The 61,383-nt window shown below is 40.9% G+C and overlaps 3 protein-coding genes across 5 annotated transcripts; 2 read left to right on the top strand and 1 right to left on the bottom strand.

The window, feature by feature from the left end:
• Positions 1 to 1,247: 1,247 nt before the first annotated feature.
• si:ch211-102c2.4 (uncharacterized protein LOC568178 homolog) lies at positions 1,248 to 7,143 on the top strand. Of its 2 annotated transcripts, none has more exons than XM_061037372.1 (5): positions 1,248 to 1,573; positions 3,159 to 3,446; positions 4,871 to 4,972; positions 5,975 to 5,997; positions 6,645 to 7,143. In XM_061037372.1, exons 1-5 carry the CDS (start codon positions 1,537 to 1,539, stop codon positions 6,711 to 6,713), a joined length of 519 nt encoding a protein of 172 aa, XP_060893355.1. In that variant the 5' UTR covers positions 1,248 to 1,536; the 3' UTR covers positions 6,714 to 7,143. The 2 variants fall into 2 exon arrangements, with proteins under 2 accessions (XP_060893355.1, XP_060893356.1); XM_061037373.1 differs by having other exon boundaries at positions 1,250 to 1,573; positions 4,877 to 4,972.
• A 143-nt stretch (positions 7,144 to 7,286) lies between these two features.
• Positions 7,287 to 27,447, bottom strand: rabl6b (RAB, member RAS oncogene family-like 6b). 2 transcript variants are annotated; one of them, XM_061037370.1, is made up of 17 exons: positions 27,315 to 27,447; positions 23,604 to 23,967; positions 23,334 to 23,468; positions 21,417 to 21,464; positions 21,179 to 21,208; positions 20,726 to 20,778; positions 20,463 to 20,551; positions 18,866 to 19,006; positions 18,296 to 18,401; positions 17,944 to 18,047; positions 17,156 to 17,538; positions 16,108 to 16,261; positions 14,707 to 14,910; positions 13,665 to 13,926; positions 12,680 to 12,866; positions 11,282 to 11,340; positions 7,287 to 11,194 (listed from the first exon to the last, which is right to left on the bottom strand). In XM_061037370.1, the coding sequence occupies exons 2-17, from the start codon at positions 23,731 to 23,733 to the stop codon at positions 11,009 to 11,011; spliced, it is 2,271 nt and encodes a 756-aa protein (XP_060893353.1). In that variant the 5' UTR covers positions 23,734 to 23,967; positions 27,315 to 27,447; the 3' UTR covers positions 7,287 to 11,008. The 2 variants fall into 2 exon arrangements, with proteins under 2 accessions (XP_060893353.1, XP_060893354.1); XM_061037371.1 differs by lacking the exon at positions 21,179 to 21,208.
• A 2,997-nt stretch (positions 27,448 to 30,444) lies between these two features.
• Positions 30,445 to 42,419, top strand: LOC132973776 (TNF receptor-associated factor 2-like). Its single transcript, XM_061037369.1, has 10 exons — positions 30,445 to 30,842; positions 33,416 to 33,494; positions 33,984 to 34,082; positions 34,678 to 34,839; positions 35,915 to 35,989; positions 36,118 to 36,192; positions 37,603 to 38,085; positions 39,148 to 39,325; positions 39,430 to 39,578; positions 40,861 to 42,419. Exons 1-10 carry the CDS (start codon positions 30,655 to 30,657, stop codon positions 41,077 to 41,079), a joined length of 1,707 nt encoding a protein of 568 aa, XP_060893352.1. The 5' UTR covers positions 30,445 to 30,654; the 3' UTR covers positions 41,080 to 42,419.
• The last annotated feature ends 18,964 nt before the right edge of the window (positions 42,420 to 61,383 follow it).

The raw sequence follows: 61,383 nt of genomic DNA, 5'->3' as shown, positions 1-61,383 counted from the left end.
GTTTAAAAAAAAAATTAAAGCTATTTTTGCCTTTACTGGACAGGACAGCTGAAGACAGACATGAACTGTCTGGAGGAGAGAGTGGAGGATTTTAATTTTATTTTTTAATACATTCAGCAAAGGGCAGAGGTCGGAGTCGAACTCACGGCTGCTGCGCTGAGGACCATTGCCTCCTTACAGGGGTCGTGTCATAACCACCAGGCCATCAGCGCCCAAAATGTTTTCATTTTTGTTAAAGCTTTTCTCGTAAATCTCAAAATCGATTTACATTTCAGCGAGTTATGAATCCTTTCATTGTGGACAGACATACACTCATTAAGTTTTCCTCATAGCAATCTTGAAGATCACAAAGTGAACCAAACAGACAATAAAATCACAACTTTTCAAGTAATATGAAGCAGAAAGACTTGGCTACCAAAGATAAGCAAGGCAAGTTTATTTATATAGCACATTTCAACAACAAGGCAATTCAAAGTGCTTCACACAAGACATTAAAAACATCATGACAGAGGGAAAAAAAAAAAGAAATATTAAAATAGAAAATTTAAAAATCACTAAAACAAACAACTCATCATCATTCGGCATTCCTTGGCATTTTTATTACCTCCTGATATTCCAGATTTTATTAAGGGAGTCGGTTTGGTTTACTGTAACCAGGACACACTTTTATTAATCTCAAATATTCAGTTAATTGCCTCTTTCCTAACAATCTTCAAATAACCAGTAATTGGTATCTCTCTTTTTTTTCTTAACCCGGGAGATATGTTTAGAGTCCTTCCAAGGACTTTTAGTTCTTCAATCTGTAATTGGTATCACAGTAAATGCAGTAATTGTATTTTTAGATACACTTATTTATTTACTATATGCATTAAAAAAAACACAATGTTTTGATGCCATGTTGTTAATTGCATTTAACAAATAAAGAGCTGCAGTAGCTCAGTCTGTAGGGACTCTGGTTGGGAACTGGAGGTTTGCCAGCTCAAGCTCTGGTGCGGACCAAAAAATGAAAGTGGGTCTGGTCACTTCCTGAGCAAGGTGCTGAACCCCCAACAGCTCTGGTGTACTCCTTGTGTAGCAGCCTCACTCTGACATCTCTCCACTAATGCATGTCCACAGGTCCTGTTTGTACATGTGTGTATTTCAGGACTGTGTGTGTGAGAAGCATGTCTCTCAATAACAGAGTGTTAAACCAGAATCTCCATCAGGGGTTAATACAGTGTGTAAAATAAAAATAAAAAAGGCAGCCATAGTGTTGCAAGTCTTTGTGCATCACATCTTTCTTTTTGTACTTCTCGTGACCTGAATAAGTTTGTAGACTTTTTTTCTGACAAAATAATGATGACTACATATAACACAACATGTGAGTCAAACAGGTACTTGCTTATGTAAAACTGATCGTATAGCCCTCTGAGTATGAAGATTAACCACAGACTTATCTGTGTAAACATTTCCTGAAGCTCTACCACCTAGAAATAGCAGCCTTTCTTCCTCTTTTACATCTCTGACTTGAAGCTTACCACTTACAAGGCTTGGATTATGCATGTGCTCATATTGATTCTCCTTTTTGCTGTAGGTAAGATAAAAAAAATCATGTTTTTTAAATAATAATACATAATTACAATTTTAAAAACAATGATTTTAAAGGGTTAACAGTTGCCTGTTCTGATTTTGAAACAAAGCATTTTGGTGAATTATGAGAGATAAACATGTACTCTGATCAACCAAATATCTACTTGAGAGTAATAGTTTCCTCTTAAATCATTTTTTATTAAAATCACAATCTGTTACGGCCATGAGAATCTGACACACATGGGTTAGCCTCGATGAGGTTTCTCTGTGTTGTGAGCCTGAGTAGGCTATACACACTAATATTTATATCAGTGAAAAAGGGATTAAATCCTGAACATTGGGAAATGATACACCTTTGTTAAAGTGGAAGTGACAGGGGCGGCTGTGACTCAGTTGGTAGAGTCGGTACAGCTACATATCCAATGTGTCTTTGATAGAGACGGCGCCAGGATTTGGGGTGCTATGAATAGTGGATTTTCATGAAATCTTAGTTACTTTTTAAGTTCTCTCCTTTTTTTCCTTCAATTATAAACAGACATACATGAGGGGGTTGAACTGGGTGCTAGCCAGATTTGTGACCGAGCTATAGTGTGTACTCCGGTGTACTGCCCTACAAAGGCAAAAGGCAGGAACTTCAATGTTTTCGAAAATGAGTTTTTGTCATTTTTGGAACATTACAGATGTGCTTTATCATGTGTACAGATAATTTGAGTCAATTGTGTAGTTTTTTTGAGAAAATAGTAGGTTGTATTTGCCTTAACTTCCAAAAGCCCTGGAGAAACCAAGGCAGAGTCCAGTAACTTCACTCATCAGGGTCTTTGCCTTTGAACTGCAGCATTCAGGAATACTCAAACTGAGTTAAGGTCTTCTGCCTTTGTTTTACTGTGGATCAAAGTGAAGTTACTGTTTTACTGCAGTGGAGTTAAGGTGTTATGCTTTTGTTTTAATATCTGTCATCAAGCACTTAATTGTGCCATGATCGCTAGATTTCATGTATATGTTATCATTATTATCATATACTGATTTAATATAGTGATCAGCAACCAAGGGAGCTAACAAATGGAAGTTAATGCCTTTTGCCTTGGCATGACCTCTTATTATTGTACAGGCAATGCAACGGCAGAGTACCTTAACTTCCAAATAAGGGTCAAAGGTCTCAAGATTTTTATGAACATTAATAACCTGATTAAAAAGACAAAGAATTGCCACATTTCCAATATTCTGCCTGCAACTCATTTGGCTGGACAACAAAAAGACTTTAAAGTCATTTTTCTCAGTTCTACACTCTGACGACTTAAGGTCTTTTGCCTTTGTAGGGCAGTGTAGCGCCCTGCTTGGTCCTTGGGCAAGACATTTAACCTCGAATTGCTCCCGCTGCTTCATGGGCAGCATACGAGTGATGTAAGAATGGGATTAGTTACTTATGATAATCACTTTTCATAGCAGCCTCTGCCATCAGTGTGTGAATGTGCAGGTGTGTAAAAGTGCTTTGAGTAGCCAGAAGACTAGAAAATAAATATACAAGCTCAAGTTCATTTACAGCTGTGTGTTTTTTGTTTTTTTAACTCACTCTACATGACTTTGTGCAGGTGCCTGTGAAGAAGTGTATAGGCAGAAGCTGACATGTCCCTATGAGTTAAAGAACGAGAGCCTGCAGAGGGTTTGGTGCAGGCAGAGCTCGGCTGACTGTTGCACCGGCTTCACCTTCGGCGAGAGCGCCCACGTCTTGGATGGAGGCAAACTGGAGGTTACTCAAGGCTTGGGCTCTTTCATTGTGTCAGTGCTGGTGCCCAGCCATGGAGAGGGAGTGTACTGGTGTGGTTTGCTGGGTAAAAATAACACCATCATCAAGGTGGCTGAGGGCTATCTTCACCTCTGTAAGTACAAAAGAAGACTCAAATGTTATCATTGTGAGATGGATTATTGTTTTGACATTTAAAGACACATCAACCTCATTACCAGCCACCGATTCTCTGACACAGTCGTCTCTCAACCTAAAGGTCAGGGGTTCAATCCCCAGCTCCTGCAGCCACACATGTCCGAGGAATCCTTGGGCAAGACACTCAAGTTGCTCCTGCTGTTCGGCTGGATTAGTTCATACTGATGGTTAGGGCTGGGCGATATGACCTCAAATAAATATCACGAGTAATTTAACATTTGACCTCCATTAATATTAATGAACGCTTATTTAGTTTTTTGTTTTTTGTCCTCATAGTTCACTGACATGGTCTCTACTGTAAATATGTTCAACTATTAAAGATGGGATATTTTTTCGAATGAAAGAGTGCAGATCTGATGAACTATTTTGTGGTTATTTATTGAATATTTCAAACTAAAATCAAATCTTGAATTGAAAACGACACATTTTAGTTTTTTAACCTCTTAAATAAATAACTTGCATTTCTTCCAAAAAGTTTTTCTGCAGTGTTCACATTTTACTTCTTTATGTTCGGTGTCTTCTTCCCTAAAGACAAAATGTGTCCAAACGACGGACATTGCTTCCATGTCGTGGATTGGACGTGTCGTCATGTGACTCTGCCCTGAAAATAATTGAAATAATCAACATGGGCAAGATTACGACGGTTAGAGGTTCTGAATGTCTGTTCAAATTAATTTTCGATTGATTGCCCAGCCCGACTGCTGGTCACTTTTCACAGCAGCCTCTACCATCAGGGTCTGAATGTGTAGGTGTGACATGCGGTGTGAAAGTGCTCTGAGTAGTCAGAAGACTAGAAAAGTGTTATACAAGCTCAACAGAGGGGCCAAACAGAGAGGGCAAAAATAATATAAATGCAACAGGAATAATATCCAACAGGCAGGTAAGAACAGGCAGTTCAATACAATGAAGGAAAACCATTGACTGTACGCACTGCTTCGATCTCTTGTTTGCCGCTTTTTTGTTGGTATTGTGAATTTGTCACTCTACACGTATTAATGTATATACATATATGGATCAGACTGTTTATTTTGGTGTTACTATAAATACTACTGAACATTTAAGTAAAATGGATTGTATCCTCTTAAAAAGATGTAGAGTAACTTTTGTCAGCCTTATTTAAAAGCTCTTAATGGGTTTAATTTGTATAAGGGAGGTGTGGTTATTGCAATAATGCAGGATGGGGCTGAGGCTGTTGAGGAGGGGCCAAATGTCACATCTTTATATTTGGCCCAGAAATCCTGCCAACGCCTCTGATTCTGTTTTTTTTTATTTCGTCATAGCCACAAGTCAGATGTTTAAATAACAGTCATTTTTCATCTGAACAATCAGTAGCCAAAGCTGATTGACATTTCTTTCATCCAGCTGCAGCCTCCGGTCATCACATCAGCATCTGGAGCATCATTCGCTGGATTTCGTTGCTTTTGTTGCTCATGGTGACCACATTCGCCAACCTTTACTCCAGAGGTGAGTGATACTGTGGCTCCACTGACCAAGAAAGGCAATTTACACTTAATTTAAGCCAGCAGCCTGCAAGGAGAACAAGGATCCAACATACTGAACAATGTTTGGTCCTATGAGCTAAAATGAGCTTATAACAGACACATCAGTATCAGCACATGCGTTTTGCACATTTGAACAGTTTGCTGCTAGAATCCTTGGATGACTTGAAAATAGGGTCGTCGGAGCGCTAGTGTTGCGTTTTTTTTATTTTTTTTAAGACCAACATTTTTATTGTTTTCAAATGTTTAACACTGTAACAGTACAATACCAGACAATAAATGATATAAAACAATACCCAACAAGGGAAACACTATCAATGCAAGACAAAAAAAACAAACAGAAAAAAACAAAAACAGACCTGGCAAATAAAAATAAAAATTAAGTTAAATGAAATACAGGAATAAAGCAGGATGATTAAAATATATATAAATAAATAAAAATGTAAAACAGAAAAACAACAAAATTCCACAACCACGATTATTTCAGATTAGACTGCACGGAAGTGTTAAGTTGTCCACCTTTTACAGAAAATTGTTTTTTTGATTTTGATTGATTTACAGGGGGCTGTGCGTTGGTGGTACATTTGATTATGCATAGCTATGCTAATAGACCTGTACTGTTATATATTCAAATTTGTTAGCTTGTTAATTATACTTCCGATGCTTGCCTGTTTTGTCATGTTTGGCCTTAAATTTCCTTTTAAGTGGTCTTAAAAGGTCTTAAAAAGTCTTAAATGTAACTTGAGAATCTAAGAAATATCCTGATAATAATGTTAAATATTATTTATCCCAATCTATTTTCTTTCCTGCTCAAACATTCACTGTATTGCTCACCATATTTCTAACTATAACCACATATATAACTATTTATTTTCCTCTTTTTAAAGATATCAGTCTAAAGAATCCTGTGACATGATTTATCTTAACATAATACACTAACCAAACACTCTTTTTTTTTTTTTTACAGCAACATCCAGACACATGTTCAAGGTAAGGTAACACCAATCTTCCCCCACAAAGAAGTACTTTTAAAGGTCACATATTCTCCTCCTTTTCATCAAGTTTGAATAAGTCTCAGAGCTCCCATAAACATGTGTGTGAAGTTTCTTGTTATAAATCCTCTCTGATCCTGTATTTGATCATGTCTATAAACCCCTCTATTTCAGCCCTGCTCAGAACAGGCTGTTTCTGTGTCTGTACCTTTAAATATGTAAATGAGCTGTGTCTGACCACGCCCCCTCTCTGGAAGGTCTTGGTGGCTCTGGCTTTCTGGCTCCATGTCCTCTTGTTTACGGTGAGAAGGCAGACTCAGAGGGCAGAACAAACACCTAGCTGTGGGAGTGTCATCCACCTGGGGGAGGGGCTACTGCCCTTTGTGATGTCACAGAGGGAAAATCTCTAAACGGCCTGTTTGAGCACACATTTTCTGAAAAGTGGAGCAGGAAAAAGATGGAGAGGATGGACTATGTCATCATTGGGGGTTTTGTAGACAGAATAGGGACACATAGTAGTGTTTGAACAAACATGGTGAAGTGTATTTTGCAGAATATGTGACCTTTAAATTTGGAAATATTATCACATCTTCCTGGATTGCTTGAGAGCAAACGATTAAACATTGTTTTCTTTTCTCGTTTTAGAAAGAAGAGGAGCTTTATGATGATATCGATATTCCACAGATTGAAGAAGCAATCTATGAACTGGAGTGACTCATCTGGATTTCAAAACCCTTACATTTCTTATCACCGATTAGCTCATGTTGTGACCTTCTTATCAAACCATCACACGATAATAAAATGTGCTTATGTAAACTACTCTTACTGGGCTGAACAACACTGAATAATGAAATGTAAGCTACTAGCCGTGTAAAAGGTAACAGAGTGGAAATGTTAAGAAAAGTTATTTCTGGAGCACCGGATAGCCTGGCGTTTAAGTAGTGGTTTCGAGACCAGCAGCGTCTCTTTGCTGCATGTCGTTCCCCTGTGTCTCCCCCAAACATTTCCTGTCTCTCTTCAACTGTCCTACCTAATGAAAGCAAAACATATCTTTAAAAAAAGAGGATGTTTCTGAAGCAGCCTGTGTCTGACACCTCCCCCGCTGCAGGCGTGACATGCATATAAAACAAACAAAAAATCTTCACTCTGAACGTCTGGTTTGCTTTATTTTGTCTTATATAGAGGCATCATGATTTATTAATGTGAGTCTGTTTCATAACCGTTTAAAAACTCCTCACAGGAGCTTTGAAGGTTTTATTCTGTGAAGTAAGACACGAGAAATCTTCATGAAGAAATAAGTTTGCATTTATTTGACAAACCAAACATAGGCAAACTCACACACAGTGTAAAGATGTAACATGACATGGGGTGAAAAATAAATGAAGGGTTTCATTCCAAAACATCACACACGTCCATCTGGAAAACATTGCATTCCCCCGATCCCCACGATCATACTCTACTTCTGCTCTGAGATCTAATCGGTCGACGTCATTTCAGGGGATTTCTTCACCACTGTTTCCACGTGGTGTGTGCGTCATTTTTGGAACAAAGCTCTTCAAATATATAGATTTATTTATATACTTTATACATTCTTTTCTTGCTGTACATTGAAGTCTCATGCTTCTGCTTGAAACTGCACTTGTAGCATTTATCCTTAAATCCCACGGCAGACGACAAAAAGAGCCTTCAGTATTCAGGATCAATGCTGCATAGTTTCAATATTTTTGGAATATCAAACATGATTTCTTTGTAAACCAGCAGACTGTAACCATTTGAGTGTGAGATGGAACCAGTATGAAATCCGTCAGTTGTCCAAACATATCTAAAAATACACATAATTTCTCTAAAGATGCAACAATGCTTCACTTTATTTATTTTATTGAAACATTTTGGTTATGCCATTCATGGAAGATACTGCACATCATCTCTGTCTAGCAGGCAATCTGAGGCGTCGGGACAAAAAAAAGGAAATAAAAGTCGAGCAGTTCATCACCACAAACATCCTTAAAAGCAGAGGAAGGAGACGTAAACCGTTGGGAATGTTTGACAGGAAGAATTTCGACAAACCGTTGAGTGCACCTTTTTAAGCACAATCACACAAAAATCTCAACATTATGCAACAAAAACAAAACAAAAAAAATCACAATATCACAATAAATAACACAAGGATAAAACAACGGGGAGATCTTTGAAATGTTACCCACACAGACGTATTAATCGAATTCCATGATAACTCCTGTAGAGCAGTGGTTCTCAACCTTCTAGCGTCAGAACCCACCAACGACCCAACGACCCCTTAATGCGAAGTAGAGACCCAAATTTCAAAATAACTTCCAACCAATCCGATTTATTTGATGAAAAATGGTGCCGTTTGGATCTGAGACGGTACAAATCATGTGACAGAACGAAGAGACTGAACAAAACAAACATATTAAAAACAAGGGCCCGACCGATATGGGTTTTTTGGGGCCGATATCGATATTAGGAAGAGAACCGATATATCGGCCGATATCTTTCTTGAATCTAACTTCGATCTGTAGAGATTGATATATATATAATTATTTATTGCGTTTATCCCTGAAATGCAGTTTTCAAACACTTGAAAAAGATATATTGTGAAGACAAGATGTTCACTCGTCTGGAAAGTAACTGTGCATGTACGTGCATCACCGCCTGACACTCTGGAAAGTGATAGTGCTCGTATCCATATAGCGCCCTCTGCTGGTGACAGAGAACTGCTAGTGTAATACAATGAAACGATATTTGACAGGTGAATAAATCTAGTAATATCGGCGCATTTTCGAGATAAAATTAGCTGATACCGATAGTCACTTGATATGCTAATATCAGTCAATATTATCGGCGGGCCGATTTATCGGTCGGGCTCTGATTAAAACAGCGCTTTGTAGACTTTTTGACACATTCGCGACCCACTGAAAACAGCTCTGCGACCCACTGAAAACAGCTCTGCGACCCACTATTAGGTCCTGACCCACCAGTTGAGAACCAGTGCTCTTTTGGCTGTCCAACAAGAGTAGAAGAAAAACAACAAACCATTGCACTGATTCACTGCAGTCTGAAAACAGGCTTTAAGGACCACCACTAGAAAGGCTAACGACAACCTGAAACCCGCACTGAGCTAGCTAACACTTTACAGTAAGAACACTTAAAAAATGGTTTACGAGGACAGCGGCACATCATTCCCTTGTAGTGACCTCTGTTAAGGCAATAGCAGAGAACATGAAGACAAAATGTGTGGAGCCTACAGGCAGAGAGAGGTGCTCTTAAAATGAACGCTAAGAGGGCAGGAGGGTTAGCTTTTAACCGGCTGTTTGGTTCTTTTATTTTTTTAATAAAGGAGGGGGCCAAAGCCAACACGGAGTTAATGGCTAATATCAATTTCCCACCAAGACTGTGTCCGCACTGGTTCAGCTGGTTTTTAAAATGCTTTGAAAACGATATACAAGTTTCTACATTTCAGCTGGTTTAACTTAGAATTCTCCTCGTACAGAAAAGAGTTATGGCCGACCCCTGAGAGCGGATGATTCAAATCATCTGCTTAGTAGACACAAAGTCGACGTGCATTTTATCAGTAGTATCTCTTGCGTCGTTTTGTTTCCAGGCTGTGTTTGCAAATCGTTATCTTTAGTATCACAAAATCAGTCCTTCTCTGACTCTCTTCCTCAGCGGACACATTCAGCACCGCCTGCCGCTGGTTTGTCTCTGAGTTGTCTTCTTTTTAATTAGTTTAAAATTCCTCTTTTCCTTGCTCATCAGTAAGCAGTTTTAATAGAAGCTAAGTTATCTGAAGAGGTGTCCTCTGCTTCACACAGACCTGGGATTTGAAAATGGTAAAAACATTGAATAAAGCCGTTTTACTTCTTAATTTAGTGTCACTCAGAGACGAGTTGATTAGCTGCCGCTAGTGTTGAAGTCAAGACCACAATAACCGAGACCAAGACAATTAGGGATTTAGACCAAGACCTTAAGTATCAATGAAAAATCATCATCTAGCATCATCTAGAAGGCGTGTCAGTCACTTAGACCGTAACACTGTTAAGGTTGCGGCCGTAACCGGAGGATAAAATCAAATTATGAACGATTACAAAATAATCATTCATTTAGAAGGGAGCATTTTTTTCCTTCTAATCACAGTAATGACATGGAAAAATAGTCTGTTAGTTGTGGTCTTGACCGGTCTTGATTTAAAATCCGGAGTCCACCCAGTCTGAGACCGAGACCAGACCTTCAAAAGGTGGTATTGAGACCAGGACTGATTTCTCAGACTACAACACTAGCTGTCGCTAACTTTTCCAGACAACCTTTTTTTTTACAGTTTAAACATGTGATCTGTCTCAAAGTCTGATCCATGCTGCTCAGTGTGGACACAATCTGAGGGGGGGAAAAGTTATTTCCATTTTGGTGACGGGTAAAAAAAATCTTAAATCGGTTCAGAGCGCATCATAAGAGACAAAAGACTAAGTCTGCCATTCACCGCTGGAGCCAACAAGAAAAGAGGAAAAGACAGAACACGGTGGAGTCTCTAAGAAGTCAGTCATCACTTTAAGCATGCTCTCCATCATTACACCAACCAAAGAAGATACTCAGACAAAAAGGTTAACCCTATTTACAGCAGCCGATTCGGAGTGGATCACTTACAGAGTGGATCAACATTAGAAAAAACAAGTCAGTCGTGTCAGGAGTACAAAGAGCCAATTTGTGGACGCGCCAATCACCAGGGTTTAATGTCAGGACTCACTATGGTACTCGTGAATCTCCTGCCTGTTTCTCATTGGCTGGAATGGAGTGATAGCAGTAGTGCAGATGGGAAATCACTTAGAAGAAACAAACAGGTACCAGAGTCGTTGGGTATTAGACCTCGGTGTCATCAGAAGCCGTGTGTATTGCGTATGGCTTGAAGATGCTGCTCTATGCACATACTTTTTTTTAACGACCCCGCGCCTCGCTGCTGTTCCGCGGCTCATCTGACCTCATAAAAATGGAAGCTCTTATAGTTCTTCATAGTCACCGTCATCTCTTTTGATGGAGCCCGCTCCTCCACCCAGAAAGTCCTCCAGCTCGTCCACTTCGGTTTTCTTGGGCCGGGATTTCTTCTTCTTTTTCTCCTTGTCGTCCACGGCTGCAGCTTCTTCCTTTTTCTTGTGTTTGTGTTTCTTTTTGCTCTTCTCATCCTCCTGGAGACAGAAGGACAAAAGGCATTGTAAAAACATTATTTAAGACACAGAGCTGCTGACTGTAAGGAGTGTGAACAACAACTTTACCTCTTTGCTCTTCTTCTTCTTCTTCTTCTTGTCTTTGGAGGAGTGTTTGCTTTCTTTCTCTGGAAGAGGAGCAGATACAAAGTCTTAAATTAAAGAACTTCACAGGTCTAGGAAATGGATCTTTCAAAGAGAAGAAAGGGCATCATCCTAATGTTCAAGTTCGATGACATGAATGTCGTCATTAACCAATAGGAGAGCTCTCCTCAGATAGGAAATCAGGTTTATAGTGTACATGGAGGGGACTCTGGGGAAGTCAGAGGCTAGCTTGCTGCTGACACATTGTTAGAGCAGCAGTGTTTAAATACTAAGAAAAGGTGACAGTGTTCAGTAGAGAGGACATGTCTCCCTAGCAGCTAGCGAGCTGCTAACTTGAAATGCTAAACCATAATGTGTTACCAGGACAACAAAAAACAACACTAAATCTGCTTCATGGTACTCGATATCTCTAATTGGAGCTTAAGACTTTAATCGAGCCAGCTCACTGAAAACAAGCCGCGGTTTGTTGAACTCACATTGTGGTACAGCCCTCAAGGCAGCTGTGGGTTGTTACAGATTTTTAAATAGTGACCCTTCAGGATGCACAGTCTTTCAAAGTTCTTCTAGACGTGGTAGGACAAATCTATACCTGGCCTTTTTTTTTTATTTAACCAGGAAAAGTCTCATTGAGATAAAACATTTCTTTTACAAGAGTGTCCTGACAAAGACAGGAAGAAGCACGATATACAGGTTTCAGACACAAAACATTTAACAACAACTAACATAAATAAAGGAATCACAAAATATAAGAAACACACAATGAGTCATAAATCATCAACAACAAGGGATCAAAAAGAGGCAACATGAGTCAGTTAAAACATGATATTTCTGCCTTCAGATCATTAAGAAGACTTTTAAAAATATCAAAGGAAACCAGCTCCTGCAGATTTAGAGTATCTTTAGAGTGTCTACTACGAACAAACACATACCACGAGTGTATCACATCATGCACATCATCAATTCAAAATTGATTGACGGCTCCCATAAGTACTCAGCCCAGAAGCAGAGATCAACATCTGTAAAGTGGAACATTGAACCCCTGCACACAAGTAAACAAGCTGGTAAACCACTACTTCCTGTCAGCTTATATTATGTGAAGAAATAACCTGAAAACATGCCACACTGTGCAGTAGATAAGAAGAGTTCTTCTGGTGTATGTGTTGATGCTGAGATAAAAACGTGACTACAAACTTGTGTTTCCAAAAGAGACATTCAGTCAGTAAAACAGACCCTAGAGAGTCATGCTGACTGTTTCCCATTTGTTGACTCACCAGTTCATCATCATCAACTTATTTGTGGACACTAGATATCAAAATATCAACTGAGTGTTTGAGACACACTAAAAGACATTTCATGACTTGCCTTCCTGCTCCTCGCTGCTGTCTTTGGCGACAGGAGCCTCCTCGTGGATTCCGAGGCCGAACAGGTCGGTATCATCCTTGTGTTTGAAGGAGATCATGGTGGGCTTCAGAGGTTCAGGCGCCTTGGCCAACTGCAAGTCGTCGTCAGAGAGGTCGGACAGGAGCTCATCTCTGACAGGAAATATATCCTGCAAAAAAACACGGGGTCAGAAAAAAGGTGAAATATTAGACGAGGACAAAAAAAAGAGAATCTTCTGGAGGAACCATGTAACGTTTAAATATCAGATCACGTTTGATACACAACAGTTTGAGACTTCTGCATCCTCAGTGAGACTTTATATGCAATCTGCTGTAACTCAATTATAGCTGAGTCATCGGATGTTTGAATGGGTCACTCGCCTATAACCCCTTTTTCCCCCACATTTAATTTTTTACTATAAACTGATTCAAGATTCACAATGAACTTTATTGCCTCACAGTGAGAAATGTATCTTCGGCTCTTCCCCAATGCTGCAGCCATAAAAAGACAACAATCAACATCATTCACATCAAACATAAAACAATGAACATTATTGAATAATGTCCAGAAAAAAATTACATAAATATGGACCATCAGGTTCTTAAAATACCAAGGACACATTATAGTCCAGTGCGTATCCTGGCCTATTTGAGAAACTTAATGCCTGAAGTATCAAATATGATACAAACATCTTACATAAACAACGTGTTATACAATGTCTTTATTTTCTTCTTCTAATTTTTGTTAAGAAGGTTTTATAACGACTCAAAGGACCAGACATGTCTGACTATGATTTGATGGTTTAGGCCTTACAGGGTGAAGAAGAACTACACAGAAGTCTGACTCGTTTGTAGCGTGCTTTAGATTTCTGACTCAAATAAAACGAGTCAGTCTAATGCTCAGGCCTCTGTTGTTAAAACCAGCTGTGACCCGAGTCAGCTACAGAGTTAAATCTCTTCTACCTCACCTTTACTATTTTGGGTGTATCTGATGCTTCGGACTCAAAGTCGGGGTCGTCCATGACAAATGAGAGCATCTGCTGGGCCACAGGAGCCTCGTGGTCTGTATCAGAGTCCTCGGCTTTTGGTGTGCCTCCTTTTTTCTTGCCCTGGTGTCGTGTCGGCTGCTCTGCTGCAGGAGTCAAGGTGAGGGATATGGGTGCTGCCGTCTGGCCTCGGGGCTCTGGGGGTTTGGAAGCCACCTTTGGCTTTGTGATGTGGATCACAGACCTGAAACAGAGTGAACATTAGTTTATCTGTGTTTTCATTCTCAACACTCTCCTTCTCGTATCGGTATGCTCTTTTTTTTGCTGCGGCTGTGGAAAACATTCAGAGTTCTTATCTTTAAAAACATTTTTAAAAAACGCAGGAAGTCATTGACCATCATGGCTAACCGTCTCTTACAGTGTGACTAAGTACATCATCTTGTCGTACCACAGATCTTTGTGTAGCAGTGACGCATAGCTCAGGCTGTTCATGTGCACTACAACACACACAGCCAGGTGAAGAGAGGGCTTCATGAATGTCTACTATGTAGTCATAATGGAACAAATGTCTTTATTTCCATAGAAAGGAGCTTCCTCATTCAGCTTGAGCAGTGAACAAAGAACGCTTTTCTGTCATAATTAATTTATCTAAATTAACATTCAACATGAGCAACAAATAAACGAGGTAACGAAGTGGGATATCAAATCTTCACTAGACGTTACTTTTAGTATCACTCGCTCAAAACCATTAAAGTGAATCAACTTAATAAGGGGACAATTTAGGAAAGGCCCTACTGTTCAAGTTTTATTTTTTTTAAAATTCTGTATCAAAGTAGTGGGAAGAAATTAAATATGTTGTCGGTAGAAACTGTGATTTATCTGTAATCCCCTCTATGGTTAACTTTAAAGAAGCCCCCATGGCTTCCTGAAAATCTCAGCCAGGTTCCAACAGAGACGTCGACATTAAACACTAAAAACCTACCTGAAGGTCTGAAGTCTGGGGGTTAAAAATAGAAAGACTTACGCTTTCAGATCAGGTTCACTGTCCAGGTCTTGGTCCTGTGTGATGGTCAGGGCTGCTGTTACTCCGTCCTCTTCATCACTGGTCAGAGTGATATCTTTACTGGGGGGAAGCGTCTTAGGTTGGGGAAGGCTGGGCTCAGTGTCGTCCAGATCCAGCTCATCCTGGAATCCAGACACCATGGGGTTTCCTCGGCCTTCACCATCGCTAGGAGAGAGAAAGCGCAGGAAAAATGTTTTTTTTAAACGTTTACTCAGTCGGAGAACAGGGTTACCTAAGTTGACACCCTACAGGGACTTCAGGTTTTTGGGTGTAAAAAGAGAAATCATTTAAAACTGCAGGTACTGGGGGCCGGCTGGCATGTTTGGAAACATACATGTGATGGTCTGAAAGCTTGAAAGAGATCTATTATGCTGATCCATATTTAAATACAAACATATAATGTTACGATGTTGGATGTGGTTTCCTGCTGCTCTGAACGAGACGTTACAAGAACTTTGTGGGACTTGGCCAGAACCTGACGTCAGGTGTCGCCAGGTGATGACGGAACATATCAGAGCAAAGAATGGAACAAAGCTGTAGGACACGCCCACCCTGGCATCTCTTTCCAGGACACACCCACCCGGAAGCTCACTCAGATTTCCCTGCGACTCAAAACAGAGCTGGCCAATCGGAGGAAAGCGGACCCATGGGGAGGGGGCTCTTAAAGAGACAGCAGCTGAAATTAACCGTTTCATGCAGCATGAGGGATTTTACTGACACCAGTATCAGATAAATAAGGAGATTTCTGAGCTGCACATCTCACAAAGCTACTTAATAAGGCTGACATATTTAATAGTTAAAGTGAGGATAATAGATCTCCTTTAACCTGCGAAAAAGTCAGTGACGTGGGTTAGGATGGAGCTGAAACACCTTTAAGAGCTCTTCTTTGTATGTGCATAAAAAGTGCCCTGTATTACAAAGTAGTAAGAATCATAAGTCTATCAGATAATTTCCAGTTTTTGAGATAACAAAAACATCCACATTTCCTGTTTTTCCCAGAGTAACCCTGAGTGATCACAGGCTATTAAGTCTCTGATTCTTTGTAAGATTTATAGCTTTATGTGTTCAACAAATTCAGTCATCTTTTCGTCACAAGGACAAACAACAGTCTGGGCAAGAGTCTGGCGATTAATATTAACTTCATACTGCTGTGGTTTAATCGGATCTTTGGGGTCATCCTGCGACCATACACAGATCTCTTATACATGTAACATGTGTATGACATTTTAAATCACTGCCTTTTGTTGTAAAAAGAATGCATTGAGTGTGTACACATGAAGAATATTTCAAGGTTTATGTAACAAAGATCACTTCATCTTAAAGAATAACTGAGCTTATTTCAAAGTATAGTTAAACCCTCACCTGTCGCTGTCCACAGCATGAGCCGTCGCAGGCTGAGATGCCTTGTTCCTGGAGGGCAGGCTGTCCTCCAAGAAGCTTTTATCCAGCCTCTCATCTGGCACAAAATCGTCCACACTCTGAACCTTGGAAGGACAGACCGGTGCAGACGGCTCCTCTGAGGAAAACATAAGAGTAAGACGTGTATGAGGAGCTGTTCAAATAATTATAAAAAACCTACACTGTACGTGAGGAAGCTCCCATCACAGCGCTGCCATGTGTTGCCTGTTTAATTACACAAAAGGTCCAATGAAACTGTTCAATCACATGACACCCACACAGCAGCTGGTCAGTTGATCGTTTGAAAAGCTTCGCATTACTCCACGGATAAGTCTCGAATCTTGTGACTACTTACTGCAGACAGAATTTTCTACCACTAAGTTGTTTTTGGATCCATATAAGGAACCATGAAAATTAGGACTCACCTTGAAGATATGAGCCAGAAAATCTACAAATCAAACTAGTAACCAGGGTGTCACTACGGACTTTACAATTAGATAAACCTGACTGCTGCCAGGTGTTAGTATAAAATTAGACACTTTAATTAAAGTTAAAGGCATTATTCCTCTCCTTAAGTCACTGCACTGGCTTCTTCTGAGTCAATTTTACAATATATGTTACTTAATCTACTTATTCAGGTCGCAGCGGTCACTGTGACATTTCACCCTCAATCTGAATGACGCAGAGACGTAACAGGAGCACAAAGGGATCCCCCCTCTTTAATGTCTTCGAAGGTGGTAACAGAGGCGTTACAGAGGCGAGGGGGCACAGCGCTGTGTGTGCGTGCATGTCAGATTGGGGCACAAATATCAAGCTTTCTATTAAGTCAATATTAATGTACAAAGACATGATGACGGCTCAGATCAGCTACGTCAATTTTGCGAAAAAAAGCAGTCCGACAACCTCATTTTTGAGCATCAAAACTTTTGCATTCATGCTGCACAGAGTGAGGACACAAAAGTAGAGGAGACGACATGTGGACTTTTAACCTGCCTGTGTAGAAGAGACTCACCTGGGGCAGAAGCAGAATTTTCAGCAGCCGGGGTCGGGCCAAACCAGCGGGACATGAAGCCGCGTTTCTGGGGGGCTGCGGCTCCAGCTGCAGCCGAGGACTGAAGGTGTTCGGGCGACTGGGCTGGAAGCTTTGACTCAACAACGGGTGAAGCCGCTCCACTCACTGCTGTCGAGGACGGCGGAGGGGATGAAGCGGACACGGACGGGGACTGTGGAATAACCTGGGAGAGAATCGGGGGCTGTGGGGTGCTGGGGCTGGAGCTGCCAGTGGAAGCCCCACTGGGAGGGACGATTGGGGACTGGGAGCCCGAGGAGGGGCTCTGACCGTTGGCTGGACCAGGTGAGCCGTAGCCCTTACGAGACTCCAAGTTCTCCAGGAAACTGCAGAAATCAACAAAGAGCTAATGAATAAAATGTGACTTTTTATTTGCAATAATCAATAAACAAAGACACACTTAGATTTAAATGAAGCATCATAACTTAACTCTAAGTACAAATAGTGCTCAAGTAGACTGATATAAAATATATTTTAGATGGATTGAACATTGTCCACCATGGTCTTACATCAAACTAGGATGCCCATAAATAAAAACAAACCAACACAATCTTTTAGTAAAACTAAACAAGTCTTTAAATCCTAAATCTAGTCAAACATTCACACGTGTCACAGCTTGGTTAGGTTTAGTCACACACTGTATTCTAAGATGAATCTTTAATTCATGCCCCCTTGTGGATTCGGTACAACACTACACCAACAGAGAGAGAAAAAAAAAGAGCAGACGGTACATGTCATAGTTTTGATCTTCAGTCTCCTGCTGGACACACAGCTCCTCCAGCGTTGCATCCATGTCGAGCTGGTTGGTCTCCAGCTGTCTCAGTAGCGTCTCTCTCTGCACAGACACACACAGACACACGCACACAAACAGAAACCTGACATGAATGATTCAACAAGGGCTCAGATTAAGCCTCCGCAGTCACACTGTAAGAAAGCATGATTAGAACGAGTGCTTCTGGAGCTGAACAATACAGCATGTGACCTAGAGATTAATGAAATCCTTAAACACCAGTAACGGATGAGAATAAATTAAAAAACAATAATGACATGAAAGAAGACACACATGAGGGGTAGAATAATAACCTGTAGCTGAAGGAAGGGGATGTTGAAGAACCTGTGTAGATATTTCAAGCCAAACCCGTTCTTCATTGAGGACTCAGCGTAGTGGATGTAAGACGATCCCATTGGTCTGTAAAACACAAATTTCACTGGTTATCTTTGATTGAATTTTTATTCTGGCAGTTTCTTTATTGGTGCATAAACTAACCTATTAGTGTCTTCAGTATCAGAAAGTAAAGACTCAACAAGTTACACCTGAACTATTTCTTTGGACACAAGAAGAAGAACAGGCTCAAGAAAAGCTCTGACATATTGATTTATTACTTTACTTTGATACCTTTGATGGTACACTTCATCTCAGGCTGTAATGCAATCTTGTCATTTTATTAACTACAGGGAAACAGGGAGGGTATGGAGAAGCCTCATGTATGATTGACGTCGAGGTAACTGGGGTCAATTTGAATATCTGTCCTTAAAACCAATTCCAAAGTAGATTCAGGACGGAGAAATTAATTGAAAACAAAAACAACAACTTCCACTTAAACCATCACAGTGTGAGCTTTCGTTTCATTTGACCATCGAGCTAATGTCTACCTGTTAAGTCCAGCAATCAGGTCTCTGATATCGTCAGGGAGGATGACGCGATGCTCGCCCATGTCCCTGAAGTTTCCCAACACACAAACCGGCACATGGGTCGGGACTTTGGGAAGTTCCCTCAGTATGTAGTTAAAAGTCCTGCAACCGAAAAAAAAAAAAGACAACACAAAATTAAACTGGGGGTGATGGGAGGAATGCATCAATCTCGTACTTCTATCAGTCTGATAGACACTTATATGTATAACCACGCACAGAAATACACATTTTCATTTACTGGCCAGTTTGGCTGATGTGCACTATGAAGTGTGCACTATACCTTCAGAGCCTGGATATAACACAGTGCAGTTTAAAAGTCTGTGTGGAGAAGTTCACAGACTACAGCAGGCTGTAGGATGACGTTACACTCGTTAAGTTACTGATTGTTGATGAATGCTGACACGGTGAGAGTGAGTGGAGAAAAGTTGAATGGAGCGCTTGACCCAATCACTTCAATTCCCGATCAAGACTCGGTCTGTAAGGATCACGGATCAACTGTTTACCACTGAGCTAAAAGGAAACAGCAGCTAGAGGTGGCTGGTGGTCCTGTGTGTGTGAATCAGTGTATGTAGGTGTGTGTCAGGTCAACATGGCCCTGCAGGGCTCCGACATGCAGACAGCACAGGAGCAGGAGAAGAAGCCAACGCATCGAATATCAGGGAGAGAGAGAGAGAGTGGGGAATACCATGCGTGAAAGGAGCCACAGGTCGGATTCAAACCCGGCCGCCCACTTGGAGGACTACAGCCTCTGTACATGGGGAGTGCGCACTAACCACTGCGCCACCAGCGCCATTTTGTTAGCAAATACCGGACGATAACAACACACTAAGTGATAGTTTGTGCATGAAAAAACCATGACAACATGTCTACAGATAGAGCATACGCGATACTATCGGTGTGATTGATTTAATTACCCTAAAAGAGGACTTTGTTACATATAAACACTAAATAGTTACAGCTTCAACGTTTCTGTTGATGCACGTAGCAGCCATGTTGGATTTTCACTCGGACTACTGAAGGTTCTCAAGTCAGAATTCTGACTTCAGGAGGTCGTTCCTGATGACGTATCAGACCAGCAACTCTGAATATTGAACGACTTCCGAGATCAAATTGAACGCACCATGACTCAGCACATTTGAATTATTTTGGCTCTTTGGGTATAAACATTCAACACGACTGCCTCATTTCCTAAAAGAGCACATGACTAGATGCTACTAATAACTGACAGACAGAGTGATCACAGTCCTGTTATTAAAAGGAAAGTAACAGGTTTGTACATCAGCATGGCTCAGCAGCACATACATATTTGGTGAAGTGGGTCCCTCCTTGTAAGATAAGCAGATATTTCTGAAAGAAAAACATCTATTCTCTTTAATGATGCTCAGAATAAGAACATGGAGATGCTTTTGGAGGTTTTTGACTCTGACGCTGAACATAATCCGCAGTGGAAACTTCCCATGCAGACTGACTGAAACCTTATCTGTCCATGCATATTGTAGCATTTAGAGTTCACTGATGAGACAGTGTGAGGACAACAGGCAGGACACATGACTCTTACCACTGCTTGGTTATATCAAACATCATGATGACTCCATTACAGTTCTTGTACACGTCCAGGAACTCTGCATCCAGGGCCACCTCGTCCGACTAAACGACACAAAGAGAAACTGTTGTAAAACATGAAGAAGAAAGAACATCTGAACACATATCTTTGATCGCTTGCATCCTGTAAGACCTCTTTGGCAAATTCCCTCCGTGACCCACATGCTTTATAAGTCAGCATTTTTTCTCCTGAACACATGACACTCATGTGATAATCACCTCTTGGGGCTCATTCTCCAGTTTCAAGTTGTCTCCACGCCGTTTGCCTTTGCCTGAAGGAACAGGAATAGAGAAATGTGAATGTGAGAAAAGCAGAAGTTAGAAGAGCTCATGTCTGTTTGTCTTTACATTAGTTTATGATAAGTAAAGCAGGCAAGGTAGCACAGCCGCTTTTCTTCTTGAAAAGCATGTCGCAGCATAGTTTGCTCTTTTTAATACTCTGGTTACTGGTGATTAGTTACGGCTCACATAATGCACACACTCAAGGCTCTAAGCTACAACACAGCAGAATAAAAACCTCAGCCAAACTCTGAAATGTAGCCACACAGCAAACCTGGGAACAGCCAAACCTGGACACTATTGACATTTCAGATAAAGGGAGGAGTAAAGGCGGGAGGCAAACCCACAGCACACGAGCAAGTTCAGTGTCTACACTCTATTGGTGACGCTCACCTACACCTTCAGGAAGAGGATATTTTTGGCCTGAGATGAGTGCAAGAGAGGTGCAAAAAAAAGACAACATCAACACTGAGGACAGAGAAACAAACAAGCATCCATGCTTCTGTTCGATGTCCTGACATAAAGTGGCAGGATGACTGCAGTAGAATAGACAACAGTATAACTTCTTAGAGAGAGGGTAAGCCCCAGTGGAAAGTCTGGCTCTCTGACGAGCAGGTGTGTCAACACTCACCTTTGTCTACCACGTCCCACACCTCTACTTTGACCACATCATCCGTCGCTGAGGAAACAGAAGAGCAGACTCATTATTCAAGTTCTTGAGCACCAGTGGAAAATAATGAAATGTACAATCTCTTGAAGCCGGGGTATGCAGTTTACTTTGGAAGATTTTTTAAACATTTGTGGAGTTTCTAGTTAGCCATCAATATATCTAATCCTCTGACATGAAAATGAAACCTGGTATCTGTTGCTGTCCTGTGCCTCTAACAATCCTTTCAATAGTTTTTGTCTGAACGGCTTCTCTGCCTGCTTGTGAACTTATAGCCAAGAGCAGAGTCTTCCACTAGCTAAAGCTATGTAGCAAGTCACCGAGGAATAGCATAGGTCAGCAGTAAGCGAAGATAATGATGATCTACTCTCCCTGTTCATCTCTTGTGGAATCATCCTGCACCAGTGGTCAGACGTGTGAATATCCATGTTGGGAATTACATTTTAAGTTGTTGCAATATTTAAGTTCTTGCTTTAAACTGACAGAGATCTAAAAGCACATGCACATAAAGAAATGTATTCTTCAACAATAACTATAATTTATAATAATTTTATAACATCCATACTATGCTTGCAGGCCGTTAGATTACGTGACTGAAAACACTGAACTGTATCTGTGGCTGCATGAAGGTTTGATTTTTGATGGAAGGATCTGTGCAGATATGTGCACACTGAAGTTATATCACTGCATCCAGACCAATACATTTCAACTTTCATCATAGAACATATAGATGTTTTATTAAATATGAAATGTGATTACTTTAGATGTTAAACAAACACTGATTACCTAAAGATTCGTTTTTTGGGTTGAATAGTTTAATATAGTTTTGCTGCCCCCTCTGAAGGGAACTTTCTCCAGCATGACTTGGAAACTGCACGCTCTTCTCTTTTTACTACTGCATTACTTGAATTTCCCAACAATAAAGGATAATTTCATCTCATCTATTTTGGTTCAAAGACATTTATGTTGACATAGATGTCTAAAAATCTGGTGTCAAACAGTCTGTCAAGCACTTTTTTTTTTAAACGTGTTGGTTTTGTTCAGTTTCCTGCTCTGGAAGCTGCAAACTGCACTATTTTGCATTAAATAAATCTGATTGGTTGAACAATATCAGAAATTTGGGGCGCTATTGGTTGGTCCTGAGGCCAGACGAGTTGAGAACCACTGGTCTGAAGCACTTTCTAAATAAAGAATGTCATTGTTTCTACGACGTGGAGTTCTGCATCAATGCAGTGACAGAACATAATCAATCTCTGCATACCAACAATGCTTGTAGATTTTCTGGCCGTGGCAGGACCTATGTCATCTATCTGTTTTGGTTCAAAGACATTCATGTTGACATGATGTCTAAAGCACTATTTGTATTATAAAAAAGGGAGTTCATATGTAACTGTCTTCATTGATGAAAGAGAAGCCATGTGCAGTACAATAGAAAATTGAGGATTCAACCCAATCGTGATCGAGGATAATCATAATCGAATTGTGAGACCAGTGAAGACGCACAGCCCTTCTTCATGTGCTTTATGGTTAAATACTTGTGCTCTCACTGGTTTCTCTTAGATTGCCCTACCCCAGCTTCAATAAAGTCCAGGAATACAGGAGCTAATAAAACACTAGAATAAGAAGCAGTGGGAAAACATCTGCTCCTTAAAGAAGGAACTAACACAACAACAGAACATTTGGTCTAAAATGTTTCTGCAGAAGCTAAATCTAAATGAGCAGTCTTTAGTTTTTACCTTGATATGGAGCCACTGAAACATCACAAGGCACAACATCAGATGTCAAATACTCACCAGATATAAACACACAACAGAAGCAGCAGTTATGATGAGGTGAAAGGTGCCAATATGACTCAATATGAAATGAGTGGCTCTGACTTACTCTTGTAGTTCCAATGGATACTTGTGGCTTGGATCTCCTGAGTGGGAAGGTATTCTTCCACAAACTTCTTGCCCTGCAGTCGATGCCATAAAGTACTCTTCCCGGTGTTTCTATCACCCCGGATGACTATTTTCACTGTAGCGGGAAAGAAGATTGAGCGTTTGGTTCATCAGAAAACAAACAGTCTAAGGTGCAGCATTTCATATTCATAACTGGGTCAGACATATTTGCCTGCAGAGCCCCGTCCCTCTGAGTGGCTGTGTTACTCACTGTTATACTGAACCCCTTTGGCAAAGCGTCTCTGCAGGCTTTGGTTCATGGACTGCATGCCAGCCGGGATGTTCTTGTCCCTGAGCTGGCCTGGCTCCGATCCCACCAGCTTCTTAAGCGCTGAAAACATTTTGGACTACGCTTCGGACGCTTGCACAGTGACACGGGGTAGTGGAGTAGAAATCACAACTTCAAGTAGTGTAACACCGATTTTCTAGTGGATGAGTTAAGGGTCCATGCTTTGGAGCAAATACGACGATTAACCACCGGATATTGAGCAGCGCTTCTTTTTTTTAAATCCAACTAGAGGTGCTTGCTTGCCAGTCTGAGGTGGAGGTAACTACCATGTTGTTTTGAGCATCATCTGAAAAACAACAACAACAACAGAGGAAAATTGAAGTTAGGGTTGGAAATGCACTTAAAAACAATTTCAAAGTGTAGATGTGACAGAAATGTGCAGAAACATCCAGTCACTCATTACATCTGTTCAGTCTATATTGTTGTGTTTTTTGGACATTAAATATGAAAAAAAGAAAACGGTTTCGTCTCCACTGATTCTTCGAGTGTAGGGGTGCATAAGACATGCAAGTCACAGAGCTAAGCTAACGTTTTTTAATGGAAAGTAATGACATGATAACTTCAGTTGTAGATCATTGATTAATATTGTTTAATGCTGGGGCGATGATATCCTAGCAGTTAAGACGCGCGCCCCTTGTGCAGAGGCAACGGTCCTCAGCGGAGCGGTCGAGGGTTCAAATCCGACCGTGGCTCTTTGCTGCATGTCATCCCACACTCTCTACTCCCAACATTTGCCGTCTCTCTTAAAGATTCGTCGTAAAATCGTGATAAATCGATTCGAAGGTGTCAAGATTCACATCGGTACTCTGAAAAATGAATCGCAATAATACGGTGAGCGTCAGCAGCTGCAGAGCAAGATTTAGAAATTGAGGACGCACCACCGTCTTTTAAATCGGAGGTGAGGAAGCATTTTGGATTCACCAAGACAGAAAATGAAAGAGGTGAGAAGATAACAGACAAGACAAAAACTGTGTGCAAATACTGTAAGAAGACGGGGAAGAACACAAATAACACAACCAACATGATGCAGCATTTAATCGACAGCACAACGAGAAGCTCCAAACACCGCCACTTGTTGAGAGAAAAAAATCATTAAAAGGCCAAACCACACTGACGAGTGAGTTTACAGCCCCTAAAGGAATCGTATCCGGTCATAATATGTCTACAGTCTCATTTTGTAAAATCAATCATGAGAGAATCGTATCATGAATAGTTACATCCCTAGTCTCTCATCAGCTGTCTTATCCATTATCATTAAAAATAAATTGTTTAATGCTGTATTTCCAAAAACCTCAAAGACTCTTCTACAGTCTTGAGGAAACAATAAATGTTTCTAAAACTGTTTCACACCCAAAAGTGGGTCGTGAAGCAGCTCTTGGTGGGTCGTGAATGTGTCAAGAAGTCTATGAAGCTCTTTTTGAACATGTTTCTTTTTTCTGGCTCATGACCCCATGACTTTACAAAACTCTGGCAACCCTCCCCAAAAAAAAACCACATGCAGCCGCTGGTCAAAATTAATTTGTGTTCAATCATGTAATGTAAACTTAAACATTTACTTGCTAACAAAAACTGAAGATCTCTCATGTTTTCTTTTTAGAATTGACAAAGTATCGCAAAACATGCTGAGGTGTATTAATATTTCACTCCTAAATATCCCCTCATACCCAGTGGCGAACAGTGAAAATGAAAATCTACTCGAGTTACTGTACTTAAGTACGTTTTGTAGTATCTGTACTTTACATGAGTTTTATTGTTTGGGGAAACGTATCATTTTTACTTCATTTGAAAGACAAATAACCTACTTTTGACTCCCCCACACTTTTATGACTGTTCTTGTCACTTTTGCTCTGCAGTCAGCTGATGTGTTTTCTTTTCTAAAATTAGATCTGAAAGACAATAAACTGTGTTTGTGTAGTTCTGTGTGTGGTTTGTCTCAGTGGTGTTGCCGTACGTTCATGTCGTGGTCACAGAGGCTCATTTCTTTTGATATTTTTATGTTGACTGCTAACACCGCTGTAGAGAAGTTAGAAAAGCAAACAGAGCTGTGAGAATATGCTTCATAATTGCACAGTTCGAGACGACTTGCCCCAACTAAAATGTCACCTGGCTGACATATTCCTACTTCTCAGGTATTTGTATTTGTTCCTATTATTGCTCATTTTTTTTATAGCTGCAAATCTGTAAATATGTAGCATGTGAATTTAAAAATGTAAATAATGATTTCTAAATAATAACACAACTTATTGCACACCCATGTTTTCTTGACCTGACTGATGCATCATGAAAATACAACATTTTGAGATTTATTATTAAAGCAGTTTGAAAACCAAAGTGTTTTTTAAAAGCAAGTACTCCAGCACTTTATCTTAAGTACTAATTTGACAGAACGTTTCCTTGTGTTGGAGTCAAACGTAACTGGGAGGATCTATAGTCTGACTCAAGTCCTCAAGATGTGAACTTTGTCCACCCCTGCTGACACCCGGCTACCTGGATGAGAAATACGACCCAAGATATAAACAGGTGAAAAAACGGAGCTGAAATGTTTCAGTGGAAATGCCTTCAAAACAGCAGAAAGGGATGTTGATGTACATTGTCGGTTTTTGAAGACTGCTGGTTATTTATAAGATGAAAGAACAAAATTCAATAGCTGAGACTAATCCTATAACAAAGTGTTTTTCAAAGTGGTTGTTCCGAGACTTTTTTTTTTTTTTGGGGGGGGGGGGGGGGGTAATTTTATTGTAAAATAACACACGATGAGCGATTAACGAGGGTTAAAAACTCAAGAGAGAAAAGCACCATTACGATGACTGTTGATTATCGCTGGGACAGAATTTATAAAAGACGACAAATTGACAGAGATGACAAATTATATTTTTTAAATTGTTAGTAAAATAAGGAAACATATTAAGAAGATGTTGTATTTGCAGATATTTTGCAATGGTGAGGTAAAATTAATTTATGTAGGTTTGCTAGAGGGGGTCCAAACCAGAGTGTATGGGGGTCATTGGCATGGCAACGCTTGGGGACCCCCTCCTACAGAAGGCAAAACCCAAGACTGGATGTAGTGACATGTTTCTGTGATAGATGCATTGAAAAGGATTTATTTAGTGGTATAATGTGAAGAAGTAGTGATGCATGGCAGGAGGGTTTACTGCAGTGTTTTCATCTTTAATCCTTACAGCCAGCAGGACTTTCATTATTCACAATCAACACAGTTTGTCTCTAGTCGACATCACCAGAACAATGCACGTCTCTGTTTACCTATATAAAAGGGACTCTAAATAAAAGACTGTTTAATACTGTTTTAATAACACAATGGATCAGCTTTATCCCCCAAGCTAGCGTTAGCCGACCAAGCTGTTAGCTCGGCTGTGACACATTTTTAAAGCAATACAGAGGAACAAACATTTCAGCAAGATCTCCTACAGACTATGCAGAAGGTAAACACAGCCCTCACACAGTGATGTGGCACACAGTGATGTTACCTACCCTGACACAGAGGTAACGTTATCCCCTCTGGTTAAGCTAGTCATCCATTGGATATTAGCCTAGCTTTGCTCCCTGGACGCTCAGTGACATTTAACGACATTTAACATTTAAATGTTTGTTTTTCTCTCAGCTACAAATACTCACGGTTATTTATTAAGATACGACACTGCAGCCTGGACATCTTTTATCCCAAAACATCTGTCACACCTCCATCCCGACGGAGATATAGCAGCGACATTCCTCTGCAAAGACAGCAGACACAGCAGCGACCCAGCGTAAAGCGTGACGTAATAATGTACAACTTCCGCTCAGACCTTCAAAATAAAACTCCGGTTTATGTTAAGATAAGATAAGATAAACTTTATTGATTCCCCATGGGGGACATTTTTGCGTTACAACAGCTCAAGAAAACAGGAAACAGGAATATAATTATTAAAAATAAGTTAAAAATCAAACATATTTACATCAGTTAAATAAAGGGAGAAAAATACAATAATAGAATAATACATGTACACTTCCACTTGTGAAAAGAGTTATTGTTATTAAAAACACACACAGTTTGTAGCATTATTATTAAAATTATTATTATTAAAGGGGACATGTTATGAAAAATCCCCTTTTACAGAGTTTTTGAAAACATCTTTGGGTAACCTGAGTGTCTACTGACCCACAAAATGTGAAATAAACACATCCAGTTCTTTGTTTGTGGTCTGCAGAAGTCTAACAACACAGAGAAAAAAATATCTGTTTCAAATGTACTCTCCTTGTGATGTCACAGTGGGATTCTGGTAAAAAAAAAAAAAAAATCCCCTCCCCTCCCCTGATATCTCCACCCATGGACTCCACCCCCTAGAGCAAAACTTTAGCACAGGTCCGCCATTTTTATGCTCTATAGTGAAGAAGTGATGTCTCCCTGAAAAAAATGTGGGGGGGGAGGGGGCTCATTGCATTTAAAGATATATTGCATTTATATTTTGACCAAAGCACAGCACAGATGTTTCATTTAGACCACAGGGGACTGTTTGAAAAGGTGGAAAAGGGGGATAATATGTCCTCTTTAAAATTATGCTTGAGTTGAAGTTTTTTTGCGCATGAATCGTTTAGGAAAATTACAAAGGAGTTTGAGAGCCAAGTTATAATTTTTATTATAATATATATATATATTTTTAACATCCCCGTGGGGAGATTCCGGTTTTACACTCTGTTATTGAGAGACATGCTTCACACACATTGGCCCGAACTTCACAAATGCACAAACAGGACCCATGAGATGTCAGAGTAGGGCTCACACAACCCAGTGTGTGAGCAGCGAGTGCGCCAGAGCTGTTAGGGGTTCAGTGCCTTGCTCAAGGGCTCCTCGGCAGTACTCAGGAAGTGACCTGGTACCAGGTTCCAGCAACCAGACCGACTTCCATACTTTGGACTGCACCTGGACTTGAGCCGGCGACCCTCGGGTTCCCAACCCAAGTCCCTACAGACTGAGCCCTATGATTAGAGTAATCATTTTACTAGAAACTTGTAATTTTGTGATATCAAAGTATATCTTTAAAGCCTTTTTGCAAATATTGTGCACACCAGTTGGGTGGCTGAGCCGGGCCACTGACTTCTGCAGGGGTATTAGAAATGCACAAATTCACACAAATGAAAAGCATTTATTAACCCTTTCTATCTCCACAATAAAGTGGCAACATTTAGATAAGTGATTCTCAACTGGTATCAATCAATCAATCAATCAATCAATCAATCAATCAATCAATCAATCAATCAATCAATCAATCAATCAATCAATCAATCAATCAATCAATCAATCAATCAATCAATCAATCAAAGTAATTTAGCACCAATTCATGACTGGGCCTTAAATTGGGATGGGCCTTTATTTGAAGTTTTATGGTAGGCTACATCATTCCATCACAATGATTAATATAATGACTTTGGTTTTACTTTGAAACCAAAAAATGACACACACACATCTGAAACTGACCTGGCTAAGTGCAGCCAGCTTTTCACAGCTGTGGCGGTCCAATTAGGTGTTATGCCGAGAAATGCATCCCTGCCAGGAATTGCATGCACCTCGCGGAAGTGTTGGAAAACGATATACATTTTTTTTTCCTTTTTATTGGTGCAATATCGTGACATACATAACAAACGAGGCAAAAAACCCCAGGAAAGATCAAAGTAAACAACAACAAAATAACATAGAAGACATGGGTAAAAAGGGAAGAAAAGACGAATACACACGCAATATATATATATATATATATATGTATGTATATATATATATATATATATATATATATTGCGTGTGTATTCGTCTTTTATTCCCTATATAGGAGAACCTATGTATATATATTTATATATATAGGTTCTCCTCGTATCTTTTTTAGTCATCATTGTCTTAAAAACAAGGATGAGGGGTTATGTTTTAATTAAGTATTGGGTAATTAAATTAATTAAGTAAAGTTAAAAGTTGGAAATTGTTTAAGGTTTGACAAAAGAGAGAGAGGGGTAAGTGAGTGTGCATGTAAGCGTGTGTATGTAATGAGAATGTTTTATAGAAAAAAAAAGTGTGCTGTCAGGAGTAGGCAGGATGTATGGATATGTAGGTGTAATTCTGATAAGTTTCCTTGTATGCAGAACTGGGGGGATAAGGGGACGTGGCAGACCAGTATGTGAGATAAGTCATCTGTGCTATGGACCTAAATATGGCTGACCGGTGAGCAGTGCCAGAGAGCATGCATATAAGAGTCTGTTGAGTTCTGTGAGCAGTGAGTGCATTTGTTAGTTTCATTGAAGCTCATCTTATTTAGTTTCTCACCCCTGTAGTGTAATCTATGAAGGACTTTATACTGGATAAATTGTAAATTGATGCTTTTGCAATAGCTGGGGCTTTTGTAATAGGTAAACGGTGTAAATCTTATTTCTGGAGACAGATCTGTGATAACTAAGCATGTGATGTTTGTACTTAATATAGTTTATTATTCCTTAGACTAGATAAAAAAAACACATTTTCATTAACCTGCGTAAATATGACCTGCAAACAGTGTTTGAATCTGAATTATCTGTAGAGTAAATTTAAGGGTGGATGCAAAATACGGTAGAGTAGAAATTGTGCCTGCCACATTTTGAATTGTCCTTCAAGGGTGCATCAAATTCTCGACAGGGATACATTTCTCGGCATAACACCGGCGCATCCTGGTTTTCTCGTGATAACAGCCTGGAAGGTTTTGTTTTGCGACACCTAGCGGCAGACGTAGAGACCTACACCTAAACACAGCATCCTCAGCTGTCACCACATGCCTGGTAACATTAGTCTCTGCATGTAAAGATCAAGCTGTGTCATGCGTTTTAAACACAAGCAGGAAGGTGTACGAAGAACTCAGCAATGAGACGTAGCTGGCGATGATTTCTAATGTTGCATTCAGCTTTATTTGCTGTCTTGAACACACCCCGCTGAGCACCCCGATATTGTTCAAGAGGAATAATGGCTGCACAGGAGCCGTCTCCACCATCTTCCCTGGAAGGCAACAAACCGGGCTTCCCGAAGAAAATTCTCGCCAACAACCTCGAAGACAAGCATCTGTGCAATTCATGCCAGAAGGTGCTGAGGAGGCCTCTGCAGGCTCAATGCGGTCATCGCTTCTGCTCGTTCTGTTTCAACAAAATAGTGAGGTGAGTGTCGTGGCTGCTAGCGAGCTAGCTCGATGTGTACTACAGAGCCTGTCACCATACCTGCTTCAAAGATGTCATTTTAATACTGCTGCCCTGCTTTCAGTCACATATAGCACATTACACGATGACACAGAAAGTATCGACATTTAAAATAAAAAGCAGCTTAATATTTCAGACTACATGCAAGTCACCAGTCACCTCTTCATCTCAGTACATCTTCAACATGTGTGATGGTTTGGACAGGTGTCCTCACAGTCAAATCCTGTTAACCTGCGCTGTGAGTCAGCTTAAAATGTCCAAAGCATTACCTTTGTGTTAAAGTCATATCAGTATTTATAGCATATTTGCCAAATTTACCAGAAGGTCTGCAGCTTGTAAAGTCTTTACAACATATTTGACTGTGTCTTTGTCTTTTTAGGAAGCAGCACACATTAAATTAGATTTGTACCATGGGACTCTACCATAGTGATGCAGTGATGAAGTTCCAGGCATGGTACCAGGGTATTACTATGGCAAGTACCATGGTAATTTTAACAATACTAGAGTCAGGGGCGATTCTAGAGTCTGTTGGGGCCCTCCAACTTTTCTCCTGTTTCTTTTTTCTTTTTATAGACAGCTTATTCCTCTTTATTTTTATTTGGTGACTATCACTGACAAACTTTGTTTTTTACGGTAATAATACATGCAACACATGGCAGTGCAACAAGAGTGAGTGCTGTCAGATGGGGCCCACTTAGGAAGGTTTTCTACTGCAGTGTTTCCCCTAGGTTTACAGCGTTGGGGGGGGGGGGACAAGCTGACAAGCTGACACGGCGACACGACGACACGACGACACAAACACTTGAAGGAATCTTGGTGTTCATGTGTTACTTTTAATGACAGATGTCCTTTTCTATGGGAAAGGTATCCTTAAATGACTTCTTTCCCTGATTTCCGAATCTATCCATTATCCTATCTCTACAATAAAGTCACAAAAAGCCCAAAAATAAATCTTATCTTAAAATATATATATTTACTTGACCTTCATGGGGGGCGGGGGCGGGGGCGGGTGGGCGTTGGTAGGGGAAACACTGTACTGTCATTGCAAAATTTTCACATTTTGGGCCACTGCTTTGGTTTGTGAGCCCATCAGGGGCCCCCTACTGGTCTGGGCCCCCAAGCAGTTGGATGCCTTGGCTGTTGATAAGCAGTGCCTCTGACCAGAGTGCATGTAGGTCCCACCTCATAAAAAACAGGGTACTTGTACTGAAGTAAACACAAGGTATGTACTATACAGCCAAATATATAATAGTACATGTACCTGTACTATAGTATTCTCATAAATGTAATGAGACATTTTCATCATAATATTTGTACCATACCTCTCATAGTAGATACTGTAACAAAAAACACATTGTATACTAAATGAAATAATAATTGCCAGGCAAATACTCAATTTATTTTGAATTGATTCCAATTTAAACACAAACTTTCTAAAATGCTTTATTTGCATTTGTGTTTCATGATTTTGTGTTTTATGTATGAACGCCTTTCTTTCTGTTTTGTTTTTTTCCGGGTATATAAAGCGTTGGTGGATAATTAAAGGGTAACACAGTACAGTAAGGCAGACGCATTTCGGTTTCGGTCACCTAGCAACGGGCGCTGTTGCTTTTTGGTCATGTGCTCCCCTTCTGCTCTGCGCCCTACTCCGCGGTGAGCGCAGCACACACTGCGTCTTATCTGAAAGGCCCTTTAATGGGTTGATAGTAGGCCCAAGTCCTCATCACATTTTATAGAGTAATGATTACTTAACACAGAGACATATTTGCTTAATTAAGTAAACACATTTTGCATAGTTACTAGGGAATGAATACATAACTAAATGCTAGTTAACCATCAGGTAGATGGTCCGTTTCAAATTTTCTCAGTTTGTGATGTCACAAGCTGGATTCTGGTAAAAAAAAATCCCCTCCCCTCCCCTGATATCTCCACCCATGGACTCCACCCCCAGCCTAGAACAAAACTTTTTCGCAGGTCCGCCATTTTTATTCTCGCTAGTGAAGGAGTGATTTCTACAGGGAAAACTCAGGGGGGGTCATTGCATTTAAAGAGACACACACACCAAAACGGAGTGTTCTGAGAGAGCTGGTTTATACAGGGTCACAAACCTCCTCTGGTGCTTGATTCATGTTATATTTTGACCAAAGCACAGCACAGATGTTTCATTTAGAAGAATCTCGAACTCAACCAGTTCCACAATTTAACTGAAACTAGACTGTTGCTGACTAAGCAGCTCTTCCGTCTAGCAACACCTGATACCCCAGTGAAGGTCCCTACCTGTAAAGAGCATGACCTGAACCCCGAGGCGACACCTGCTGGAACAATGTGTGTCTTACACTCTTGTAATTCCTAATATGACTCCTACAATGTTGTGGAGAGCTTTGTTGAGATTTCAGGGTCAAAGGTGAACTCAGTGGTCTGAAACAGTATTTGGATTGCATGGATGGTATATGAAGAATGTATATAACATATAACAGACGATGAAGAGGTATTTGTTTAAAATAGTGCACATATTTGTCTTCCTCCCTTTCCAGCTCTGGGCCACAGAAATGCAGCGCCTGCATCAAAGAAGATTTGTTCGAGGAGCCTACCTCTATTCTCAAGCAAGGTGGTGTAAGTACATTTTTTTACCCTACATGTCATGTTCTCCACGGGGTCTGTTGCTGGATTTCAACTTTTGACTGCACTTTCGCTCCATAGTTTGTCGACATATTGACGAGGCTGTCTCTTGGGGAGGACCTCAGCCACCTTTGGTATTTTTAGGTTGCAGGCGATGAGAGCCAAATTTCTTTTGGAGCCTTAGAGTGATGCTGAGAGTCAGCACTGTGGCGTCACAGTCATTGTTTGTTTTTAAATACAGAGCCAGCACAACTTAAAGCTTTGTGGCTGCTCTGTAACTCCTGGCAGCAGAGATGTAGCAGCTCTGATAGTCATGTGTCCAGAGAAAGACCGTATGTGCTGGAGAAATAAGAGAGCAAAGTGAGATCCAGGTGTCCTGATCCTCGGTAAAGTGATGCTCACAGTCTGTAACAGAATCACTCCGACTGTAACCAAAGACATCAACAAGCCGTCACTGACAACACCTTCTGCTTCTCTGTGCAGGCTTTCCCTGACAACGCAGCACGGAGAGAAGTGGAGGCTTTGGCAGCCGTCTGTCCGAATGAAGGATGCACATGGACGGGAACTATCAAAGAATTTGAGGTGCAAATGATTGCAAACATTTTTTTTGACACATTTATTCTTCAACCTATTAGATACTTTAATTAAAAACAATTCTTTAAAGGAGGTTTTTGTCGATCACATCCTGATAAAATACAAAACATATACTACCTCACAGTTATATAGAGTTTCTTCATCAGGTCATTGGCCATTTTCAGACTACCGTTTCAAACGGTTTATTTACGCCCCTGTGATGTAATGAGGGGACGAAGTGATCCCCCTTTGTACCGTTTTCAGAGGTAGAAACAGAAGCGTTACAGAGGTGAGACAGGATCAGCGGAGCCAGCTGGGGAGCGCAACGCTATGTGTGTGCATGTTTGACCGTGTGTGTATGTTGAGCTCCCGCTGAGTCGTGCTTCTCCAAAGCTGAAGTGCAACTTAAATTCACAGACTGGGACACCAATATTACCCCGTCGAGGAATCATTACGAATGTTCAAAGACGTAATGACGGCTTAGTTACGTCACTTTTGCAAAAAAAAAAAAAAAAAACTGTGAAAAGGGTCTATAGTCCTGCTTTAACAAACACTAAGTATTAAGAAGGAGACGTTTACAGAGTTTATTGTTGTTCACCAACAGGCGAGCCATGAGGGCAACTGTGACTTCATGATCATCCTGTGTCCCTCCTGCAAAGAGCTGATGAGAGCCAACGAACAGGAGCGCCACAACGAGAGAGAATGTCCGGAGAGGACGCTCAACTGCAAATACTGCAAAGAACCTTTCCTGTTAAAGAACATAAAGGTGAGGCTGCTCTCCATGATTATTATCCAACACTGCTCAGGTTGTTGTGTCATTATGTAGCTTTAGTTGTTCATTGTTTAGGGCAAATATTGTGACATAATATTTCCAGACCTGATCATATCACTTGTATCTCCTACAGATACAAGTGATATGATCAGTGCAGAGAGATTTGAGTTAACGACGATGCCGGAGGTGAAAGGGTCAGGGGCATGCCAGGGCTGTCAAAATAAAAGTTAAGTTAAAGGAGCAATATGTTTAAAATGGGAACTGAAATTCAAATTTAAATTTTAGAGAGAGCTCTCTCCCCCCGCCCCCCCCCTCTCTAGAGTCGATGTTCACACAGGTGACCATGTGGTGGACACTGAAGCTTCAGTGTTTATCCAGCTCTGCATCGGTCTGTAAACCTTTCTGTGTTCTAACCTCTCTCCATTTTTCAAAAGCATCTCCAATATTGATCCTAGTTTGAGCACGTTTCTGCTCGTGGAGCTTATTAGAAACATGCAGAGGCTTTTTAGGTCGGGTACAATCACTTCTATCTGAACCACTTCTCTTGACCGCTTCCATCACTGCAACACCTGTTGGTTTACTGTTTGCCTGGCAAACTGAGGGATGAGGCAGTTATTAATAAATATATGAATTAATATAATCATTCTCTACTGTGTCCCTCTCCTTCTGTGCAAACTACGTTTGACCTTCATTTTAATTTAGACCTTTAGAACGTTTGTCGTCACTCTTTGGTTCAGGTTTCTTTGAGTGAGGCCAAATCAAAGGCTTGATGATGCATTAATAAGCAAGATCCTGTAGAGCCTCAAACACTTAGAGCCTGACAGGTCCTTTAGAGCCGCCCAATCTAGAAACCCATTGGTAGACCATAAAGGCCTCTGGGAGTGGATGGATTCTCAGTTTTCTGGTGAAGTCAGCGTAGTAAAGTAAAGTAGTTCCCATAAAAACAACTGCCACCAATGTTGGAACTCGATGTGTTGACAAAAGAGGCAGGAAAGGAGAAGACAGCCAAAGACTCAGACATTTCTTCTGATGTGAAATAACTTTTAACATTTGTTTTTTGTTTTTTTAGGCTCACGATGAAATCTGTCCAAAGTACCCGATGATCTGTGAAGGCTGTGCGAAGAAAAAGATCCCTCGAGAAAAGGTATCCCATACATTTGATTTCTCTCATAATTCTGTGAAGATTGATCTCATTTCAGAATCAGTTTCTGCAACATATTCAGTACTTCATTAGCTTCTTTCATTTTTTTTGTTTTTTGTTTTGTTTTGCAGTATGTGGACCATATTAAGTTCTGCAGTAAATTTAAAGCACCATGCAGGTTTCATGTTGTTGGCTGCGATACGTCTGTAAGTAGACATCTTTGTCATAATTTGCTCTTTGAACAGTGGCTGAGTGATAACTTCTGGATCATGTAATCACTTGGCAAAAAATAAATAAATGTACCAGCTGGTGGATAGATAGAGTTTATATGTAAAGTAAATGAACATATCAGGTTGATCATTTCATATGATTCCTCTCAGAACATAAAGTATGAAACCATTACATCATGCTGATATAAAAGGTCTTTGTTATATTTCCGACCTCGCCTTTGTTTGCAGAGAGATGACATGATTCAACAGTTATTAGTGTGAGCTGCTTCATGCCTGTCAATGAATCCTGTTTGTTGTGTATGAAGTCTGTTTGCTGTTACACACATTTTTTACAGAAAGTATTCATCCTACTTAGAGTTTTTCATTTTCAACAGTGAAGTGAAAACTTGATGCCTGATTGTTCCTCACTCCCAATTTCCACATACTCCGTGCATGCCGCGGTCCGTCACCGCCGTTCGCTGCCACTCTAGTCAATGATTGTGTTTCCACAGTGAGCACCGCCGTCCGTCTACGCTGGACAGAATAGAATGACCCGGACAGGAAGTCAGACAAGGAAGCGCACAGAGCGTCTGGTCAATTTCAAAATAAAACACAATATACGGACTCACAATGGTATTTTCTATCACTTTATCAACAATATGTCAAAACAGGCACCGAATGAAAAACAAATCAACGTCAGAAAGACAAAGCAACATGTCGTTTATACGTTCTTTCTCTTTATTCTCGTGTGATCTTGTAGTTCTCCTGTGATGTGTGTACAGCTGCTCATGGCTGCGCTCTGCTGCCCTCACGTTCTGAGGCACCGACTGAGCACCTTGGTGCTGACGGAGCGCGGCGGGCACGGACAATGGAGAAATTGGTTGTCAGAGTGTTGTCCTGCTGTCTCTTCCGGTGATGAACTGCACACCAGCAGCTGCGGGATCACAGCTTCCTTCAGACTTTGTTTCAGATAAAGTTGGCATAATAAAAACACCCACAATGCACCATTACAGAAAGACTATAAGACTGATGTGTAACCTCTGTGGGTGGGTCTCGATTAGTATGAAGAATCTGCATCTTCTATTTCAGAGTTAAACGCACAGTATGTAGTCTCCTCCTCCGGGGGCTCTCGATCCAAACAATAACAGAAGATGACTTCGCACAGAGGACTCCCACTCTTTTAATTAGAAAAATAAAAGCATGAAAAACTCTGGGGATGAATACTTATTATAGTGCTCTAACATCATTTGCTCCATGATATCTTTGCTGACAGCTGTTCTTATTTTCTTCTCCTTTGCTACAACTTTTTCATGCATCATTAACATTAAGTTTCTGTCTGCACATTGTGGATGAAAACTGTTGTATGTGTTGTAAATGTTTCTCTGCTCGTCTTTCTTTGATGCCAAGGTGGAGAAAGAGAAAATCCATGACCACGAGCGGCAGTGTTCTTACGAACACCTCAACCTGCTCCTACATTTCATCATGGGCATCAAGGTGAGCTTGGAGAGCCTGCAGCCCCAGAGCTTGGAGGTGGCCAGCCACAAACTGCAGGAGCTCCACATGTCCCTCAGGGACCTAGAGCTGAAGATGAGCCAGCTGGGTGGTGGTGGTGCAGCTCCCGTGCAGGGTGCATGTGCCCCGACTTTATCCACATCCTTTACCCCGCTGCCCAGTGCCATGGGAGCCGCCCTCGAGTTGCAGCTCCAGAGTGAGAAGACCAAGGTGGCCGAGCTGAGTCGGCGCTGCCAAGAGCTGGAGCTCAAAGTGAGCACGTTCGAGAACATCGTCTGCGTCCTCAACCGAGAGATGGAGCGCTCCTGCGCCACCATGGAGGCCTACAACCGCCAGCACCGACTGGACCAGGACAAGATCGAGATCCTCAACAACAAGGTGAAAAAACTGCTTCACCAACTTTCCTATGTACTAAGGTCTTATGTTCGGACGTTTGGGTGGAGCCAGCATTCAGGAGAATCTTGTCAGAAAAGCAGACATTGACCCGTTAGGCTGTCGAGGGATTTTCTTTGGTGGGTTCTCATTTTAACCATGCCCGCTTCAAGACCTTTAGAATAACCGCTGCGACTCAGGCTTTACCTTGGTACATTGGCACAGCGTGTCTTTAGAAGCATTTCAAGCCTTCCCTGCGAGGTCTTTGGCTGGCTAGCAGAGGGAAGAAGTGTGAAGGGCAACATGTGAGGACCCTGCTTTAGAGTATGGGGCCAATGCTTGCTGCCAATGATGGTGTCAGTTTCATCCCTCTTAAGACACCTCTTCATTTACGTATATTTATTGATGAGCAACATCTGTTATTAAGAAAAATGTTTGTGACATCTTTGGGCAAGGTGGGCTTCACCTGGGCCAGAACATGAGGTACACGAGTGTCCCCTTAAGTAGACACGAAAATGAAGTTTGTCCTAGAGGGCTGGGGTTGAGATATGTTGTCCCCCGGGCTGATACCATTCCAAATATGTCGGTTCCAGGTGCGTGTGACCTTCAGATCCGGATATAAAGCATCTTCAAATTGGTGATTTCCAATATTACAGCTGGATCATGAAATTGAAGGTTGTCTTACAAAGTGCATAAAAAGTGAATGAAGAACACTACACATCCCAGTGTCACTCTGAAATATCATTTTATTAAGGCTCTAGTCCCTTGACTTAGCCAATCGAATGAGCTCTTTATTTCTAAAGAGGAGAACCCAAAGAGGAGGCTTAGAGGGGCCCATCCTTTTGTTAAGACTTTACAAAGGTGTTCTGTGAGTTCTGTGGGTCAGTTTCATGTCCAAAGGGTCATGTGGAGAAGGACCAGGATCAGCAGAATCTGATAAGAGATTTGAACTTGTTCATGTCTTCTTTTAGAGATCTATACACCTGCCTTTTGCTTCAGGTTCTTCATTAGTTTTCCTGTGAAAGATGTAACATCTTGACAGTATCTCTTTGTGTTGCTGTGCCGCAGGTCCGTCAGCTGGAGAGGACGGTGAGTCTACGGGACCTGTCCATCGTGGAGATGGACGGTAAAATGAGGGAAATGTCTGCTGCCACATATGACGGCATCTTTGTCTGGAAGATCTCCGATTTCACCAAGAAGAGACAGGACGCCGTGGCTGGCCGAGCCCCTGCTATGTTCTCTCCTGGTAACATCCTCTTATAATCTTTCTCACCTGTGTTTTATATTTTCGTCTATGATCTGTCTGAAATAAGCTTCATGACGCTTTGTTTGTGCGTTTATGTTTTGTAGCCTTTTATACCAGCAAATATGGCTACAAGATGTGCCTGCGGATCTACCTGAACGGGGACGGTACGGGCCGCGGCACCCACTTGTCTCTGTTCTTTGTGGTGATGAGAGGACACAGTGACGCACTCCTCAAGTGGCCTTTTAACCAGAAGGTATCACACATTCAAACAAGGGGTCTCCAAACTACACTTAAAAAGAGGCTAATGTACAATGCTTATTATTTAGCATACAGATGTATCTGTGCAGACTTAGTTTTTCTATTACAGTATACAAACACATACATCGTACTTGCTTTCTATGTGAGAGCCAGACGATCAAATCTTTCTAATACATATGGTTCTGAGGGACACAAACTAAACTTCAACATTGACTCTTTAGATGCATGTGCCAGGGTCATAGGTCACAGATGAGTATTTCAATTGAAGTTGACAAACATTTGTTGAAATCGTTCAAAAATCTGGTTGTTGACGTTCATTCACATGGGAGACTTTATTCACCTCGCAGGTTAAAACACTTACTTCAGCATCCAGGTAGTCTTCCTGCACAAAAGCGCTCACACGTCAAGGTTCACATCCAAAACATGTTTTACCTTAAAGAACATAGTAGAGAAGAAATCCATGTTAACAGCTGTCTGATGTATCCATCTCTCTCATGTTGTGGACCACAGTAGCAGGTGAGGGAGGTGTGGAGAGAAGCTAGCAGTTCTGTAGACTTACTGTGAGTCTTATATCTGCAGTGCATGAAGACTGAAACTGTTACATTTGTTCTACGACTGTCCAACGTTAACAAATGATCCTAAGATCTTAGTGGCCTGAGAGCACGTGTAGTGTGTAAGCAGCCTAAGTGTCAAGAAAAAAAAAGCATATTTATATTACTTGACTGTTTTAGATGCTTCTCAGTCAGTTGATTTTTTATGTGCATTTGGCGAGACTGTTTCCAAGTTATTATAAATCCTTCTTTCTCATGATGCATTATTCATTCTCTATACACTGTTAATCATATAGTAACCCTAGTGTCTACCAAGCGTTTTTTTCTGAACGCCAACGTCTTTTTTCTATTGTTTTCAATGAGGAGAGAGCGTTTGCAGCAGAAGGCAGCTACCTGGAGAAAAAGCGCTCTGCCTTTTTTGTGCGGCCACTTCGAGTTGAAAATCTTTCAACTTTCCGAAAGGCGCTGTTGACATCACCAGCGCTCTATTCAAAATGTATGATATTCCCTGTAGTTTTGCCACCAACGCATCGTGTCTTGTATCCACATCCTCTTTGCTCCGTGTCTGATCGGGAAATCAAAAATCTGACGCTTCATGCAAGCGCTCTTTGGCGCACAGCCAGCGCTTTCCTGCCCGGACAAACGCTAGGTGGACACGGGGCCTTAGTTAGAAAGTTGAACTTTTTCCAGAGCACTGAGCTCGACTCCTCTAACGTGTGTCCTCAGGTCACCCTAATGCTGCTTGACCAGAACAACAGGGAGCACATCATCGATGCCTTCCGGCCCGACATCTCGTCCTCGTCGTTCCAGAGGCCGGTCAGTGACATGAACATTGCCAGCGGATGTCCACTCTTCTGTCCGCTCTCAAAGCTGGACTCTAAAAACTCCTACATACGCGACGACACCATCTTCATCAAGGCCATCGTAGACCTCACTGGGCTCTAGTCAAACGACGAGGGCATGAATCTAACCCTGCCTTTGGTTGCTATGGGAGACGACTCAACAGGCTTTGTTTCCTCCAGAAATGTTCTGCTTCAGGTTTGTGTCGTACTTTTGGGTTTGGGCGGGAGTGTGAAACATCAGACAAGGAAAAAAAGGTTTCTTTTAGCAGTGGTTCTCAAGACCTCCTTAGCCTCTGTATTTATTTTGACAGAAACAATGATTACCTACCAAAGGGACCCAAGACCTGAACACAGTACATGTGCCAGTATTAGGCTGGTGATGGGCGTTAGCTTCCCTCAACAAGACGTTAGAGGCCTTGCAAGACCCTAGGTAGGACATTATGCTTGTAAAATAAGTAGACAACCTGGATGACATCGTCTCTAATATCCAGTGATCATCCTGTGATATCTTATACCACAGACGAGGCTCATCGTATAGACTGTATGTAAGAAGTGGACGTAGCTACAGTGATGTCCTCAGTTTGTTTGAGGACGTCTGCTTCAAGGCTCTGAGTCATAGCCATCACCCCTTTTTTGTTGTTGTGGTTGATTGAGTCAAAGAAAGGACCCAAATTTGGGGGACAGAGTGAATATGCTATGCTATTCCTCTTTCCTGGTTGGTTGCCATGGTCACAACTTGTCTATTCCACGCAGTGTCCCCTGAAATCAGACCGTGTTTCTATTTCGCTCCAAACGGGGACTTCATTTACACAAGTGTGTTTAAAAAAGGCACAATAACCTTAAAAGGAAAATGTTCACTGAGCTAATAAATAAACTAAGAAGAAGACTTTCAATACCATTGGGCTAGAAGAGTCGCCCCCTTCCTGCCCTGATAGAGAATGCAGGTTTCAGGCACTTTAACACTGACTTCCCTTTGAAAACAAGAGCTGATGGTGCGTTTCATTTGATCTCAGAAGTCGGAAATTAAGAGTTACCTGTCTGCTGCGTCATCAGGAACTCCCCCCCTGAAGTCGGAATTTGACTTGGAAACTCGGAGTATCTTCAGGGGCCCGAGTTAAAATCCAACATGGCTGCTCCGTGCATCAACAGTAACATTTAAGCTGTAACACTAGCTGTGTTTATTAGCAGCTTAGCCTTCTTTTAGTGTAATTAAATAAATCACACCGATAGTACAGTGCAAGTTCTCTCCGTGGACATGTTGTCATTTTATTTTTGCGTTCAAACTATCACGTAGTGTGTTGTTATCGCCAGGTATTAGCTTAAAAAACAAAGGTACTCCTGGAGGCGTCCATGCTGCTTGTTGCTAACTGGAACTGAAACGCGGGAAACTACAGTGTGATTCCCAGCTCCGAGATCCGAGGTAAATGGAACGCACCATCAGTCCATTGACTAGAGTCTGTGAGTTTTAAACACGGTGTTGATTTCAGATTAAATTGAAGTAGTTTCACCTAATCAGATGGAGATACGATCCATTAGCAGCAAGCACATGAACACATGTATTTAGCTGTGTTTAAAAAACAAAAACCTGGACCATAACTTGTAGCTAGATGATTGAGCATTAACATTCCCTAAAAAAAAAATCAAGTTGAATGGTAACACATGCTTTTGGAAACTTGGGGCTGAACTTGAAAACAAGTCATAACTCACAGCTTTCTCTTTTGGCTAAAATGTTAGCGCGCTGTTACATTATATCACCTTCAATACACATCAAATACATAAAAACTTTAACATCTCCTTCCTTTAGCAAGCTAGATGTTATACAATGTTCTCCATCTAGTGGCCAACATTTTATTACTTGAGGCTTTTTTCTCCCTGTAGGTCAGAAGTTAATTCATGTTTTTTTTTTTATCACCAATAATATATGCTATTTTTTTAGGTGCACCATGGGTAGGCATCACTATGTCTCCCTGTAGTCACAGTGATGGGAAAGAAGTCCACTGCTGCATCTTTGAATGTGTCATTTCACTTTTAAAAAACTTCTAGACAGGGGGCGCCAGCAGCCTAGTGGTTAGTACGCACGCCCTGCATAGGCTGTAGTTCTCCAAGCGGACGGCCTGGGTTTGAATCAGGCCCGTGGTTCCTTCCCCGCATGCCGTTCCCCACTCTCTCTCTCTCCCTGATTCATGGCTCTATCCTCTGTCCTATCTCTCAAAATCAAGGCATAAAAAGCCCAAAATAAACCCTGAAAAAAAAAACACAACAACTTCTAGACAGCTCAGTTGATGAGTCAAAAGTAATATCCACCTGTAACGAAGATAAATGTTAAATACATCCAACATTTATCTTTGTTATTTGAGCTGTTTGACTTTAGTCCCTAACCACTTCCTGTTTCTGTGCTTAAGTTAATGCAGAAACCGTCGATCTATCAACAAGGCCCTACCTGTCCTTCAGAATAAAAGGCAGAAAGTACTCTCAGCTTAATTCAAAATAAAAGCCTAACAATTTTCATATTAAATGCGAAATAATGCAATTTCAAACATTCGATTTAAAACACGATTAATGGCAAATAACTATTGAAATTTTGCGATTAATTGTAAAAAGAAAAAGAAGAATCATCTGACAGCCCTAATAAGTCATTCAAACTAGTGAAAATCAACAGTGAGCTTAAAGAGATGAAGAGAGCTATAGATCAGAGTTAGCTTCGTCTGTTGCTATCATGATAATTGACTCCCTTCATATCACCTGCAGTCATTTTGCCGATTGTTAATAGATAAATATTAATAGTGCAGCTTAAAGGAAAACAGTATGGAGATGTAAAGTGCTTTTGATGCAAACATTATTTTTGTTATCAGATTTTCACCCAGGTTTTGTATTGTATTTTTATATTTTTTGAGTTTGACATTTTAAACACCAACATATTACCTGATTGATTTGAATTTGAATTAAAAAGAGAAAATAATGAGACCAGTGACATCGTAGCTACTTAGATTTAACGTTGTAGAAACACAACAATAGATTAAACAGGTCTAAGCGCTTGTGTTCACTGCTTGTGTGTACAGCTTGTCATTTTAGTCGACTCATCATCTTTCAACCCCCCCCCCCCCCCGTGCGTTCATAAATGTGGACACACATGTAGCCTTCAGAGCAGAGTATCGCTCAGCTTTGCACGAAGTTTGTCGTGCAGTTGATCTTTAAAACTTGTTTACTGCTTTGAACATCTATGCCTCTTAACTCTGAAGTCCTGTGTTCAATGGTAATCATTTGTGGTGGTGAACATTGTTTGAATTCCATGAATTCTGAGTGCAGTATCTCAGTTGTGTGTGTGTGTGTGTGTGTGTGTGTGTGTGTGTGTGTGTGCGATCTGATCAATTCCTGTCATGTTAGCTGATGTGTTTGTTTGCATGTTTGGAAGATTGGGTCCAGGCAACAGATTGTTTTCCCAAATGGAAGTAAGACATATTTTATTTTGAAAGAAAACTATATTTGCATATAAGATCTGACAGATGCAATGACTATTGTTTAATGTTAAACTTCAATTGTTTGTTGTTTGCATTTTACAAATTGTGTATGCGGTTGCTTTTTAGCAAATTGTGAATCTAATTTTGTGCGTATACCGATTTTTAAATTGAAGTGGTCAAATATTAAATCTGTCCCTGCAATCATTTTTTTTTTAACATATTCACAGACAGGAAAAGTTTGATTAAAATATGTCCACTGCAGTGTCTTCACAAATAATTCATTCCCTTTGTTCATACTTTTTGATGTGATGCAACTTATTCTTAAAGGACCAATATGTAACTCTGACACCTAGTGTTTAAAATGGGTACTGCAGTCCAGATTCAAAACATTATAGAGGGCTACCTACCCCCCCCCCTCTAGAGTCGATGCTCACGCAGGTTACCATGTGGTGGACACTGAAGCTTCAGTGTTTATCCAGCTCTGCATGGGTCTGTAAACCTTTCTGTGTTCTAACCTCTCTCCATTTTTCAAAAAACATCTCCAACATTGATCCTAGTTTGAGCACGTTTCTGCTCGTGGAGCTTATTAGAAACATGCAGAGGCTTTTTAGGTCGGGTACAATCACTTCTATCTGAACCACTTCTCTTGCTGCTTCCATCGCTGCAACACCTGTTGGTTTACTGTTTGCCGGATATTCCGAGGGCAACCAAAACGGCAGTGTGGGGGGGTCGCCTTAAAACCGCCTCCCTTCTCTGGTCCAAACAAATCCAGATCATTCAGGAGCAGAATCTAAAGTTAGAAGGAGGACATACTGGCTGCTGCATTGTTGTCAGAGAAGACAGCACTTCAACATAGCATGTTTCCTTAATGTCTGATCATATCGTAAGGTAATTTTATCATTTAACCCAGTAAATATCTTACTGATTGGACTTTTAAATAGTCTTAAATAGATTAACCTCGATGCTGGTAATGCCACATCACTAAATTCAGAAAACATCTGGGTATTTGTGAAGACACTGAGTGATATTTCCATATGGGTGCGGCCTGTGGGCGTGCTTAGATACACAGATGTGTGGAGACTTGAACTGAGCTGTGCAGGCCTCTGGATGGAAGGGAAAATGTCGATGTTATTATAATGTTTTCCTATTTTTGGATTTCCTTACAGCTTTGAACTGACCTACTTTTTACAGAAGAATTAAGTGCCTGTACCTGTTTTATGTTTCATGAGCTCACTAAGTTGTGGATGTGCTTTAATGTGATTTTCAAACCATTGAAATGTGAATCTCTTGATTTTGGGCATTGTGTGTTTGATTTGTGTCTCGTCCTTTATAAACCCTCAGTGTATGGAAATGTAAGTGACTAAGAATGTTTCCCTTTGAATACAACAAACTAGTGAATGTTACAGCTTTTACTTTATAGACCTACAGATTAACTGAAGTCAGAAAAAGCAGAAACACCCAGCCAAACACATCCAACACGTGTTGAAACCTCTCAACAATACTGAAACCTCTCTGTGCATGAGAGGTTTCAGTGGTAAGAAAAATACATATCTGTATAAATCACTGGTTCTTATTGTAAAACAGAGCCTAATTTTTATGATTTTATGATAAATATATGATAAAAGAGGGAGTGATATGATTACTTTGATGATGTGCCTGAGTTTGATGAGCTGTGTGCTGCTGTGATGAACTTATCTCTGATATATAAACTCTATTAATAGAATATATAAACTGTTTCATAAGATGAGACCGTTTAAAAGCATGTGTTGGATCGTTTGGCTGGTTGTGAGTACATGATGAAGTCTGACCTCAGTAAGGGTGGTTTCACAACTAGGGACCCGGGCCTGGATCTGAGTACGCTTGACCCCAAAGTCCGGTTCATTTAATCAGCGTGAACACAAACGTACTGTACTCGGGTTCCATGCCCGAGTCCGCTTGAAGAGGTGGTCCTGGGCACGATTCATGTGTCCTCGAGTACGGTCTGTGGGAGATGTGAACGTATACGTGCTCAAACAAGGAAGTGGACCGCTATATGACGTCATTCTAAACGGCTCCTGTGGCTTCAAAAAACATTGTGTCCGTGCAGCACGTGCCCGTTTTATCCTCTCAGCTGCACGGTACATGTGGACATAGGAAGAGGGTCGTTGTTGGCGTCTCAGAAAAAAAACAAAAACAACTCAACAGTTAGCAGGACGGACTCAGCCAGTGAGTGGTTGCCATGGTTGCTTTCTCTTCTTTCTGCTTTTTGGTGGATTTGCAAACCAACTGTGTGCATACTGACCCCTGCTGTATCTGACAGTGTACATACGCGACCTCACTCGGGTACTGATCGATGTTACTAATGTGAACGCAGACCAGCGGGGAGGGAAGAAATCGTGCCTAATGTGAAAACGCCTAAAGTTGCAGCTCATGTTCCTGAAGTCACCTTTGTCTTTGTGATTATTACAAAAACACATCCTCTGTTTCCCTCTTTTATGATAGAAATATATATTATCATTGCTGCACATTGTGAAAACTACATTTTGCATGTCTTACTGCAGCCTCAACTCAACAAGCTGCTACATTTATTTGGGTAGTTACGTCGACGATTGACGCTCAGCCTAGCAGCGCGGTGAGGACGTTTTATCTTGGCTCTTTCTTGTTACTGTGTTACCTGATGTGTGCTGGGACTTGGCTCTATTCATCACAAAGGGCTTCACATTTCACTCCATCTGCTAAATGTCAAAGTAAAGCATACATACGCGTCTGTGTGTTTGTCTGCCCGCTGTAGCTGCGTCTGTTTGACGGGATCTGACAGAAACGTCTGCAGAGCGCAACAGGGGAAACAATATCACACCTGAGCCTGTTCATGTTGGGCTGTATCAGCGATGTTAGACGATGTTAGAAATGCCACACTGCCTCACTGTTATTGCAACAGAGTAAACAATATGTCAACTTGATGTATGTAGTTCAAATAACTCTTCAGAAGTGTCAAAACCGAAGCAGGTCGGTTGATGTTTATTTACATATCTATCTCTCTGTGTACAGATCTCTCTTAAAGCCCGTACTGAGATTAAGATGAAGAGCTTTCATCTGTAGCAATGACATCAAACTGCATTGTTCTTGTTCTCTCTGCTACATAGTGTGTGGATAGTGACTTGTGTGTTGGTAAACTCTTTGTACTACAGGACATTTGTTCCATATTTGTATTTACTTTTGTTTTATTAAAGTTTTAAATATGCAAAGATGTCAGATGTCTCTTCTTTTGTTTTGAACGTTTACTACTTTTCTACAATGGGACAAATCTGACAACAGCAACTTTTTGTTTTATTAACCTGGTTTTGCCACATGGGGGAGCCCAGTGCAAAGGCAACGGAGCATTATGACAGTGTACTCTGTTATCACAGAACAGTTAGACTAGACACAGTACTGAAAACAGACTTTAAAAAAAATGAAGGAAAGCTGAGAGAGTCCAGCTCAGGTCATGCTCCAAGGAACATGAAAGACAACAGTGAAAAGGCTTCATTGTGATTAAAAGTGGAAGCAGAAAATGTAAAAACTTCATCAGCCTGAGCTTGCTGTACCCACAAGTCTCAGTAGACAGTAGACAGTAGTCTAAGTAGACTGTAAATGAACACGGACGGAGCCTGAGTGACGTCATCCGTTTCTTAAGGGCTGCTTTAAAGCCCATCCATCCATATTGGATATTCTGACATGTTTACATACTCAAAAATGTTAAATACAGACAATCAATTACCTGCTTCAAGAAAAGTCACTTTGTTAAAGGCAGGGTTGGTACTTTTCTCCAGATGGACTTTTTAAGATTTTGGTTGAAATTGTCTCTAGGTCCTGACAGAAATTAATAACTCATGAATTCTGAAAATCTGTCATCTGTAGCAGTTTGTAAGCCTGTAAAAACGTCGACCAATGTCTGCCACGAGGTACCAATCTGATGAACCAATCATGAACCTCCCTGTCTCCCTGCTCGTTCTCGAACCCTTGTGTGCACTAGCCAACACTCAAAGCTCATCACTGATGACAGAGTTTATACTGTGAGTTTACTTACTGCTGAATGAGATGACGTAGTGTCTACACAATGCAAGCGATGAGCTGAGGTCCGCTTCTGTGCCTGTAAGTGAGGGGCGTGGCTTTAGAGGGAGCACAGAGGGGAGGGGTTGACTGTAGATGGAGCACTGAGGGAATGCTACTTTCAAAATTACCAACCCTGCCTTTAACATGGTAAAGGGATCACGTCTGTTTGTATCTGACATACATTTATGACTCCTCATCACAACATCCTGATAGCAGCAGTTTTAAAGCAAGTTCTCTTAAACTCCTACAAGCTATCGTCCAAATCCAGCACTGCGCTCCCTCTCTCCCACTGTAGGACTCCTCCTGCCTGTGTAACCACAAATCAATAGCTGAAACTGCAAGCACAGCAAGGAATGGCATCGATTATCATTGTATATGTTCAATGATTTATATATTTGTATGTCCTCTCTAAGGTAGAGATAAAAGGATGGTATCTTGAATCGTAAAGAAATAAATCATAAGTCAAACTGTTTTAGGGGCATGAAAACTGTTCCACACACGACACAACATCAAACTCTGAGGTAAAAGTAGAGCTCCTTCAAAAACAACATCAATGCCATACTCCTTTTCATCTCCATGTGGTATAGAAAGAAACTTTCCTTTAAGTAGTTTACCAAGTGGCCTTAACAAAGAGCCCTCTTTTGGTTTCTTCCTTGTTAGGCTGGAAAAAAAGTATTGCATGCATAGCTTCAAAGACGGGGTCACGTTGAGTAGGCAGCACCCCTGAGACAGAGGAAATGACCAGTGACAGGCACAGAGGAAAACAGCAAATTCATCTTAAGAACGAGGAAATATTACCTGCCATTTCTATGAATGAGGTTATGGTTGTCCGAACAGGCTGATCTTTGTGCAGTGTGTCCTCCAGTTCTCCCCTGATCCAGGCTAATATGCTGTCTAATACCATACGAGCTGGAGAGATAATTGGAAGAGGCCATGTCAGGGTGCAGACCTCATTAGAAGGCAAAGTTTCTTAATGTGGATAAACTTTTCTCTAAAGTAGAAATTATTTTGGACATGCTTTGGTTTACATGGAGGTTTTAGTACGTCTAAATTTGACCTGTTATACCCAGAGAATAAAAAGGGGTACAGAAGTTTGGAAACTTTAAGAAAAAGTGTTTTTAAAGAGCATATTAAAGCAACAATATGTAGGAAAGTTGGTTGATGCGCTTTGGTGCCCACAAAAGGTCTCTGAGTTTAACTGCACTGATTTAAGACACACATAGTGCTGTTACGCCTTAGACAACGTGCATTTGTTTACAAGCAGAGGGTGTGAAAACGGCAAAGAGAAGGAAAAACAACCATGTCGACTGACAAGGTACAATAATATTACTGGATCTGCGCAAATATGACTTTGCTAGCATCTACAGACCGTTTGAAAACTATTATCATGTTGAGTATGTGTGTATCTTAGAAGTTGGGGGTATTTATTAACATAAAAAAACATTTCAAGAAATAAATGGGATAAGGGGGGTAGTATTACAGTGGTTTAGAAGCTATTTAAAAAAACAGGAAGCGATATGTGAATATGGGAGAGTTTGTTTGGGCATTACATATGGTGTTCCCCAGGGGTCAGTGTTGGGTCCAATATAATTCATTATGTACATCAATGAATTGTGTAAAATAACAGATGCATTAAAGTTTGTACTATTAATACTATCAATACTACAATAACAAAAATATGATATCGAGGCTAGCGGGGAATCATGGGAGTTCTCTCTGCTACCCCTAGATAGTGGAAATAGAAAAGTTAAATAAATTAAATCGTGTGTGCGCACATATACAGTATGCCACCCCTTCATACGTCAGGGCCCCAGTTAGGCCTCCCCAGTCAAAAAAGTCTGGACACACCCCTGCTGATGGGGAAATAAAAGTCTTTACCTTTGCAGTCCATTGTTGACTTTATTTCTTTCGACTGCCAATGTTTGCTTTCCTATCCTTTCTACACACTTTTTTTCCCTGATGTATAAGATTTTCAAAATTAAATGATAAAACTGCTTAGTTAATTTACTGTAAGGTTATTTTACGTCCTGGATTGTTTGACCTAATCTCCCTTGGATCTGGTCTTGACCATGACTGGTCCGTATGTTGTGCTGACTTTGCTATGACTTGACAGTCCTCTTGGGGCATTATTTAAGACCAGAAGTCCTGCTTTTTATCACCCAGCATTTCCAGTGTGTTCAATGGGTGGTCATCACTAACTATACCAGAGTAATCACGTAGTGCATGAGATTAGAATCTTAATGAGGACTTCTGCAGTCAGTGAGCCGAGCCGGGACACAAGGTCTAATATGTGGATTATCACATGGGATCAGGACAAGGGAGGGTTCCCTCTATATACCCAAAGGCATTGTGGGACATGCTTAGCTGTAAATCCCTCTTCCAGTCTGAGGGCAGAGCAAGTACTTGATACTGTTTCATCAATGTCATCGTGAAAGTAGTGCTTGAGGGCAAGACATGCCTAGAATAAACGATGCTATGGATGAATTCTACTATTGATGTCTATCTCATTAAATTTATACATCTATTTAAAAATAAGCAAACAAGTCTCATGTTACAAAAGGTCAGAAACTGCTCGGTTTTGAATTAAAAAACAGGATGGATAGGAAATAATGAATTTATAGTGTACTATTGCATGTTTGAGTGCAAAGCAAGTTACCAGTCCTGCAGAATAGAAACTAGATCATTTTGGTATGGATATCTCTTCCACTTTCATTATAAAAAGGAGCTAGCAATGTGGCGATTATGAGGTCATGATTTATGATTTTAACTACTAAAAGTTAACTGTGAATCAGTTTCATTAATACCAAGTCTTCAGGGCCACAGAAGTCCCAGCGGATAGGTCTTTTGTATACAAACCGTTCAGGGGGTGCCGGTAGCCTAGTGGTTATAGCGTGCACTCAGAGGATAAGGTACTCCATAGCAGTTTGAATCTGACCTCTGGCTCCTTTCCCACATGTCACTCCCCATTCTCTCACCCGATTGCTGGCTCTATCCACTGTCCTGTCTCTAAAATAAAGGCAAAAAAAGCCCAAAAATCCATCCCTCCATCCATCCATTTTCTTTACTGCTTTTCACGTTCGGGGTCGCGGGGATGCTGGAGTTGATCCCAGCTGTCATTGGGTGAGAGGCGTGCTACACCCTGGATGCCAGTCAGTCACAGGGCTGACCTATAGAGACAGACCATCAGCCACACTGACATTCACACCTACGGACAATTTAGAGTCACCAGTTGACCTAACAAGCATGTCTTTGGACTGTGGGAAGAAGCCGGACTACCTGGAGAGAACACACGCATGCACGGGGAGAACATGTAAACTCCTCACAGAGAGGCTCCTGTCCGACCGGGATTTGAACCAGGAACCTCCTCGCTGTGAGAAAACAGCGATAACCACTTCACCACAGTGCAGCTCAGACCAGCCCAAAAATAAACCTTTCAAAAAAAAAAGTAATAAAAATTGTAATATCTAGGAGAGAAGATTAAAGAGAATTATTCTAATGTTCCTACATGCATCTATTTATTATCTCCTAAAATGCAGTACAAACTGCACCTAATGTTTACAGATTTCCTTCCTATTCCTAAACTATTTCATGGAAGAATGTGAATCTATTTCCTCTCGAATGAAAAATAAAAAAAATGCCATGAATTTACTTCTCAAAGGCCATGGGTACTGATGGCCTAGCAGTTAGATCGCACCCCATGTACGTAGGCTATACTCCTCCAAGCGGGCAGCCCAGGTTCAAATCTGACCTGGACCTGCATCTCCCTTCCCACTCTCTCTCTCTCTCTCTCTCTCTGCTTTCCTACTCTACCCACTGTCCTATCAAAAAAAAGACTAAAAGGCCACAAATATGTCTAAAAAAATCAACTCTTGCATATACATTTTGCATCCTATGATCTACCCTGAGCTGTCAGCAGCACATTTGTATTATGTTGCTCAGTAGAGGGCAGGCTTGTCTCAGTTTACCCCCACCTACCTTTTCAAATATGACTGAAAGCAAACCATATCAATCCATCATGCAGAAATATTTACAGTTTTGTTATATATAGATATAACCACTGTCACAATATTTGACCAAGTATTCCCCCTTGTGTAGTTGTGGAGATGCAATGGGGTAAAACACTTGCATGAGAGCAGAATGATCAATGTTAGTGGAAACACATTTTCTATCCATCCTCCTCTCCTGCCCTCCCTGCTGTCACCTCATCAGCATAGTGACTATAGCCCAGTGTCATCAGGCAGCTTGGTGGGTAGCAGGCTTCAATCTTTTTCCTCTCAGTGATATCATTTTAACCAGTTCCTCTGGTCCTCCGGGTCTATATTTTCCAAATCAAAGTTAGATTTCTCTCCGAGCCCGAGCACAGATGAAGAGCTCTTCAAGGACGTCTCTTGTGTTTCCTCTGTGAGATGCACAAGCGGCCATTCTCCATCTCAAAGGCAAACAGTGGGTGGCCACTGAGGAATCTCCCTGCTGCGTTAATCTTCACTGCAGGACGGATGTGACTCCATCACAAACACAGGAGGGAAAAAACAGCTACAAGTTCAGAAAAATGCAACAAATCTTGCTCTGTGTAGTATAAATTGTGTTTTTGCTGTGTTTTTAATAGGACATTACTTGTCTGAATCTCATACTATGTCTGTTAAAGAGTAAACATTTTAGGATAACAAGTTACAACAAACCAGTGTTCACTGTCATCATTTCTGGAGCTTGGTTTGCATGGAACCACGGCCCCGCTAAAAGAGCAGTATTTTTGTAAGAAATTAAGCCAACGCTGAAATGCCAAAAACTGCAGTTCCTCAAGGGGCCACTTGAGGCTTGCTCCAAAACAGTGTCAGTTCCATAGACTGTAAATATTAAAGGACAGAGCCTGATTAACGTCACCCATCTGTAACTGCAGGGGGCTTTGGAGTCCCATTGATGGCGGTCGCCGTGCTGGAAATGCTGTCTCACCCTAACCTTCATTCAACCTAACGACAGGTTAAGAGCTGGAGCTGAGGCGGGTCTTAAGCCTCCTGACAAACTGTAACCTCGCGCCTGCCTGTCAAGTCAGCTACAAGCTTTTTTGCAAATAACACTTATCCGTCATAAAATCAAAACAGATGACTCATCAAAAAATTCAACCCCTGTGAAGTGTGTCGATCGTGACATGAGCTAATCAGACCTTTTTCTTTTCTTTTTTTTAACAAGGCTATAAACATGTTAATTTCTGTTGTAAATACAGTTTATTTGTGACTGTGTGTGTGTGTGTGTGTGACTTCAAGTGCTTCTGCAGACAGACTCAAGGGGACACTCAATGAACTGCAGGATTTTGCACTTCCACATCGGCCTTATTTTTCAACAGTGGGAGTTGCTGCATGGTTAGTTCCCATCAGGCCAATGTCAAATGCCTGACTTTATAGCAAAATCCAGTGCCAGTACCTTTCTCAACCCTAACTGGTTTGGACACCAAAACTACACTGATCAGTTTTACGGAAAGATTGGGGTCCTGAGCTAAAATAATAAGCTGAAATCACATTGATACAAGATTAAAGAGAACAACAATCATTTAAGTCTGGTGTTTAGTAATCTGTGCCCTTGTACAGGGGCTCCCAAACTTTTCAGAACTTGCGAGGGGCCGCATAATAAGGGTACCAGATACTGGGGACCCCCACTGTCTCTGGAGCTGGTTAAGACATATAATGTAGTACACGGACACACACACACACCGCCACACACACACGCGCACACTTATAGGCCTATCCAAACACTGGTAACAAAAAAGAGCTACACAAAGGGATACATCAGCCTAATAACAATACCATTATTTTATATAGTCATTAATTGTAATGAAACATGTAACTTTCATGTGACGACTTTAGCACTGAGTGGACGTTCCAGACACACCTTTATGACACCTACGTTGTTGCTGTCATGTGCAAACTTACATTTAAAGTATTTTTACTCAATGGTTTGATTTTCATCTCACTTATATGTTATGGTTTTATTTGAAATCGAACTACCGTTTTTAATATATTTTTACAATAATGGGTAAAATATTCCATTTAAATTGTATTGTTTTTTTTGGAAGGCATCTTGGGAGCCATTAAAAGGGGGGTCCCAACCGTGACTTTGAGAACCACTGCCCAAGCTCATCTTACAGCAAGTTACATATAAAACATTATATTAGTAACAATTTCACAATGGCTTACAAAACAAAATCAATATCCCACTGGGATTGAGTCTATTTCCTCCAGCAATACAGCTCCAACCCCTCTCCACTCATGTTCTGACAAAGGAGTTATTAATTAGAACGCATCATAATTAAGCACCATTAAGCGAAAGTAGAGGAAAAAACTGTCCTTTGTTCAAGCTTCAATTGCCCATCTCCTACATTGTTGTGTTAGCAGGCTAATGTTAGCACACTTTGGTTAGCTTGTAGCTTCACACTGAACATAAATTGACACAGAATGACTGAGATCTAAAGGCACTTATGTGACGTCCAAATAAGCAGTGAGTATGTTCTTCTTCTTTTCTCTAGTCCATGACTAAAACAACTTTATACACAAGGCCGTCCTGTCCATGTAAACATGATGTTTACGCTTCTCACTCATTGTAGACAGTGACACATGACTCAGAGACATTTACAGAGGATATACTTGATTTCTGCTGTATTTATGTGTAAGATGTCGCACATTCTTCCATTAAGATGGGTTAAAAAATCTCTAAGTGTGACATTATAACCCTTGAAATGTATTTTAATCTCTTCTACAGGAAATTAACATTTTCATTTCATTAATTAAGGCTTGATTTAATAAATATTACATTTCTAGAATCATGGGATAACTCTGGATTTCCATAGTTTTGTTCCATGATTCAAATTAAAATATGCATACCACAGGACGATGGAAACAAACATGTATTCATTTACTCCTCATTAATTTAATGAGTCACTGCATTCATTGAAGTGTAAAATTGTTGCAGCTCCCACTCCACACCTGAAATCTACCTTCTCGGGGAAGGAAATTAAGAGGCCGTCGACCCCACAGAGAAATGTGTTGGCATGGTTTCTAAAGCGCAGCTTCATGTTAACAATGATAAATAGACCTTCTATGAAATACATATGGATGAATGTGATCTGCTGGGAGAGATGATGTGAAATGTGAAAGTTTTTGAGAGTGATTTTTTTCTTCTTTGAGGCTTTATATATATCAAGTTTTACTATCTCATTCCCCCTGGTGTCTGTCTTGGCAGAGATATACTGGACTATTCTCAGTTCTTATGTTTGTCTTAGATCAGGTTGCGGCAGACAATCACTTATTGTTATTGCTTTTAGGGGGCCCTCAAGAAGACATGCTGCACTCTGCTTTTCTCTGGTCTATTTGTTTTAAGGCTAGCAGCTGTTTTACTACTCAATGGAAATAGTGAATGGCATTCAGGAGATGCCGCTGGGCTCTCATAGGTTCTACCTGCTGTGTTGTTCATCATTACCGTTAAGAGTTACCTGCTGAGCAGCCGGGCTGTTTTCTGAACACTCCCCCATCGGCCCTCACTTTGAACTAAACTCGGATATTTCTGTTAACACAAACAGGCTGTTCTTATTTACTGTTCACACTTATACCTTATGCAAAGTAAGGTACTGTACCTTAGCCAGTTTGTAGGTCTTACCTGAGGTGCATAGTGGTAACGTACTGGAAAGACCGACATAGTCTGCCTGGGATGTTAATCTGAGGCATTGAAATGATCAAAAAACTCATGACTAGTAGTTTCAACAAACCAAAGCAAACTCTTAACAGTGTCCAAATATTATAAAGGCAGGAAACAGTCTGTAGGATTAAAAAGCCCAACCAATTAACAATGGAAGAAAACAAAAGTAAAGAGACACTTCCTTGTGTGTCTGTAATAGGGCTTTCACACTTGTAGAAAACTCATGAAAAACTCCTGATATTTCCAGGAGGAGCTGTATATTAGAACACAAACAGCCACATTTTCTACCCGGACTTCAGGAGTTTCTCCTGCCAGACCCCTAGTATTTTTCCACAGCAAGTCCAAGTAAGCTGATGTGAGAACACAGCAGGATATTATCCAGAGAATTCACCTCGAGCCAGTAGGAGGGGGTGGTGACGTTTTATATCCTGTGACTGGAGTCAGTGCATAGAGTGTCTGCACATGGCCGTGACAATCTCTGTGCACGTAATTAATCGGCTGCATTACATTTCCTGTTCTCCAGTCTGTTGTTCTACGCTCTATTGACGATATTGTGATTCCGTCTAACTACACTTAGCATTGATATGAAGGCAAATATCATCAATATAGCGTGGTATAGCGGACTCTGTTGCTTCATCCTCTACTCCCGCTGTGAGGAGCATATGTGAACAACCAGGTCAGGAGAATATCCAGAGCAGTACTCCTGAAATTATGTCGATATTTTCAGGAGTGCATATGTGAAAACAGCTCAATGGAAGCCATGAAAAAGCATTGATTGATGACCTTGGTATAAGAAAACATTGGACTCTCTTAGGATTACTCTAGCAAATTTTGATGGACACCTTGGTATGAGGCTGTACGTGCTGCACATCATGAAATGTACAACTTGGCTCTGGGTCAACATGGCAAAGTTCAAATTGTCTGACAGATGAAGAAGGAACTCATTATTAACAAAGCGAGGGGGAAGTCATCCTTACTAACATCTATCAATTATGGGATCGGTTTTTCAATGTGGTCATTAGAAGGTCTGTGGAGCTACGTCAGCATACAGTTAGATGAACAGTAGTTGATCTGTCATGTTCATGTATCACTCAGCAACACTTTTTTAACCCATGATTAACATTGAGCCCGTGGCTGGAAAACTCCTGCAGTGTTGGCATGAATTCATGGCCTCCCACAAAACCCAGAGGAGCCCCTTTCATGTGGTGTTTCAACTGTGTAGCCCACATTCTGGTGGCCTTAGTTCACTTCCAGACTCCTTCTCATGGCTTGGCTTCCCGTTGCCAATGTGGTGAATACACACAATGTTCTTCATTAGTCCTTGCAATTACCCACAGATGAAGGCTACAAGACAGATGTACGCACACACTGTTGCTGGTGGGAATGGAACAAACTGGAGTTGACGGGAGGTCGGACTCCTTTCACACCTTAAAAAAAAAAAAAACTGCTTAGCTCAACTGTCTATTCCTGGTGCCATGGCAACAACCTTATAAACGTTGAGAAACATTCCTTGGTTCCCAGATGAATGACGTTTTTCCACAAACAGTTGTGCAGACAGGCGTTTCTCAAGCATCTGGATTCAGGCTGTCAGATACAAGCATGTTTCCATGTTTATTTAGGTGTTCTCATATATCCATGACAGTAAAACATCATGGGATTCCTCAGATCTTCCTGTCTAGGCGCAGGTCATTCCTGTCCTCTTGTATTTCTCAGCATGGTAAAAGATGACACTAGTACTGTCAGAATTTCCCCAATCAGAAAAAACCCCCACCCCAGTTTAGATAAAAACTCAAGATATCGATGACCAGTGTTGTTTAAAGTTAGCATGTTATTACCTGTACATGGAAGCATGACCTGCTTAACCAGGTGTTGGAGCATGCTATGCAAATGTCATGTTAGGGTTAACCTCTTCAGCCAGGAGAGATTTGGTGACTCCCTGGAATATAACAGCTATCAATACCATACTGCAACACATAAGGTAAGAGACCACAGGTGGTTTTGCGCCGTTTCACAAGTCAAGTGGTAATGTTAACATGCACATAACGCACCGTTAAAGTTCAATTAGGCCATTTAAATGAACTACTGTCATTGTCCTAGTATACAAGCACCTGAGGAGCATCAATTATTAATGGAAGTATGTCTGACTCCACTACAGTTGGTGGTGATATGCCTCCTTTCAGCTACTTATATTGAACCTTCTTCTGGTTGACCTTACTAACAAGATAGCAAGCGGCAAACTGGATGTCAAATGGTGAAAATATGGACAACTTTACAGCTCTGTATTTTTCATACATACTCTATGCTTCACTTTGGTATCAATGCAATGCACACTATCCCTTTATGGTGATATCCGCAGGGAGGCAAGGCGACTTCTGCTATGCAAGAACAACTTCCAGTGTTGAAAAATGAGGCCATTGCGGAAGAGCAAAATCCTTCCGTTTGTCCAGGGTCCGCTTGAGGCTGGCTCCAAGAGCCCCAGAGGTCACAAACACAACGCATTCAAAAAAGCCATAAATAAACATGTCTACAGCCTGGTGCAAAAAAAACCAAATAGGTCTGATTAGTTGTTGTCATCATGAACACACAATGTACGACGGGAGGGATTTTTTAATAACGCATCCGTTTAAATTTTGATACCGATATGTGTTTTTCCATAGTTAGGCGGGTACCTGACATGATTGACAGGTGGGCGCAATGCAACAGTATGTCAGGAGGCTTAAAACCTGCCTCAGTCTGTTGTTAGGTTGACTGAAAGTTAAGAGTGCGACAGGATCTCCAGCATGGCAGATGATGCCGCTGAGCCTCCATGACCACTTGCAGTAACAGATGGGTGACATCACTCAGGCTTCGTCCATTAATATTTACAGTCTATGCTGCTGCTCTACACATTTATGCTGTCTGACGTCACAGGAACTGTGGAGCATGCGCAAAACGCCTAGACTAGTTTGGGTCTGATTTAGGCATATATGAAAGACAGTCAATCGATCTCCGACCACATTACCTTGCTGTGTTAGTCTGACATCGAGAAATTCGACATGGTATGATTTCAGTGGGATAAACATGTTTACATGCATTTAAAAGTACAGTTTTAGTCGACTAACACAATTAATCAACGTTTTCTAACTGCATGTAAACAGACTGATTGTTTCCCCTAGGCTGGACAACATGGTAATCAGGAGCAGATGAGTTTAGGTGATTGAAGTTGGCTACAGTTGGATGAGGGCATCTTGTCTCTGGGGAAGTGAGATGAAAAAGCAGCTGCCTGAAGACACTGGGTAGGAGCAATTTTTCATTTATAACAAGGAACGTTCTCCAGAGTGTTGCCACTGATAGCTCCACCTTACACAATACTGTTAGTAATGCACAAAACTCCTAGATATAACATCAATAAGGAGTCTGTTACCAGGACTGTTTAGAGTCTGACTTTCATTGCTACTGGAATCTGAGACGGATAATTTAAGGAAATAATGGGTTTGTTGTTTTAGATGTGTGGTTACGGAAAGAGAGTTGGTCTCAGATGAAGCACGCAAATGTTCTTCAGTCAAATGGAAATCATTTATTTTCTGACTATAAATAGACTTTGTGAGACGGGGCAAACAGTGACAGTCGAAGTATATGTAGAACTAACCGTTATTTGGAATGATTTTTACACATACATGGTACTCATTTAGACAAAGGCAAAAGCTACAGAATCTGGACTGTAAGTGTATAACTGACAAGGAAATGGTAGTTCCTCTTCAATATTTGCACAAGGCAGGCTGTGTGTCTGACTGCAGAGTCTCAAGAAAGTTAGAAAATATCATATCCACCAGAAATGCCTTACCCATTCCCATTATGTATAATGTTGATGATATCATCTATCCATTATCTACACCGACTATCCTGTATGGATACTGGAGCCAATCCCAGCTGTCATTGGGTGAGAGGCAGGTACACCCTAGACTTGTAGCCAGTCAATCTCAGGGATTATATATACAGACAAACAAGCATTTACGCTCAGATTCACACCAGCAGATAAAGCAGCATATCTTTGGACTGTGGGAGGAGCCTCAAGCGTACACTCACCGCATTGGCTTCATTTTTCAACACCAGAGGTTGTCGCTTGGTTTAAACCACATGTAGGAGAAGATTATTAGTATAATATGTGGTGTTTGTGTATAGCATCTCACAAGGTGAGTCATGGTTGCCTATATAAGGTAGCAACCTTTGTTACCGGTCAGGTGTTCCACCCGGAAGTTGTTGACCCCTAAGCAGTGGCATGCAATGGTTATATATCGAAATATGGCCATGTTGAGCCAAATGGACTGAAATAAATGAATGGCATGATTAATGATGAAGTTTGACTTGGACTTTCATTCACATGACAAGGTAATGTTAGCGCGTCAATTATTAAGTCCAGGTGCAGCACCTCAGTAGCTTAAAGTGTCGGCTTCGACTCTACATCACCTGCAGTCATTTTTTTTTTTAATGGCAGTTATTCATAAATGTTATTAAACGCACAGTATGTAAAAAACACCGCCAGGGGGCTCTCAATCAAAACAATAACAAAAGATGACGTCAAGGCTAGCGGGGAATCATGGGAGTAGTTCTCTCTGCTACTTCCTCACTCCCCTCCGGTGAAAACGAACTCTGTGTTGTCCGTAGTCAATACGAACAGGCGAAACCAACCTGAGAAAAAGAATGTTTACAGACGATGTTTCCAAGTATAATTTACATGACGTTTTTATCACAGCAGCACATACAGCAACATTACGGCAGCTTTCAGCAGCAGCTCCCACTTCCTTATGCAGCGGTCTTTGACGTAACATCTGGTGTTTCCTTGGCAACGATAAACATTTTGTGTTTGTCATGGCGGCTGCCACGAAGACACATCCCGTTACAACTATAAAATTAGGGATTTCTCTGGCTTTGATAACTGTTGGAAGTACTCAAAAAAACAAATATATAACATACTCTAAGTCATTTTTTATTTTTTTAGATATTTGAATGTAAACATTAGTCATACAATTCTACATACTATACCTTTAGCGAGCATGGATCTTGACATTCTTTGCATTTTGAGGCTGTGATAAGAAACCAAATGTTCAGGAGTTTTTCTGACTATTTATTGAATTCTTGTCAAAAACAAAATATAAAGAATCGCTGCTTCATTCATTGCACCTTTTTATGATTAACTGTAGAGCTCCCTGATACTG

Source organism: Labrus mixtus, chromosome 5, assembly GCF_963584025.1.
Source record: "Labrus mixtus chromosome 5, fLabMix1.1, whole genome shotgun sequence".
Taxonomy (NCBI): domain Eukaryota; kingdom Metazoa; phylum Chordata; class Actinopteri; order Labriformes; family Labridae; genus Labrus; species Labrus mixtus.
This window is presented reverse-complemented; position numbering and strand designations above follow the sequence as displayed.

Excerpts from the sequence above, each read along its gene's own strand:
- LOC132973776 (XM_061037369.1), top strand. The coding sequence starts at position 30,655 with ATGGCTGCACAGGAGCCGTCTCCACCATCTTCCCTGGAAGGCAACAAA. Across the intron at positions 35,990-36,117 it reads AAAAGATCCCTCGAGAAAAG|TATGTGGACCATATTAAGTT; the intron begins GTATCCCATACA and ends TTTGTTTTGCAG. Across the intron at positions 36,193-37,602 it reads TTGTTGGCTGCGATACGTCT|GTGGAGAAAGAGAAAATCCA; the intron begins GTAAGTAGACAT and ends TTTGATGCCAAG.
- rabl6b (XM_061037370.1), bottom strand. The coding sequence starts at position 23,733 with ATGTTTTCAGCGCTTAAGAAGCTGGTGGGATCGGAGCCAGGCCAGCTC. Across the intron at positions 19,007-20,462 it reads TTTGATATAACCAAGCAGTG|GACTTTTAACTACATACTGA; the intron begins GTAAGAGTCATG and ends TTTCGGTTGCAG. Across the intron at positions 13,927-14,706 it reads AGTGAACCTGATCTGAAAGC|GTCTGTGATCCACATCACAA; the intron begins GTAAGTCTTTCT and ends ACTCTGTTTCAG.
- si:ch211-102c2.4 (XM_061037372.1), top strand. The coding sequence starts at position 1,537 with ATGCATGTGCTCATATTGATTCTCCTTTTTGCTGTAG. Across the intron at positions 1,574-3,158 it reads GATTCTCCTTTTTGCTGTAG|GTGCCTGTGAAGAAGTGTAT; the intron begins GTAAGATAAAAA and ends GACTTTGTGCAG. Across the intron at positions 5,998-6,644 it reads CATCCAGACACATGTTCAAG|AAAGAAGAGGAGCTTTATGA; the intron begins GTAAGGTAACAC and ends TTCTCGTTTTAG.